At 42.2% G+C, this 70,191-nt stretch overlaps 5 protein-coding genes, 8 non-coding genes and 1 pseudogene across 19 annotated transcripts; 11 read left to right on the top strand and 3 right to left on the bottom strand.

Moving 5' to 3' along the window:
• Window positions 1-1,007: 1,007 nt before the first annotated feature.
• TRNAD-GUC (transfer RNA aspartic acid (anticodon GUC)) lies at window positions 1,008-1,079 on the top strand. The gene has a single exon. It is a non-coding gene; the product is annotated as a tRNA-Asp (tRNA).
• A 628-nt stretch (window positions 1,080-1,707) lies between these two features.
• TRNAD-GUC (transfer RNA aspartic acid (anticodon GUC)) lies at window positions 1,708-1,779 on the top strand. The gene has a single exon. It is a non-coding gene; the product is annotated as a tRNA-Asp (tRNA).
• Window positions 1,780-3,519: 1,740 nt separating this feature from the next.
• On the top strand, window positions 3,520-3,591 carry TRNAD-GUC (transfer RNA aspartic acid (anticodon GUC)). Its single transcript has one exon. It is a non-coding gene; the product is annotated as a tRNA-Asp (tRNA).
• Window positions 3,592-22,756: 19,165 nt separating this feature from the next.
• Window positions 22,757-22,828, top strand: TRNAD-GUC (transfer RNA aspartic acid (anticodon GUC)). Its single transcript has one exon. It is a non-coding gene; the product is annotated as a tRNA-Asp (tRNA).
• Window positions 22,829-23,501: 673 nt separating this feature from the next.
• TRNAD-AUC (transfer RNA aspartic acid (anticodon AUC)) lies at window positions 23,502-23,573 on the top strand. Its single transcript has one exon. It is a non-coding gene; the product is annotated as a tRNA-Asp (tRNA).
• Window positions 23,574-24,571: 998 nt separating this feature from the next.
• Window positions 24,572-24,643, top strand: TRNAD-GUC (transfer RNA aspartic acid (anticodon GUC)). The gene has a single exon. It is a non-coding gene; the product is annotated as a tRNA-Asp (tRNA).
• Window positions 24,644-25,275: 632 nt separating this feature from the next.
• On the top strand, window positions 25,276-25,347 carry TRNAD-GUC (transfer RNA aspartic acid (anticodon GUC)). Its single transcript has one exon. It is a non-coding gene; the product is annotated as a tRNA-Asp (tRNA).
• Window positions 25,348-28,522: 3,175 nt separating this feature from the next.
• On the top strand, window positions 28,523-32,693 carry PPD6 (thylakoid lumenal protein (Mog1/PsbP/DUF1795-like photosystem II reaction center PsbP family protein)). Its single transcript, XM_087327540.1, has 3 exons — window positions 28,523-28,961; window positions 30,205-30,521; window positions 32,455-32,693. Exons 1-3 carry the CDS (start codon window positions 28,562-28,564, stop codon window positions 32,623-32,625), a joined length of 888 nt encoding a protein of 295 aa, XP_087183666.1. The 5' UTR covers window positions 28,523-28,561; the 3' UTR covers window positions 32,626-32,693.
• Window positions 32,694-33,632: 939 nt separating this feature from the next.
• Window positions 33,633-36,207, bottom strand: LOC147857917 (cysteine proteinase COT44-like). 3 transcript variants are annotated; one of them, XM_087326965.1, is made up of 5 exons: window positions 36,120-36,207; window positions 35,658-36,080; window positions 34,754-34,995; window positions 34,384-34,524; window positions 33,633-34,063 (listed from the first exon to the last, which is right to left on the bottom strand). In XM_087326965.1, the coding sequence occupies exons 1-5, from the start codon at window positions 36,190-36,192 to the stop codon at window positions 33,806-33,808; spliced, it is 1,137 nt and encodes a 378-aa protein (XP_087183091.1). In that variant the 5' UTR covers window positions 36,193-36,207; the 3' UTR covers window positions 33,633-33,805. The 3 variants fall into 3 exon arrangements, with proteins under 3 accessions (XP_087183091.1, XP_087183092.1, XP_087183090.1); XM_087326966.1 differs by having other exon boundaries at window positions 36,123-36,207; XM_087326964.1 differs by having other exon boundaries at window positions 35,658-36,207.
• Window positions 36,208-38,806: 2,599 nt separating this feature from the next.
• On the top strand, window positions 38,807-42,767 carry LOC147857916 (initiation factor 4F subunit (DUF1350)). The gene is made up of 9 exons (XM_087326967.1): window positions 38,807-39,160; window positions 39,699-39,902; window positions 40,059-40,116; window positions 40,271-40,333; window positions 40,780-40,855; window positions 41,049-41,167; window positions 41,354-41,443; window positions 41,601-41,732; window positions 42,383-42,767. Exons 1-9 carry the CDS (start codon window positions 38,862-38,864, stop codon window positions 42,512-42,514), a joined length of 1,173 nt encoding a protein of 390 aa, XP_087183093.1. The 5' UTR covers window positions 38,807-38,861; the 3' UTR covers window positions 42,515-42,767.
• A 1,366-nt stretch (window positions 42,768-44,133) lies between these two features.
• TRNAH-GUG (transfer RNA histidin (anticodon GUG)) lies at window positions 44,134-44,205 on the top strand. Its single transcript has one exon. It is a non-coding gene; the product is annotated as a tRNA-His (tRNA).
• A 1,059-nt stretch (window positions 44,206-45,264) lies between these two features.
• On the top strand, window positions 45,265-51,748 carry SRT2 (sirtuin 2). Of its 5 annotated transcripts, none has more exons than XM_087327519.1 (11): window positions 45,265-45,392; window positions 46,951-47,011; window positions 48,213-48,402; window positions 48,656-48,721; window positions 49,400-49,445; window positions 49,599-49,759; window positions 49,843-49,972; window positions 50,212-50,370; window positions 50,792-50,919; window positions 51,258-51,352; window positions 51,490-51,746. In XM_087327519.1, exons 1-11 carry the CDS (start codon window positions 45,372-45,374, stop codon window positions 51,540-51,542), a joined length of 1,110 nt encoding a protein of 369 aa, XP_087183645.1. In that variant the 5' UTR covers window positions 45,265-45,371; the 3' UTR covers window positions 51,543-51,746. The 5 variants fall into 5 exon arrangements, with proteins under 5 accessions (XP_087183645.1, XP_087183647.1, XP_087183649.1 ...); XM_087327521.1 differs by having other exon boundaries at window positions 45,266-45,392; window positions 51,258-51,357; window positions 51,490-51,742; XM_087327520.1 differs by having other exon boundaries at window positions 45,319-45,392; window positions 46,960-47,011; window positions 51,490-51,748.
• A 709-nt stretch (window positions 51,749-52,457) lies between these two features.
• Window positions 52,458-55,650, bottom strand: LOC147857913 (pentatricopeptide repeat-containing protein CRR2, chloroplastic-like). The gene is made up of 3 exons (XM_087327825.1): window positions 55,502-55,650; window positions 54,701-54,775; window positions 52,458-54,608 (listed from the first exon to the last, which is right to left on the bottom strand). The coding sequence occupies exons 2-3, from the start codon at window positions 54,736-54,738 to the stop codon at window positions 53,258-53,260; spliced, it is 1,389 nt and encodes a 462-aa protein (XP_087183951.1). The 5' UTR covers window positions 54,739-54,775; window positions 55,502-55,650; the 3' UTR covers window positions 52,458-53,257.
• Window positions 55,651-61,110: 5,460 nt separating this feature from the next.
• LOC147857912 (3-ketoacyl-CoA synthase 4 pseudogene) lies at window positions 61,111-62,854 on the bottom strand (annotated as a pseudogene).
• Window positions 62,855-70,191: the final 7,337 nt, after the last annotated feature.

Below are 70,191 nucleotides of genomic sequence, written 5' to 3'. Positions count from 1 at the left end.
CACGCGGGTGACCCGGGTTCAATCCCCGGCAACGACGCGAAAGGTGTGGCAAATCTCATATCGTCTTCGAGGGTATTCTTTCTTGGTTCGTTGGATTCTCTATCCCTTTAAATCACTTAGGGGCGTACAGTGGGTCGTTAGTGAGGGAGGGACTATATTACCATGATCTCGTCCGAACGAACATATGCGGACGAACATCATCACATAACATACATTTGCGACGAAACTGGCCTATATTTTCGACATTCCAGTACATGGTCAGAGAAAGTAGTACAGAGGATATATCCTCCAACACCAACATGTCGTTGTAGTATAGTGGTGAGTATTCCCGCTTGTCACGCGGGTGACCCGGGTTCAATCCCCGGCAACGGCGCGAAGGACGGGGAGAATCTCCATTCATCTTCTAGGGCATTCTTGCCTGCTCCGTTGGATTCGCCATCCCTTTCAAACACTTGGTGGCATACAGTGGGTTGTCAGTGAGCGAGGGTCTACACTACCATGATCTCGTCCGAGTGCACAAATGGGTATTACAGTTCATATGCGGACGAACATATTCGCAAATCATGTATTTGCGACGAAGCCGGGCTATGTTTTCAACATTCCGGTACATTCGAGCAAGAAGTATAGGGGATACTATTTCAAGCACCAACATGTCGTTGTAGTATAGTGGTGAGTATTCCCGCCTATCACACGGGTGACCTGGGTTCGATCCTCGACAATGGCGCGAAGTGCGTGGCCAATCTCATGTCATCTTCGAGGGCATTCTTTCTCGGTCCATTGGATTCTCTATCTCTTTAAAACAGTTAGGGGCGTACAGTGGGTCAACAGCGAGGGAGGGACTATATTACCATGATCTCGTCCGAGTGCACACATGGGTATTCCAGTTTATATGCGGACGAACATCGTCACATACCATACATTGGCAACGAAACCGGCCTATATTTTCAACGTTCCAGTACATGGTCGGTGAAAGTAGTACATAGGATATATCCTCACGACACCAACATGTCGTTGTAGTATAGTGGTGAGTATTCCCGCCTGTCACGCGGGTGACCCGGGTTCAATCCCCGGCAACGGCGCGAAGGACGGGGAGAATCTCCATTCATCTTCTAGGGCATTCTTGCCTGCTCCGTTGGATTCGCCATCCCTTTCAAACACTTGGTGGCATACAGTGGGTTGTCAGTGAGCGAGGGTCTACACTACCATGATCTCGTCCGAGTGCACAAATGGGTATTACAATTCATATGCGGACGAACATATTCGCAAAACATGTATTTGCGACGAAGCCGGGCTATGTTTTCAACATTCCGATACATTCGAGCAAGAAGTATAGGGGATACTATTTCAAGCACCAACATGTCGTTGTAGTATAGTGGTGAGTATTCCCGCCTATCACACGGGTGACCTGGGTTCGATCCTCGACAATGGCGCGAAGTGCGTGGCCAATCTCATGTCATCTTCGAGGGCATTCTTTCTCGGTCCATTGGATTCTCTATCTCTTTAAAACAGTTAGGGGCGTACAGTGGGTCAACAACGAGGGAGGGACTATATTACCATGATCTCGTCCGAGTGCACACATGGGTATTCCAGTTTATATGCGGACGAACATCGTCACATACCATACATTGGCAACGAAACCGGCCTATATTTTCAACGTTCCAGGTCGGTGAAAGTAGTACATAGGATATATCCTCACGACACCAACATGTCGTTGTAGTATAGTGGTGAGTATTCCCGCCTGTCACGCGGGTGACCCGGGTTCAATCCCCGGCAACGGCGCGAAGGACGGGGAGAATCTCCATTCATCTTCTAGGGCATTCTTGCCTGCTCCGTTGGATTCGCCATCCCTTTCAAACACTTGGTGGCATACAGTGGGTTGTCAGTGAGCGAGGGTCTACACTACCATTATCTCGTCCGAATGCACACATGGGTATTACAGTTCATAGGCGGACGAACATATTCGCAAAACATGTATTTGCGACAAAACCGGGCTATGTTTTCAACATTCCCGTACATTCGAGCAAGTAGTATAGGGGATACTTTTTCCAGCACCAACATGTCGTTGTAGTATAGTCGTGAGTATTCCCGCCTGTCACACGGGTGACCTGGGTTCGATCCCCGACAATGGCGCGAAGGGCGTGGCAAATCTCATGTCATCTTCGAGGGCATTATTTCTCGGTCCATTGGATTATCTATCCCTTTAAAACACTTAGGGGCGTACAGTGGGTCAACAACGAGGGAGGGACTACATTACCATGATCTCGTCCGAGTGCACACATGGGTACTCCAGTTCATATGCGAACGAACATCGTCACGTACCATGTATTGGCGACGACACCGGGCCATGTTTTCGACATTCCGGTACATGATCCGAACACGTCGTACTCACCACTATACTATACTTCGTCCAACACCAACGTGTCATTGTAGTATAGTGGTGAGTATTCTCGCCTGTCATGCGGGTGACCCGGGTTCGATCCCCAACATAGGCGCGAAAGGCGTGGCAAATCTCATGGCATCTTCGAGGGCATTCTTTCTCGGTCCGTTGGATTCTCTATCCCTTTAAAACACTTAGGGGCGTACAATGGGTCGTCAGCGAGGGGGGGACTATATTACCATGATCTCGTCCGAGTGCACACATGGGTATTCCAGTTCATATGCGGACGACCATCGTCACATAACATACATTTGCGACGAAACCGGCCTATATTTTCGACTTTCCATTACATGGTCGGAGAAAGTAGTACGAGGATATATCCTCCAACACCAACATGTCGTTGTAGTATACTGGTGAGTATTCCCGCCTGTCACGCGGGTGACTTGGGTTCGATCCCCGGCAACGGCGCGAAGGACGGGGAGAATCTCCTCTCATGTTCTAGGGCATTCTTTCTTGCTCCGTTGGATTCGCTATCCCTTTCAAACACTTGGTGGCATACATAGGGTTGTCAGTTAGCGAGGGGCTACACTACCATGATCTCGTCCGAGTGGACATATGAACTCGGACGAACACATGATCATATGTTCGTCCGCATATGATCTCGTCCGAGTTTATATACGGACGAACATATACGCAAAACATGTATCTGCGACGAAACCGGGCTATATTTTGAACATTCCGGTACATTCCAGCAAGTAGTATAGGGGATACTTCTTCCAACACCATATGTCGTTGTAGTATACTACTGAGTATTCCCGCCTATCACACGGGTGACACGGGTTCGATCCCCGGCAATGGCGTGAAGGACGGGGCAAATCTCCTGTAATGTTCTAGGGCATTGTTGCTCGCTCTGTTGGATTCTCTATCCCTTTCAAACACTTGGGGGCGTACAGTGGGTTGTCAACGAGAGAGGGTCCATACTACCATGATCCAGTCCGAGTGCATACATGGGTATTGCAGTTCATATGTGGACGAACAGCTTCGCATAACATGTATTTGCGACGAAACCGGGCCATGTTTTCGACATTCCAGTACGTGGTCCGAGCCAGTAGTACAGAGGATACTTTCTCCAACACCTTCATGTCGTTGTAGTATAGTGGTGAGTATTCCCGCCTGTCACGCGGGTGACCCGGGTTCGATTCCCGGCAACGACGTGAAGGATGGGGCAAATCTCCTGTCATCTTCTAGGGCATTGTTGCTCGTTCCGTTGGATTCTTTATCCTTTTCAAACACTTGGGGGCGTATAGTGGGTTGTCAACGAGAGAACGTACATACTACCATGATCCAGTCCGAGTGCACACCTGGGTGTTGCAGTTCATATGTGGACGAACATCTTCGCATAACATGTATTTGCTACGAAACTGGGCCATGTTTTGGACATTCCATTACATGGTTCGACCCAGTAGTACAGAGGGTACATTTTCTAACATCGACATGTCGTTGTAGTCTAGTGGTGAGTATTCCCGCCTGTCACGCGGGTGACCTAGGTTCGATCCCCGGCAACAGTGCGAAGGGCGGGGAAAATCTCCTATCATCTTCTAGGCCATTCTTTCTCTTAGCACCATATTTTATACCCCTTACGAAGACTTGGGGGCATACAGTGGGTCATCAGCGAGGCAGGGTACATATTACCATGATCTCGTCCAAGTGCACACATGGGTATTCCAGTTCATATGCGAACAAACATCGTCACGTACCATGTATTGGGGCGACACCGGGCCATGTTTTTGACATTCCGGTACATGATCCGAACAAGTAGTACTCACCACTATACTACACTTCCTCCAACACCAACATGTCATTGTAGTATAGTGGTGAGTATTCCCTCCTGTCATGCGGGTGACCCGGGTTCGATCCCCGGCATAGGCGCGAAAGGCGTGGCAAATCTGATGTCATCTTCGAGGGCATTCTATCTCGGTCCGTGGGAATCTCTATATTACCATGATCTCGTCCCAGTGCAAACATGCGAATTGCAGTTCATATGCAGATGAACATCGTCACATAACATGCATTGGCGACGAAACCAAGCTATATTTTCGACATTCTGATCCATGGTCGTAGCAAGTAGTATAGAGGATACATCCTCCAACACGAACATGTCGTTATAGTATAGTGGTGAGTATTCCCGCCTGTCACGTGCGTGACCCGGGTTCGATCCCCGTGAACGGCGTGAAGGACGGGGAAAATCTATTGTCATGTTCTAGGACATTGTGGCTCACTCTGTTGGATTCTCTATCCCTTTCAAACACTTGGGGGCGGTGGGTTGTCAACGATAGAGGGTCCATACTACCATGATCCAGTTTGAGTGCACACATGGGTATTGCAGATCATATGTGGACGAACATCTTCGCATAACATGTATTTGCGACGAAATCGGGTCATGTTTTCGACATTCCAGTACATGGTACGAGCCAGTAGTACAAAGGATACTTTCTCCAACACCGACATGTCGTTGTAGTATAGTAGTGAGTATGGACCCGGGTTCGATCCCCGGCAACGGCGTGAAGGACGGGGCAAATCTCCTGTCATCTTCTAGGGCATTGTTGCTCGTTCCGTTGGATTCTCTATCCCTTTCAAACACTTGGGGGCGTACAGTGGGTTGTCAACGAGAGAGGGTCCATACTACCATGATCCAGTCCGAGTGCACACTTCGGTATTGCATTTTATATGCGGACGAACTTCTTCGCATAACATGTATTTGCGACGAAACTGGGCCATGTTTTCGACATTCCATTACATGGTTCGAGCCAGTAGTACAGAGAGTACTTTCTCTAACACCGACATGTCGTTGTAGTATAGTGGTGAGTATTCCCGCCTGTCACGCAGGTGACCCGGGTTCGATACCCGACAACGGTGCAAAGGGCGGAGCAAATCTCCTGTCATCTTCTAGGCCATTCTTTCTCTTACTGCTAGATTTTATACCCCTTACAAAGACTTGAGGGCATACAGTGGGTCGTCAGCGAGGCAGGGTACATATTACCATGATCTCGTCCAAGTGCACACATGGGTATTCCAGTTCATATACGAACGAACATCGTCATGTACCATGTATTGGGGACGACAGCGGGCCATGTTTTCGACATTCCGGTACATGATCCGAACAAGTAGTAGTCACCACTATACTACACTTCCTCCAACACCAACATGTCGTTTTAGTATAGTGGTGATTATTCCCGCTTGCCACGCGGGTGACCCGGGTTCGATCCTCGGCATAGGCGCGAAAGGCGTGGCAAATCTGCTGTCATCTTCTAGGCCATTGTTTCTCTTACCGCCAGATTTTATACCCCTTACGAAGACTTGGGGGCATAGAGTGGGTTGTTAGCGAGGCAGGTGTTGAGCGGCAAGCTCAACCGGAGCCGGATCGGTTGAATAAGCCGGAGCCGGTAAGCGAGACGGATCGGGCGAAACGGATCGGTATTACGGTGAGCAACCGAACCGGCAAGCAGTGGAGGCCGGGTGCAATCCGTAACCGTAAGTCCAATCGGAAGCCTAGTATAGGATAGACTACTAGGTAGCTATAGTCTCGTAGTAAGTGTTAGATGCTCGTGTGAGCATTGAAGTACATGGTACTTCTGTCAGTCCCAAGAGGACTTGTATAAATAGTGTTACTTAGCACAGTGTGTGTACAGAGTTTTGATATAATTTTGAAATTGTGTTCTGCTCTCTCTCTCTCTCTCTCTCTCTCTCTCTCTCTCTGTTGTTCTCTGTTTTACGCTTCCGCAAACACTTACATTCTCATGGTATCAGAGCGCAAGGGTTGAGAACCTCTGCTGTAGATATTTACTCTTGAAAAGAAAACCCTAACAGGTCGAAAACAGACACAGTAGAAGACATGGATAGAGGCATGGCTACGTCGCTCCCGGTGGAGAAGCTCGACAGGAGCAACTACGCATCCTGGTCTTACAAGATGCACCAGTACCTGCTTGGACACGGGTACTGGAGTTATGTTGAACGAGCGAATGATGCGGCGCCCGACTCAGCACACAAGGACTTCCCGATATGGGAACAGGCGGCAAGCAGGGTGATGTACTGCTTCGCATCCAGTGTCAGCGATCAGCTGCTCAGCCACATCCGTGACACCAAGACACCGAAGGATGCTTGGGGAACCAGAAAAAGGTTTTCGCCGCAAGCACCACTGCCCGGAAGCTGCAACTCAGACAGGAGTTGAGCAATGTTCGATAGAAGAACATGTCCGTGGCAAACTACACGGGTCGGATAAAGGAAATCTGCGACTCGCTCGCCTCTATCAATGTTACCATAGAGGAAGAAGAGATGGTGCAAGTATGTCTCGGAGGCCTAGCATCCAAATTTGGAGCGTTCCGGACTGCGGTGTGTACAAGGGTGAATACCCCCTCATTCTTCGACTTACAGTCGATGCTCCTTGTAGAGGAGAACCACGCCGGTGCATCTACTAGTGCATCCCCGGACAGCCAAATGTTGTACACGGGAACGGATCGGCTCCGTGGGCGTGGTGGAAGAGGTGGGTCGGCACGCAATGGAGGCGGCCGGCAAGAGCAGGAACAAAGGCACTATGAGTGTGGCGACAGCAGTTCCGGGACTTCCACAAGTAGGGGGAGTCAAGGTGGTGCCGGAGGTCGGCAAGACAAATCCGCTACGGAATGCTGGTTTTGTGGCAATAAAGGCCACAGGGAAAGCGAGTGCTGGAGAAAGCGTGCCGATTCGGACAAATCCGGATCCGGCAAGACCGGTAAGGGTGGCCGACAAAACTCGCACTACGCAAACGGATCAGGAGGATCCGGAACCGGAAAGGCCGGTAAGGGGCCAGCCTTGGTGATGAATCAAAGGGCAAACTCAATGAAGAAGACCACTTCCAAAATGGAGGAAGTGTGGTATGTTGATTCCGGCACGTCAAACCACATGACGAGCCACAAAGAGTGGTTCTCCTTTCTGGAGAAACCGGATCAACCAGGAGTAGTCGAAACCGGAGACGACACTCCTCACCCAATCGTGCACGTCGAAGAAGTCCCTCTAAGCCACGTCGGACAGAAAGGGAAGCTGATGAACGTATTACACGTTCCGACAATCACGAAGAACCTAGTGTCCGTCGGTCAGATTGTCGACCAGGGGATGCAGGTGCGGTTTACGCACCTCGGGTGCTTCATTGAGGATGAGGGCGAAGTCATTGCGCAAGGGCGCAGAGACGGGAGGATGTTTATCCTCAACACCAATGACTTTGGCACCGCTCTGTTCGCGAATCGACAGAAGGTCGAGTCGGACATCGACCAGTGGCACAAGCGGATAGGCCACGTCAACTACCGGAGGCTTCAAGACCTGCAAACGAAACAAGTCGTTGTCGGTTTGCCGAAGATCAGCAGCCGGAGAGCCAAAATTTGTGAAGCCTGCCAGCTTGGGAAGCAACACCAGCTTCCATTCCCCACCGAACGGAACCGGAGCCGTAACATGCTCGATCTCATCCATTCGGATGTGTGGGGACCGGCACAAAGTGTAAGCCTTGGCGGGAGCCGGTACTTCGTCTTCTTCATCGACCACTATACTCGATATACTTGGATCTACCTCATTGAGCGGAAGAGCGAAGTCTTCGACTGTTTCTGGAGCCTCCAGAAGATGGTGGAACGGGAATCGGAGAGGAAGATCAAATGCCTTCGGTCCGATGGCGGAAAGGAATATTTTTCCGGCCAATTCACTACTTATCTGCAGCAGAAGGGAATTCGGCGAGAGTTCAGCTGCAGATACACACCGGAGCAAAACGGTGTGGCCGAAAGGAAGAACCGGACACTCGTCGAAGCGGCAAGGGCAATGCTGGAGGAGAAGAGCATGCCCCGGTTCTACTGGGCGGAGGCGGTCCAGACGGTCGTCTACATACAAAACCGCATTGGTGACAAGGTGTCAGCACATGAGCTGTATTTCGGGCGTAAGCCGAACTTAAGACACCTTCGGATATTCGGCAGCATAGCGTATGTGCATGTGCCGGATCAGAAGCGGAGAAAGCTGGATGCAAAATCGGAAAAATGCATCCTAGTCGGCTATGCTCAAGAGCAAAAGGGGTATAAGTGCTATAACCCCCGGACGAAGGAAGTCCGAGTTAGCCAGGATGTCGAGTTCGATGAATCGGCATCCTGGTACTCCGTACCGACTCCGACTTCCGATCCCGACCCAATGCCGGAAGATCAGGCCAGTGAGCCTGAATCAGCCCTGGCAGAGGATGATGAAGCCGGGACTCAAGATGAGAGTCCAGAATCGTTATGGTTGAGTGGACCGAACGAGCGATTGAGTCGGTTGGACCAGTCGGATGAAGAGACGGCAAGTGGTGCAGACTCTGTCGTGCTCTCCCCGCGCAAGGAACCGAGGAAACGGTTCACGCGCAAAGAGAAGGGGAAGAGGAAGATGTCGGAATTCGAAACCGGCAACGATGAGTCGGATCGGTGCGTATCCGACTCCGGAAAGGAGAAAGGCGGATCTTCAGCAACGAAGACCGAACTGGCCAAGAAGGGCCTCAAATCAGGTGACGGTGTGTTGCGCCGATCAACCCGCCAGAAGGATCCTGTCATGCGGTACGGGTGGGTACAATGAATACATGGCGCATCATTATGCGTACATGACTAAAGTGACAGAAGTGCGTGAGCCGGAGAGCTACGCTATCGTGAAGATCCGTCACTACGCACGGATCGTGAGGCGGAACCGCCGAGGTTCTGGACAAGAAGGATTTAGAGTCGATACAAGCTTTGGCGAGAAAGTACTTAAGATAGATTGGGAAAGAGAGAAGATGAGATTACACGATTGATTTGATAACGAAATTCTTCTTCTTAATTTTCATAAAAAAAAACCGTATTTTTTCTCCTCCCCCTTCCCTCTTTTATAGATGCTCTCATGCATATGATGCATGTGATGTTGAGAACTCGACGTTCCTTATGTCCGACGCTCGGCCACAACCGAGATTCTTTTCATACACAGAAAAACAGGTAATGAAACGCGACACAAAAGAGGAGAAATGGTACACATGAGGTATACGTGGAAAACCCCAAAATAGGGGAAAAACCACGGCAGCCCGCAAGCTGCAAACTGTCACTATGTAGAAATATACAACAGTGAGATCACTGAGGCAACGACCTCGTGCTCTCAGATCTTCGCCACAGGCGGCGGTTACAACAGAGGCAACGACCTCGTCTCTCTCTCTCTCTCTCTCTGTACAGTTACGCGCTCTGATTTCTTCTTCTGCACCACAACAAAAGAATAACAACAAGAACGACAACTATAACTAAAAGTTTGCCCTAAGTCATATTTATACTAATATGACTTTTCGGCTATTTACAAATGTAGCCTCGATGGGCTCCATCCGGCTCTCCGCAATCGGGTACTCCCCATCCGGCTCTCCGCAGTCGGGTACTCCTCATCCGGTTCATACCGGGCCTACACCATCCGACTCTCCGCAGTCGGGTACTCCTCATCCGGTTCATACCGTTTCGGCCTCGGCCGAGTTTGTTCGTCGGCACTGTTCTTCTCACTTCCCATCCGGAGGGACCTGTCTACCAACAAACTCCCCCTTCACTCCGGCATGGGGTGTCTTTCCAGCCCGATCCTCTTCCGACATGCGTCCAGCTTGTCGGGTGTCAGCACTTTGGTCAGCATATCTGACCCGTTCTCGGCCGTGTGAATCTTCGCCAGTGCGAACTCCTGGTCATCTACCCTTTCCCGGGTCCAGTGATACCTCCGCTGGATATGCTTCGTCCGGGAATGGTAGGCCGCATTCTTAGCAAGGTGGATGGCACTTTGACTGTCGCAGTAGAGTCGGTATTCCTCTTGTCGGATACCGAGCTCTCCGATGAAGTCCTTCATCCATAATATTTCCTTGCCGGCTTCTACAGCCGCCATGTACTCCGCCTCTGTGGTTGACAATGCAACCATCTTCTGCAGCCTTGACTGCCACGAAACAGCTCCCCCTGCATATGTCATCACATATCCGGATGTAGACCGGCTGGTATCCACATCAGCCGACATGTCCGAATCGGTGAAACCGTCCAGTTGAGGTTTCCCGGAGCCGAATCGGAGACACATATTTGAAGTGCCCTTCAAATACCGGAGTATCCATTTGACCGCGTTCCAATGCTCCTTGCCGGGATTACTCATGAACCGGCTCACCACTCCGACTGCGTATCCAATGTCCGGTCGGGTACAAACCATTGCATACATCAAGCTCCCGACGGCAGAGGCATATGGGATCTTCATCATATCTGCCTTCTCTCCTTTTGTCTTCGGGCTTTGCTTGCCGGACAACTTGCAGTTTGCCGGAAGTGTCGATCCGACCGGTTTTGCATCTGACATGTTGAACCGGTGAAGCACCTTTGTTACATACTTCTCCTGTGACAGCCATAATTGCTTCACTGACCGGTCCCGAATGATGTGCATCCCCAACATTTGTCTTGCTGGACCCAAGTCTTTCATTGAGAAGGTCCGGTTGAGAGCCTTCTTCAGCATCCGTATTTTGCCTTGGTCTCGTCCGACGATCAACATGTCATCCACGTACAGGAGGAGTATCAGGAAGTCCCCTCCTTCGAACTTCTTCACGAACACGCAGTGATCGGCCTGCGTCTTATGGTACCCTTGATCGGTCATGAAGGAGTCGAACTTCCGGTACCATTGCCGGGGAGCCTGCTTCAGTCCGTACAGGCTCTTCTTCAACCGGCATACCAGGTGCTCCTTCCCTCTCTCCACAAATCCTTCCGGTTGCTGCATGTAGATCTCCTCTTCGAGGTCGCCATGAAGGAATGTCGTCTTCACGTCCAGCTGCTCTACCTCGAGGTCCATGCTTGCTGCTATACTCAGCACCATCCGGATGGAGGTCATCTTTACTACCGGGGCGAATATTTCGTCGAAGTCCACGCCCTTCTTTTGCTGGAACCCCTTCACCACGATCCTGGCTTTGTATCTCGGGGGGTTGCCGGCATCTCCCGGTTTCAACTTGAACACCCACTTGTTTCGGAGTGCCCGCTTTCCTTTCGGCAACTCCACCAATTCGTACGTATGGTTCTCATGCAGGGAATCCATCTCATCCTGCATGGCACTTAACCATTTTCGGTTGTGGGTGTCAACCTTCGCTTCTTCGAAGCTTTCCGGCTCCCCTTCATCGGTCAGCAGGACATGCTCTGCATCCGGAAATCTCCGGGGCGCCCTTCTCTCTCTGAGAGGATATCTACGTCTTCAGGCTTCGGTAATCGGTTCCTCCATTTGCTCTTCATCCGAATCCGATTTGGGGTCTTGACCGGTTCCGGTCTCAGCTTCCTCTACTTCGGCTTCTGCCGGTTCGGTATCCTCACCGTAACCGGCTGGTTCCTCGAGTGCTAACCGGTCTCTTGCCGGTTGGGTCTGCTCATTGTAGAGTCTATCCTTACCGGTCGACTCGGAGTTCATTATCTTCTTCTCCGACTCCCAGTCGGCGAGCGTCTTGTCCTCCATGAAGATAATATCTCGACTCCGGAATACCTTCTTGTCGACCGGGTCCCACACTCAGTAGCCGAACTCATCGTCACCGTAACCGAGGAATATGCATGGCCGGGTCTTTGGATCTAACTTTCCTCTCCGGTCCTTTGCTACATGCACGTACGCGAGACACCCGAACACCCTCAGATGCCGGTAGGACACTTCCTTACCGGTCCATACTCTCTGTGGAGTGTCTCCGTCCAAGGGTACTGAGGGTGATCTGTTTATCACATATGTCGCCGTCGACAGTGCCTCAGCCCAAAACTTCTTGGGTAGTTTTGCATGAGCTAGCATACTCCGGACCCTCTCCATTATGGTCCGGTTCATCCTCTCGGCCAGTCCGTTTAGTTCCGGCGTCTTCGGCACGGTAAATTCGAGTTGGATTCCCTTCGAGCGGCAGTACTCCTCGAACTGCCCCCGGTACTCACCTCCGTTATCTGCTCGAACCGCCTTCAGCTTCCGGCCGGTTTCTCTTTCCACTCTTGCGTGGAGCTCTTTGAAGACGGATAACACCTGATCCTTCGTCTTCAGCGGTGTGGCCCACAGCTTCCGGCTGTGGTCATCTATGAACGTCACGAAGTACTGCGCTCCGGCATGTGACTTCGTGTCTACTTGACAAACATCCGTATGCACCAACTCCAGTGGTGCATTACGTCTCATCGGTGGCCTTGGTCGGAAGGAGGTCCGGTTCTGCTTACCGGCCAGACAATCAGTGCACTTCTCTAAATGCACGTTCTTCACTAGAATGAGGTTCTCGTCTGCAAGCCTCTTCATCCCCTTCTCACTCATGTGACATAGCCTCTTGTGCCACAGCTCACCGGAAGTGTCGGAAGCCACGTTCACTTCTTCCGGACATAACCGGGCATTCATCAGGTACAGTGTGTTTACCTTCCGGGCCCGAGCCACAATCAGGCTCCCTTTGCTGAACTTCATGACACCGTTCCGGATGCTACCCGTGTAGCCTTCATCATCCAGCCGACCGGCTGATATCAGGTTCAAACGAACTTCCGGAACGTGTCGGACATCCTTCAACAGCAACTTGCATCCGATTGGTGTTGTCAGCCACACGTCTCCTATGCCGACAATTCGGCATGTTCCTTCATTCCCCATCCGGACACAGCCGTGATCACCGGCTGAGTAGGATGAGAAGCATTTCCGGTCCGGGGTAAGGTGGAACGACGCTCCAGAGTCTACCACCCAGGTCATCTCGTCGCCGGCATGGTTTATCTCACTCTCCTCGGTGATGAGCATCAACTCCTCTTCACTTGCCGCAATTGCCGTCGTTCCCTTCCGGTCCGGCCCCCTCCGATCTTTACCGTTCCGGTCTTTACCGTTCCGGTTCGGGGTTTGCTTCGAATCGGTACCGTCAGTTTCCTTGTCTTTACGGAAATGCCGACAGTTCTTTTGGAAGTGTCCCGGCTTGCCGCAATAGAAGCAAGTAGGCCTCCCCCTTGACTTTGACCGTGTCCCCGACTTCTCCCGGTTCTGGGGACTACGGTTTCTATGTCTTCCGCGTTCCGATTCGGTAAGGAGCGCTTTGGAGTCGGAGCTCGTATCTTTGTCTTTCCGACGAGCCTCCTCATCTAGCAAGCTCGACTTTACTCTTGCTAGGGATAACCGTTTTCCTTCCGGACCGGCGTTGCCCAAAGTGACAACCAACGTCTCCCAGCTATCCGGGAGGGAACCGAGCAGGAGTAGCGCTAGGACCTCATCAGCAAGAGGTACTTCCAATGACGTTGCCTGGTGAATCAGCCCCTGGAAGGCATTCATATGCTCCGCCATGCTGGAGCCATCTTGGTACCGGAGTCTTACTAGCTTCCGGAATACCGACACCTGATTGACAGCATTTTTGTTCTGGAACATTATGCCGATCTTCTCCCAGAGCTCATGAGCCTTGCTCTCTTCATTGAAGTTGTTGTACAGGCTCATGTCGATGAAGCACCGTATGTACGCCGTTGTCTTCATGTGCATCACCTCCCATATCGCGGCGTCGATTTTGTCCGGTCTCTTGTCCCCGAACTGAACCGGCAGCCAGAGGTCTTTAACCACGAGCATGTCCCTCATCTTCGATTTCCACACTGAATAGTTGGAGCCGGTGAGCTTGAACATGCCGCCAAACGATTCGTCCATTTTCTGTGTCGATTTCGCTCTAATACCACTTGTTGAGAACTCGACGTTCCTTATGTCCGACGCTCGGCCACAACCGAGATTCTTTTCATACACAGAAAAACAGGTAATGAAACGCGACACAAAAGAGGAGAAATGGTACACATGAGGTATACGTGGAAAACCCCAAAATAGGGGAAAAACCACGGCAGCCCGCAAGCTGCAAACTGTCACTATGTAGAAATATACAACAGTGAGATCACTGAGGCAACGACCTCGTGCTCTCAGATCTTCGCCACAGGCGGCGATTACAACAGAGGCAACGACCTCGTCTCTCTCTCTCTCTCTCTGTACAATTACGCGCTCTGATTTCTTCTTCTGCACCACAACAAAAGAATAACAACAAGAACGACAACTATAACTAAAAGTTTGCCCTAAGTCATATTTATACTAATATGACTTTTCGGCTATTTACAAATGTAGCCTCGATGGGCTCCATCCGGCTCTCCGCAGTCGGGTACTCCCCATCCGGCTCTCCGCAGTCGGGTACTCCTCATCCGGTTCATACCGGGCCTACACCATCCGACTCTCCGTAGTCGGGTACTCCTCATCCGGTTCATACCGTTTCTTTTTTAAGATTGCTTAAAGTGTGCGGCACTTCATCAGGGGTTGTTTGGGGTGGACTCAAGTTTAGATCTTATTTGTATGTCTAAACATAAGTAGTGATATAGTTTTAGAAGAATAGAAAAGTGAGGGCGTGGGTGGGGGTTAGGGGAGTGTAGCTTGTTGAAGTTATCAAAAGTATTTAAACCTAATCAAAGTTTTTAGAACATATTAAAGATCATTGGGATAACTTAAGTTATTAGACAACAATAAAGTACTATTAAAACACCAATATAGAGTATTATTAAAACGGGACCACACGCTTAGATGAATGGGAGTTGTTTAAACACACGCTTAAGCAAACACTTAAAAGAAAGATTATTATAAAAAATAAAAATAAAAATAAAAATAGAAAAGAGAGATTGAGATTAAAAAATGATTATGGTTAAGAAGGGATTATGATTAAGGGGGAAGGGGTTGCTAAACAAAGTACTTAAACGAATGTTTAAACAAATATTTAGATAAGAAAACACTTGGGCAGACACTTAACGCAAGGTTATGATTAAAAGAGAAGGGAGGGATTATGGTTAAAGAAAAGGGGTCATGGTTGAGAAGAGAATAATTATGATTAAGAGAGGAGAATACTTAAACAAATGTTTAAACAAAAAGTTAAACCTAAAAATGATTGAACAAGTACTTAAAAAAAGGGGTTAAACAAGTACGTAATAAAAATGATTATTAAACAAGTACTTAATAGAAAATGATTCATAAATACTTAAAAACTTAAGGAAAAAAAAAAAAAAAAAGATAAAAAAGTGATTAAACAAGTACTTAATAAAAATTTATTAAATAAGTAATTAAGAACTTAAGACAAAAAATTAGATAAGAGCAACACATAGAAGGAAAGAAAGTTTTACTATCATAAGGCAACGATCGGCAAATGCATTTCGCCTCGATGGAGGCTCTTCAGTGCCCGATGTACAAATGATGAAAACTAAGCCTACTAGGTTGCTCTTTTTATAGGGAGAGGGAGGAGAGTCCTTTGTATGTGGGACATACAAAAGTGTGTACAAAGGGAAGGTAAAAGAGTGTACACAAGACTTTAGGTGGGGGTTAAGAGGGGTGAGAGTACATAAAACATTAGGTGGGGGGAAAGGATGCGTGTACTAGGTGGTTTCTTAGTTTTTTACCATTTAGCCAACACGTGAGAGGGGGTGTAAGGGAACTGTATTGTGGTTGTCCTAGAAGGGGTTTAAGTTTGTTTCTCACGAGTGCTCCGATTTGGAGTTTTTTGATACATGGGGAGTATCGAAGCTTAAAAACAATGGGTGGAGGTTTTTTGTTGTTGGGTTGGTTAGAGAGTAGTTGGTTTCGTATGGAGTAGGGGATGGTCGAAAAACACTTGAGTAGGAACTTCGATGGGTAGCCCCTAGCTCTTAGGCGGTCGTAGAACTTTTTGCGTAGTTCCATGTAGCCATTTTCCGAGCTCTCCCGGATAGCATACCGTTTTAGTTCTCCCGTGATGAAGCCCTTTTTGTGTGTTATGGGGTGCGAGGATTTCCACGGGAGGTACATGTAGGCATTGAGAGGTTTTTGGTGGCATGCGGTGTCGAGGATGCCGAATTCTTTAAAGTATGGGCCTTTGAAGAAGACGACGTCCAGGATGGTGATCTCTTTAGGGGAGGTTGTTGATTCAATACGGATGTGTTGTTGTAGAGGCACGCCGTATTGGTGTAAGAAGGTGTGAAGTGTATCGGGGGAACCTTCCCAAACTCCTATGGCATCATCGATGTAGCATTTGTAGTAGAGTAGTTGCGGTGTTTGGAAAGCTAGGTTGTCGTCCTCTACAACTTGTTCGTCGGCACTGTTCTTCTCACTTCCCATCCGGAGGGACCTGTCTACCAACATGTGAGGGTACAAGACATGCATAAATTGCATGTTTGCCTGTTTGCCATTTGGCGCTTAAGTATTACATGTGGTGCATGATAACCATGTCACTCATTTTAGCTCTCATGTATGAGAATTTACATGTAAAAGTACAATGATAGAAATATAATTTAAACTAAATAGCATGGCTTAATGGTAAGTCATTTGACTCCTAACTTGGAGGTGCAAGGTTCGAATCCATACTTGCCCTCCTTGTATATGTATATATATTTATATATTTATTTTATCTAGTCGCCGGATGCCGTTGCCGGATGCCGCCGCCGGATACCGGTGCCGCATGCCGCCGCCGGATTGCGGTCGGATGCCGTCGGATCACCGGCTCCATCGCCGGTCCGGTTTTGGTTGGCCAAAACCCTTTATATATTTATTTTATCTAGTCGCCGGATGCCGTTGCCGGATGCCGCCGCCGGATACCGGTGCCGCATGCCGCCGCCGGATTGCGGTCGGATGCCGTCGGATCACCGGCTCCATCGCCGGTCCGGTTTTGGTTGGCCAAAACCCTTTTCGAGTAGCTAGTCACCTCCACTCTTAGTTCAAGTTACCTTGAACTCTCTATGCTCCACACATAGACACAAAGATAATATCTTTTGCTCCACCATATATATGTTGAGAGCTGTATTTGTCATGCCTATGTGGGATATCTCACAATTTTCTCCTTTCCTTTTACAAACTTTATACCCTCATATCTTGACATTTAGTTGTCTGTTTCTCATGTAATAAAGTGCATTCAAAACCTCTATCATTTTGTACTTAGATATTAAATCTATTTAAAATGTTATCTTCACAATTATTGTACTTCGTGATTCATACTCGATTTTGTACGTTTTATAGGATTTTCACACTATTGCCGAAAATCTTCACGACAACGCAGAAGCGGCAAAGGATGCAAATTGGCGTGCCGCTATGGACGAAGAAATGCGGGCACTCGATGCCAACGAAACTTGGGACCTAGTTGATCCTCCCCGTCACTGTAAACCGATCGGATGCAAGTGGGTGTACAAGGTCAAGTACAACGCCGACGGTTCTGTTAACCAGTACAAAGCCCGGTTAGTGGCGAAGGGATACGCGCAGACCCACGGAATTGACTACGACAAGACCTTTGCTCCTGTGGCGAAGATGACGACGGTTCGTGTGGTACTAGCGGTTGTTGCGGCAAGGGGGTGGCATCTTCACCAGATGGATGTGAAGAACGCCTTCCTTCAAGGCGAGCTTGAAGAAGAAGTCTTTATGACTCATCCCCCCGGATTTCAATCGAAGATGAACAAGTCGGCGGTATGCCGACTGAAGAAGTCGCTTTACGGCTTGAAGCAAGCCCCCCGAGCTTGGAACGCGAAGATCACGCACCGGTTGCGTAAGCTGGGGTTTGTTGTCTCTAAGTCGGACTCTTCGTTGTTCATCCGGCAAGGCTCTGACGGTCCGGTATGTATACTCTTGTATGTGGATGATTTAGTCATCACCGGACCGGGTCTTCCTGAAATCAACCGCGTCATACGGATCGGCAAGTTGCCGACATCTTCACCAAGCCGCTCGGATCGGACAAGTTGCAGCACTTTACCGACATGCTTGGTATTCAGCATCTCGACGTGCCACACTTGAGGGGGAGAAGCAAGGGCAAAGTCTCTACCGAAATGGACAAAGGCCAAAAAACTGTTGAACCCGTCGGTAAGAGGAAAGCCGGAAGAAGAGGAGACAAGAAGCTGAAGGAACCCAAGTCGACGAAGGAAGTCGACACATCCGAACAGGTCGGAGCAAGCGGCTGTGAAGAAGAGTTGTGCACTCAGGAAGAGAAGTGCATGTTGTGCGGAGGTCATCACGACGGTACTGACCATGATGCGGAGTCGAATGAAGAATTCGATTTCGGTTCACCGGCTGAAGAAGCCGAGGGAAGCATGGAGAAGGCCAAGACTCGGAAGTGGTCTGATGTGGTGAGAGGCCTGAAGCCGGAAGTCGAATCGGAGTGTACCGATTCGGACAAGACCTGGAACGAGTCGGAGACAGCTGACTCGGATCAACAGATGGATCCGAATGAGTCGGATCGACTGAAGGCCAAGGGGACACGGACACAGCGGAAGTCGATGCCATCGTGGGAGAACCGATGGATCGGCAAGCGTCGGAGTCACAGCAACGTGAGTGCTGAGATGGGCCTATTGAGCAGACATGCCGACAGAGAGGGTCGAGGCGCGCAGAACCAAAGGGGTCGCGGCAAACGGGACCGGACCGGACGAGGACTCGAGAAAGGCGGAGTAACGCCAGGAGAAGTCGGTTGGAAGAACCGACTGCCACAGAGGTCGACACTACGACCCCACCTCAGGTTGAGCTTGAGGGGGAGTGTTGAGCGGCAAGCTCAACCGGAGCCGGATCGGCTGAATAAGCCAGAGCCGGTAAGCAAGACGGATCGGGCGAAATGGATCGGTATTACGGTGAGCAACCGAACCGGCAAGTAGTGGAGACCGGGTGCAATCCGTAACCGGAAGTCCAATCGGAAGCCTAGTATAGGATAGACTACTAGGTAGCTATAGTCTCGTAGTAAATATCAGATGCTCGTGTGAGCATTGAAGTACATGGTACTTCTGTCAGTCCCAAGAGGACTTGTATAAATAGTGCTACTTAGCACAGTGTATGTACAAAGTTTTGATATAATTTTAAAATTGTGTTCTGCTCTCTCTCTCTCTCTCTCTCTCTCTCTCTCTCTCTCTCTACGTTGTTCTCTGTTTTACGCTTCCGCAAACACTTACGTTCTCAGCAGGGTACATATTACCATGATCTCGTCCGAGTGCACACATGGGTATTCCAGTTCATATGCGAACGAACATCGTCACATAACATGCATTGGCGACGAAACCGGGCCATGTTTTCAACATTCCATTACATGGTTCGAGCCAGTAGTACAGAGGGTACTTTCTCTAACACCGACATGTCGTTGTAGTATAGTGGTTAGTATTCCCGCCTGTCACGCGGGTGAACCGGGTTCGATACCCGGCAACGGTGCGAAGGGCGGGGTAAATCTCCTGTCATCTTCTAGGCCATTCTTTCTCTTACCGCCAGATTTTATACCCCTTACGAAGACTTGGGGGCATATAGTGGGTCGTCAACGAGGCAGGGTACATATTACCATGATCTCGTCCAAGTGCACACATGGGTATTCCAGTTCATATACGAACGAACATTGTCACGTACCATGTATTTGCGACGAAACCAGGCCATCTTTTCGACATTCGAGTACATGGTCCGAGCCAGTAGTACAGAGGATACTTTCTCTAACACCGACATGTCGTTGTAGTATAGTGGTTAGTATTCCCGCCTGTCACGCGGGTGACCCGGGTTCGATACCCGGCAACGGTGCGAAGGGCGGGGCAAATCTCCTGTCATCTTCCAGGCCATTCTTTCTCTTACCGCCAGATTTTATACCCCTTACGAAGACTTGGGGGCATACAGTGGGTCGTCAGCGAGGCAGGGTACATATTACCATGATCTCGTCCAAGTGCACACATGGGTATTGACGGGAACCCAACGCTCTTTATGCGCAAGGGTCGGCCACAACCGAGCTTCTTTTCATACACAGAAAACGGGAAACAGAACACGACACAAAGAAGAGAAATGGTACACAGGAGGTTAACGTGGAAAACCCCAAACTAGGGGAAAAACCACGGCAGCCCACAGGCTGCAAACTGTCACTATGTATGAATGTACAAAACAGTGAGTACACGGAGGCAACGACCTCGGACTCACGATCTTCGCCACAGACGGCGGTTACAACAGAGGCAATGACCTCGTTCTCTCTCTCTCTCCCTCTCTCTCTGTACAGTTACGCGCTCTTTATTCTTCTTGCACCAACAAGGAAGAATGACCACACCAAAAAAGTTTGCCCTAAGTCATATTTATACTAATATGACTTTTCGGCTATTTACAAATATAGCCTCGATGGGCTCTCAGAAACATATTTACGAATATGTCTCTTCCTCCGGTTCTCACCGGTTATGTACCATCCGGCTCTTCGTAGCCGGGTACTCCTCATCCGGTTCGCACCGGGCCTGCACCATCCGGCTCTCCGTAGCCGGGTACTCCTCATCCGGTCTTCACCGGGTCTGTATCATCCCGCTCTCCGTAGCCGGGTACTCCTCATCCGGTTCGCACCGGGCCTGTATCATCCGGCTCTCCGTAGCCGGGTACTCCTCATCCGGTTCGCACCGGGCCTGCACCATCTGGCTCTCCGTAGCCGGGTACTCCTCATCCGGTCTTCACCGGGTCTATATCATCCGGCTCTCCGTAGCCGGGTACTCCTCATCCGTTTCAGCCTCGGCCGAGTTTGTTCGTCGGCACTGTTCTTCTCCCTTCCCATCCGGAGGGACCTGTCTCCCAACAGGTATTCCAGTTCATATACGAACGAACACCGTCACGTACCATGTATTTGCGACGAAACCAGGCCATCTTCTCGACATTCGAGTACATGGTCCAAGCCAGTAGTACAGAGGATACTTTCTTCAACACCGACATGTCGTTGTAGTATAGTGGTGAGTAGGGGTGTGAACTTCTAGGCCATTTTTTCTCCTACCGCCAGATTTTATACCCCTTACGAAGACTTGGGGGCATACAGTGGGTCATCAGCGAGGCAGGGTACATATTACCATGATCTCGTCCGAGTGCACACATGCGTATTCTAGTTCATATACGGACGAACATCGGCACATAACATGCATTGGCGACGAAACCGAGCTATATTTTCGACATTCCGGTACATGGTCGGAGCAAGTAGTACAAAAGATATATCCTCCAACACCAACATGTCGTTGTAGTATAGTGGTGAGTATTCCCGCCTGTCACACGGGTAACCCGGGTTCGATCCCCGGCAACGGCGTGAAGGACGGGGCAAATCTCCTGTCATGTTCTAGGGCATTGTTGCTCGCTCTATTGGATTCTCTATCCCTTTCAAACACTTGGGGGCGTACAGTGGGTCGTCAGCGAGGGAAGGCCTATATTACCATGATCTCGTCCTAGTGCACACATGCGTATTCCAGTTCATATGCAAATGAACATCGTCACATAACATGCATTGGCGACGAAACCGGGCTATATTTTCGACATTCCGGTACATGGTCGGAGCAAGTAGTACAGAGGATATATCCTCCAACACGAACATGTCGTTGTAGTATAGTGGTGAGTATTCCCGCCTGTCACGCGGGTGACCCGGGTTCGATCCCCTGCAACGGCGTGAAGGACGGGGCAAATCTCCTATCATCTTCTAGGGCATTGTTGCTCGTTCCGTTGGATTCTCTATCCCTTTCAAACACTTGGGGGCGTACAATGGGTTGTCAACGAGAGAGGATCCATACTACCATGATCTAGTCCGAGTGCACACTTGGGTATTGCAGTTCATATGCGGACGAACTTCTTCGCATAACATGTATTTGCGACGAAACCGGGCCATGTTTTCGACATTCCAGTACATGGTTCGAACCAGTAGTACAGAGCGTGCTTTCTCTAACCCCGACATGTCGTTGTAGTATACTGGTGACTATTCCCGCCTGTCACGCGGGTGACCCGGGTTCGATACCCGGCAACGGTGCGAAGGGCGGGGCAAAGCTCCTATCATCTTCTAGGCCATTCTTTCTCTGACCGCCAGATTTTATACCCCTTACGAAGACTTGGGGGCATACAGTGGGTCGTCAGCGAGGCAGGGTTCATATTACCATGATCTCGTCCAAGTGCACACATGGGTATTCCATCTCATATGCGAACGAACATCATCACGTACCATGTATTGGCGACGACACCGGGCCATGTTTTCGATATTCCGGTACATGATCCGAACAAGTAGTACTCACCACTATTCTACACTTCCTCCAACACCAACATGTCGTTGTAGTATAGTGGTGAGTATTCCCGCTTGTCACGCGGGTGACCCAGATTCCATCCCCGTCAACGGCGCGAAAAGCGTGGCATATTTCATGTCATCTTCGAGGGCATTCTTTCTCGGTCCGTGGGATTCTCTATCCCTTTAAAACACTTAGGGGCGTAGAGTGGGTCGTCAGCGAGGGAAGGCCTATATTACCATGATCTCGTCCTAGTGCACACATGCGTATTCCAGTTCATATGCAAATGAACATCGTCACATAACATGCATTGGCGACGAAACCGGGCTATATTTTCGACATTCCGGTACATGGTCGGAGCAAGTAGTACAGAGGATATATCCTCCAACACGAACATGTCGTTGTAGTATAGTGGTGAGTATTCCCGCCTGTCACGCGGGTGACCCGGGTTCGATCCCCGGCAACGGCGTGAAGGACGGGGAAAATCTATTGTCATGTTCTAGGACATTGTGGCTCACTCTGTTGGATTCTCTATCCCTTTCAAACACTTGGGGGCGGTGGGTTGTCAACGAGAGAGGGTCCATACTACCATGATCCAGTCCAAGTGCACACATGGGTATTGCAGATCATATGTGGACGAACAGCTTCGCATAACATGTATTTGCGACGAAATCAGGCCATGTTTTCGACATTCCAGTACATGGTCCAAGCCAGTAGTACAAAGGATACTTTCTCCAATACCGGGTCCGAGCCAGTAGTACAGAGGATACTTTCTCCAATACTGACATGTCGTTGTAGTATAGTGGTGAGTATTCCCACCTGTCACGCGGGTGACCCGAGTTCGATCCCCGGCAACGGCGTGAAGGACGGGGTAAATCTCCTGTCATGTTCTAGGGCAATGTTGCTCGCTCTATTGGATTCTCTATCCCTTTCAAACACTTGGGGGCGTACAGTGGGTTGTCAACGAGAGAGATTCCATACTACCATGATCCAGTCCGACTGCACACATGGGTATTGCAGTTCATATGTGGACAAACAGCTTCGCATTACATGTATTCGCGACGAAACCGGGCCATGTTTTTGACATTCCAGTACATGGTCCGAGCCAGTAGTACAGAGGATACTTTCTCCAACACCGACATGTCGTTGTAGTATAGTGGTGAGGATTCCTGCCTATCACGCGGGTGACCCGGGTTCGATCCCCGGCAACGGCGTGAAGGACGGGGCAAATCTCCTGTCATCTTCTAGGGCATTGTTGCTCGTTCCGTTGGATTCTCTATCCCTTTCAAACACTTGGGGGCGAACAATGGGTTGTCAACGAGAGAGGGTCCATACTACCATGATCTAGTCCGAGTGCACACTTGGGTATTGCAGTTCATATGCGGACGAACTTCTTCGCATAACATGTATTTGCGACGAAACCGGGCCATGTTCTCGACATTCCAGTACATGGTTCGAGACAGTAGTACAGAGCATGCTTTTTCTAACCCCGACATGTCGTTGTAGTATAGTGGTGAGTATTCCCGCCTGTCACGCGGGTGACCCGGGTTCGATACCCGGCAACGGTGCGAAGGGCGGGGCAAATCTCCTATCATCTTCTAGGCCATTCTTTCTCTGACCGCCAGATTTTATACCCCTTACGAAGACTTGGGGGCATACAGTGGGTCGTCAGCGAGGCAGGGTTCATATTACCATGATCTCGTCCAAGTGCACACATGGGTATTCCATCTCATATACGAACGAACATCATCACATACCATGTATTGGCGACGACACCGGGCCATGTTTTCGAAATTCCGGTACATGATCCGAACAAGTAGTACTCACCACTATTCTACACTTCCTCCAACACCAACATGTCGTTGTAGTATAGTGGTGAGTATTCCCGCCTGTCACGCGGGTGACCCAGATTCCATCCCCGTCAACGGCGCGAAAGGCGTGGCATATTTCATGTCATCTTCGAGGGCATTCTTTCTCGGTCTGTGGGATTCTCTATCCTTTTAAAACACTTAGGGGTGTAGAGTGGGTCGTCAGCGAGGGAAGGACTATATTACCATGATCTCGTCCCAATGCACACATGCGTATTCCAGTTCATATGCGGACGAACATCGTCACATAACATGCATTGGCGACGAAACCGGGCTATATTTTCGACATTCCGGTACATGGTCGGAGCAAGTAGTACAGAGGATATATCCTCCAACACGAACATGTCGTTGTAGTATAGTGGTGAGTATTCCCGCCTGTCACGCGGGTGACCCGGGTTCGATCCCCGGCAACGGCGTGAAGGACGGGGAAAATCTATTGTCATGTTCTAGGACATTGTGGCTCACTCTGTTGGATTCTCTATCCCTTTCAAACACTTGGGGGTGGTGGGTTGTCAAGGAGAGAGGGTCCATACTACCATGATCCAGTCCGAGTGCACACATGGGTATTGCAGATCATATGTGGACGAACAGCTTCGCATAACATGTATTTGCGACGAAATCGGGCCATGTTTTCGACATTCCAATACATGGTCCGAGCCGGTAGTACAGAGGATACTTTCTCCAATACCGACATGTCGTTGTAGTATAGTAGTGAGTATTCCCTCCTGTCACGCGGGTGACCCGGGTTCGATCCCCGGCAACGGCGTGAAGGACGGGGTAAATCTCCTGTCATGTTCTAGGGCATTGTTGCTCGTTCCGTTGGATTCTCTATCCCTTTCAAACACTTGGGGGCGTACAATTGGTTGTCAACGACAGAGGGTCCATACTACCATGATCTAGTCCGAGTGCACACTTGGGTATTGCAGTTCATATGCGGACGAAGTTCTTCGCATAACATGTATTTGCGACGAAACCGGGCCATGTTTTCGACATTCCAGTACATGGTCCGAGCCAGTAGTACAGAGGATACTTTCTCCAACACCGACATGTCGTTGTAGTATAGTGGTGAGTATTCCCGCCTGTCACGCGGGTGACCCGGGTTCGATCCCCGGCAACGGCGTGAAGGACGGGGCAAATCTCCTGTCATCTTCTAGGGTATTGTTGCTCGTTCCGTTGGATTCTCTATCCCTTTCAAACACTTGGGGGCGTACAATGGGTTGTCAACGAGAGAGGGTCCATACTACCAAGATCTAGTCCGAGTGCACACTTAGGTATTGGAGTTCATATGCGGACGAACTTCTTCGCATAACATGTATTTGCGACGAAACCGGGCCATGTTTTCGACATTCCAGTACATGGTTCCAGCCAGTAGTACAGAGTGTGCTTTCTCTAACCCTGACATGTCGTTGTAGTATACTGGTGAGTATTCCCGCCTGTCACATGGGTGACTCGGGTTCGATACCCGGCAACGGTGCGAAGGGCGGGGCAAAGCTCCTATCATCTTCTAGGCCATTCTTTCTCTGACCGCCAGATTTTATACCCCTTACGAAGACTTGGGGGCATACAGTGGGTCGTCAGCGAGGCAGGGTTCATATTACCATGATCTCGTCCAAGTGCACACATGGGTATTCCATCTCATATGCGAACGAACATCATCACGTACCATGTATTGGCGACGACACCGGGCCATGTTTTCGATATTCCGGTACATGATCCGAACAAGTAGTACTCACCACTATAGGATACTTTCTCCAACACCAACATGTCGTTGTAGTATAGTGGTGAGTATTCCCGCCTGTCACGCGGGTGACCGAGATTCCATCCCCGTCAACGGCGCGAAAGGCGTGGCATATTTCATGTCATCTTCGAGGGAATTCTTTCTCGGTCTGTGGGATTCTCTATCCTTTTAAAACACTTAGGGGCGTAGAGTGGGTCGTCAGCGAGGGAAGGACTATATTACCATGATCTCGTCCCAATGCACACATGCGTATTCCAGTTCATATGCGGACGAACATCGTCACATAACATGCATTGGCGACGAAACCGGGCTATATTTTCGACATTCCGGTACATGGTCGGAGCAAGTAGTACAGAGGATATATCTTCCAACACGAACATGTCATTGTAGTATAGTGGTGAGTATTCCCGCCTGTCACGCGGGTGACCCGGGTTCGATCCCCGGCAACGGCGTGAAGGACGGGGAAAATCTATTGTCATGTTCTAGGACATTGTGGCTCACTCTGTTGGATTCTCTATCCCTTTCAAACACTTGGGGGTGGTGGGTTGTCAACGAGAGAGGGTTCATACTACCATGATCCAGTCCGAGTGCACACTTGGGTATTGCAGTTCATATGCGGACGAACTTCTTCGCATAACATGTATTTCCGACGAAACTGGGCCATGTTTTCGACATTCCATTACATGGTTCGAGCCAGTAGTATAGAGGGTACTTTCTCTAACACTGACATGTCGTTGTAGTATACTGGTGAGTATTCCCGCCTGTCACGCGGGTGACCCGGGTTCGATACCCGGCAACGGTGCGAAGGGCGGTGCAAATCTCCTATCATCTTCTAGGCCATTCTTTCTCTTACCGCCATATTTTATACCCCTTACGAAGACTTGGGGGCATATAGTGGGTCGTCAGCGAGGCAGGGTACATATTACCATGATCTCTTCCAAGTGCACAAATGGGTATTCCAGTTCATATGCGAACGAACATCGTCACGTACCATGTATTGGCGACGACACCTAGCCATGTTTTCGATATTCCGGTACATGATCCAAACAAGTAGTACTCACCACTATTCTACACCTACAACGACATGTGTAATTAGCTTATCCTAGTGGTAAGTTGTTACATATCTCTTATTTCACTAGATGCCATTGTGGAATGTGGGGGTTGAACCCATGACCTCCTGGTCTCCATTGGGCAACCTTACCAACTGAACTACATCTATCTGGGTTCTCTCTCTCTCTCTCTCTCTCTCTCTCTCTCTCTCTCTTATCGTAATTAGCTTACCCTATTGGTAAGTTGTTACACTACAAGCCACTATGTCTTGGGTTTGAAACCCATTTTTACTCACCTCTCTATTACATACTTCATACATATCTCTTTTAATTCACTAAAAATGCAACTATGGAATGTACAGGTTGAACCCATTACCTCTTGGTCTCCATTGGGCAACCTTACCAACAGAGCTACATCCATTTGGGCTCTCTCTCGCATTGAGATGTGAGACGGGGCGTTGAGGCACAAGTGATGAGAGTGGCCAACTATCAACACTTTGCCCTAAACAAGTTTGAGAATCTGAGTATCACACTTTGATACAATGCTCTACCTTTGATCATATTCGACCATGCTTTCCACATCTCTTCGATCGAGCCCAATCCTTGCACGAATTTCTCTCACAACCACGATGTGCACTCTCGATTGCAACATTCATTGGTAAAGTTCTTGAACATTGAGAGTTGCTACTCACCTTCACACGTATCACGTGAAATGTAATATTTTTGGTCTCATAAGATCATATTTGACCTCCGAAGATGACAATATAATCTATCTATCTATCTCTCTTTTTTTTGGTAAAAGTCTCTCTCTCTCTCTCTCTCTCTCTCTCTCTCTCTCTCTCTCTCTCTCTCTCTCTCTCTCTCTCTCCGCTTTCATAAACTTGAGAGAAGTGTAGTTCGATCCTCACCCACGAGCGGTTACATAGTTGTTCTCCTATAGAGATCTCTTGAAAACACATCAATCTCCTTCATCATAAGCTATTAGGCTTACCACGCACTGCAAAGACCTTGGCTTCCTAGGCTTGCCACTTTCACATACCTTTATTCATAGACAATGTATTCTCCACAATGTTTTTGAGCCACCGTCGCAGAGATGAGCAAGGGGGCTAAGATAAGAAACGCGTGGCCTTTCTTGTATCTATTGGGCAACCTTACCAGCTAAGTTACAGCCATCTGGACTCCATCTCGGGTTTGAATCTTGGCCCATGGGCTCAACCTTGTCCCATGTATCGATTGGAATCAGTTCTCCCATGGACATGAAAAAGTATATCCTATGTTGTCAATGTGTTCGTCTCGATCTATGTCTCTCTCTCTCTCTCTCTCTCTCTCTCTCTCTCTCTATGGATGGCCTTAGGAGTCCTACTAGCCCATTTTGGCTTGGCTATTTGGCCCTCCCGAGTTCCTTGGAAAAGCACACGATGAAGGTTTGGCCTTTGGGTGGGCATAATCATTCAAAAAAGCCAGGAAAAGAGAGCTATCGAATCCAATATGTACATACATACATACATACTAAGAAAGATCATGGGGATTGCTTATCCACACAAACAATGGCTATTGCAGAGATCATCAGTGGTCGCACTCTCTCATCAAGCGCCATACATCAATCTCAGTGGAAGCTCTCGATCCCACCATCTCACAGAAAACCCACCATAGCCCAAACCCATCCCAGCATCAAAACCAGGAAAAATGCAGTGTTTTTCTGTCAGATAGAAGATGTGGGCTGTACTAAAAAAGGGTTTGTTCCTGTGCAAAAACCTCTTATTGGGAGGAGGGAAGGCTTAATCCTTCTCGGATTGATAGGATTGAATGTTTCTGCTTCATCTTCTTTATCATCATTTGCATTTGCGAAAGAAGTAGCTGTGGGTTCATACCTTCCTGCTGCTTCTTCGGCTGATGGATTCGTCCAATTCATAGCATCATCAAAAGATACCCCAGCTTTAAGAGCTGGTAATTTCTGAAGCTTTTTCCATTGCATTTCTGTGTGTGTGTGTGTGTGTGTGTGTGTGTGTGTGTGTGTGTGAAAACACAATCTATTGTGATTATCAATTCCTAACAGCACAAGTCTTTCATGTGTGAAATGTGTTAATGAGAAAACACAAACTATTGTGATAGTCAATTCCCAACTGCACAAATCTTTCATTGTCATGTTATTTTTCTTGTATACGTTTAATTTTCTTTGTCGCTCCGACTCACTAGATTATGTTTTTGAACTTTCATCAAAAAATTCCATCAATGATCAAAATTGGACTGCAAGTTACAATAATGGAGATATCTTTTCTCGTGGCCTATAATTACCAACAAATGCATGTATTTTGACAACATGAAGAAATATGATTGTGCAACAATCACTCCTTTGAATGAAGAAACGAGGTTTTAAATCTATAGTTGCTTCCATTTTGATATGTGTAGTTCATTGGTTTACCTTGAATAAGCCACAGCTTTTTATAGTTTATATGGTAAAAGCATCTAGCTTTTACAATTTCATGTGCTAATGCTAAGCATTTTCAAGAAGTTAGGGTTTTTAGCTGTTTGACTTGAGTCTCTTCATATGTTTTCAGACCCTAAACCCTGAATTAGCACCAGAGAATTGATGAGTAGTTGTCATTCTATAGAGAGCATCTAATTGGGCCAATGGCATAAGTGAGATCTTTAATCATTTTCATGGAATTTTATTCACAACCAATTTTCCCATTTATTTGATGGCCACAGAACTTATTTCTAAATTGACAACAAAAAGCTCGTAGTAGAGACCATCTTAGAGAGTAGTATCTTCGAGATATCGAATGACCCATAACTATCCCCCAATTGTTGGATGAGTATTAAAAAAGTACAAGGTATGCATGGACAATGCAGTCATACCTTCAAGTATTGTTAGATGAGCACTGAAAGCTACAAAATCTGCACCGACAAGCCGATCATAACTTTGACTATTGCTAGGTGAGTATTGAAAATAAAATATATGCATGGACGATGTGATCATAATGGTGTTAAACTAACACTTGTACTATGGGAGGAAGACTCTATTATTTGACAAAAAAGAAAGTTGAGGTTTGTAACAAAGTAGTGTAGATAGAACAGAGCGTTGAAACTCTCTTTTTCGTAAAGTTTGTTCATACTGATGTATTTGTATATAGTTCTTTCATGCATTAGTTCATACATTGCATGTTCACAAGAACCTTTGAACTTTCAGGTAATGTGCAACCATACCAATTTATTCTTCCACCAACTTGGAAGCAAGTTCGGATTGCGAATATCTTATCTGGAAATTATTGTCAACCAAAGTGTGCAGAGCCATGGGTAGAAGTGAAGTTCGAAAATGTTAAGCAGGGGACTGCACAAGTCTTTGCATCACCAATGGTGCGCCTCACGAATAAACCGAATGCAAAGATTGAAGAAATTGGTAGTCCGGAGAAGTTGATTTCAGCACTCGGTCCATTTGTAACAGGAAACAGTTATGATCCTGATGAAGTTGTTGAAACACATGTAGAAACACGTGGCGATCAAACAGTAAGTTTATTCCCATCCCCTTGTTCTCACTCATATACTTTTATTATTTCCTATAATTTTTCGCATACTTAATTCTCACACATTGTTAGTTTATTTCCGTCCCTTTTGCTCACATTTTGGTTCCATGGATTTGTTGACCAGCCAAGGACATTAGTATATCATCATCACCATCACTCAGATAGACATAGTTTAATTTGCTAGACATTATTCCATGCGTAGTTGTCAATTGTGAGAAATTTCCCTTAATTCTTACAGACGTGCTACGAATTGTCTCCACAATCTTATATCCATATTATGTTCACAATGTGGATTGCAGCTTAATTCTCACATACATATTGTGTCCACAGTGAGAATTATTGCTTAATTCACATACATATTATGTCCAGTGAGCATTATCGCTTAGTCCTCACGTACATATTACAAATTATTTCTAACTGAGGGATGTAACTCTACTGCAATTGACTAATTGAGAAATCACCCTTCTTCCCAATGATCTCTTGGTTACATATTATAAGTTATGTGCACGGTGAAGATAATTGTCTAGGAGGAACGGGCCAACAAACAGAGGCCATAATGCCCTATTGGTTTGAGAAACATATAATGTTGGATGCCAGGTGCAATTGTTTCTCTTAATTCTCACATGTATATTATGAATTATGTGCACAGTGAAGGTAATGAATTGTTTGGGAAGAATTCCAAACAAACATGACTCCTATGCCCTATTGGTTTGAGAAACATATAATGTTAGATGCGCGGAAAATGTGGTGAAATTATCTTTGAAACAATATATAAACTGGTGATTTGAAAAGCCTAGGGACCAAAAGTCATTATTGGAAATTAATTATCTGGCCAAAGCAGTGTTTGTTCGCAACTGCGTGGGTCCACTGTTATCTGCTTCTTTGTTCTTCTTTGGGAAATTTTGAAAAACATCCCTTGCATTTAAATATCGAGTGTACTCATAGTTTGAGAGATGTCACTATATAAGTTTCATCAAAATGTAAAGTCATCAGATATTCTCTAAATATCTTCATAAGGTGAAGTAGTTTTAGTTTTGACCAGGGGTATGCAAGTGACATTCCTCAAACTACAAGGGGTACTTTGTGATGTTACTTCCTACTAGGAGGGGTATGTTTGATACTTCTATGCGTTTCCCGTGATGTATTTACTAGTGCTTTGAAAATGTACATGCATGATGCTGTACTTCTTTGACCTTTTGTTTTCTATATACTAATAGCACAATGTGTGTGAGTGAGAGAGAGTAGAATAGAATAGATTTTTTATCGTCTACAAGGAGGCCAATTTTGACCAACAGGACCAAATAGATTTCTTATCATTCAACGGAACCAATTTTGACCATGGGGACCAAATAAAATTCTTGTATGTGACTCCTTCCTAAGAAGCTGGGTTACTACTCTGTAGAGAAAACTCTCTATGTGGAAATAATGCATGCACATATGTTCTCACCCTTCGTGGTGGGGACTTGAGTATGATACTTAAATAATCATGTTTTCTTAATAAGTCATCATAAATATTTTGAATTACCTTATGCCCTGAGCATATGAGAAGCAAGTGATATTCATCCTCCACTAGTTTTCATTGCATACCTTGGATATCTTCATATGAGGATGATGATGCCATAATGCAACCTCAACCCCTAACTAGTGCGAGCGAGTTCGAAGAAGTCTCTCTAAGAGCCAAGACTCATGTGGGTAGTAAGATGTGGTCGGATACATTCTTGCATTTTTACGTCGTATTGGGGCCAACATTGGGGGTTAAGGTTTGCAATGTAATATTCCAATTTTGACATTTTAGCATCTTCTCTCAGCTTAACGTTTGTTATTTTAGAGAGAGAGAGAGAGTGTGTGTGTGTGTAGTATAATACAGTGCTCTTTAGAGGGGCAAGAAAAAAAATGATTGTGTTTTGTTAATGCAGTATTATGTGTATACACTGGACACACCATATGCCAAAACAGGTACTCACAACCTTGCTGTAGCTACTGCTAGGGGTAATGTGGTATTGCTCTTTGTTGTTAGTGCCACTGACTCACAGTGGTCTTCATCTCAAGATGTACTCAAAACCGTACTCGAGTCCTTCCAAGCATAAAAATATAAATGTTGTATACTACTTTTTCTTTTTCTTAATCCCATGTCCTCTCTATATACTACACTTAATTTTTGGTTAACTTTATTTCTAAAAGAATCTCTCATTGTGGACTCATCCCATTATCTAACTTCCTTTGGTTTTTTGGCTATTTTTATTTGGTGCAAGAAATGTTTGTATTCCAAATGAAAAACGAGATCAAAATTCACAAAATCTAAGGTTTCCACGGTTCCTTTAGGGTTAGACTTATGGTAATTGATTTTATTTCCAAAGATATTGGTGTTCAAACCATAACCTGTATAGAGAAAGGATCAACCTTCCAAGCATGACAAAGATGGCCCAATATTATTGTGAATCCAATAAGGCCTCAAATCATTACTATGTTTGAAACTTTGTAAGTTTCCTTGTGTCGGGTCAGATTAAGTTGCATTGTGCAATTATAACTATGTTTTTGGCCATATTGGTGAGCAGGAAAATAGGATTGTTATTTGTGGGAATGTCAAACAAATTAATTTCTCCTAGTTAAACACAAAAATGTCAAATGCAAACCCAAGCTCTATTGACACAAAAGGATCGAGTAATGAGATACCTTGAAAAACATGAATATATATATGTGTATGTATGTACACACATTACAAGAAAATCTTGATTGATTTTCATTCATCAAGAAGCAATATTTTGATTCTTGTCATTGACACTCATTCAATGATTTACTCAACAAGGGAACTCAAATTGATTAGTTTGTGCAGATTTTCTGTATATTGAATTTTGTAAATCTTAGGATGAGATTGGATGTTAGTTGACGAGAAGGATCAATTATGCATACATGCAAACAGGGAATAAAGCTTGTGACATCCCGAGTCTAATAAGGTAAGAAAGGATTATTTACAACATCATAGAGATACAGGTAGTACCCATTTCTGGCCATTAACTTTAAAAGATTTAGCACAACGAGGTGTGAATTAGAAAACAACCATTGAACATAAAAGGGAGGTTTATTCCACAAATAAGATTCAAACTAGGTCAACATTTTCTTTTGTTCTAGAATGGAGTCTTTATATACAAAGGTCTGATTCATGTGAGGATGATGGATGAATGATATAGAACATGTGCAAATTAATATGTTATTTGTGTCTCGAAATTATTCGATTAAAGTAGAGGAATATTTTGAGTAAAAGAAGCTTCACATGACGCTCACACTCGAGGAGTGGCCATCTTTGCTTACGATTGGATAAGATGGGGTGGCATAGATTCCACACACACCACGGAGATGACCAGTCCCACGTGCAATGTGAACATACCCATCTTTTCCCCACTTCTCAGTCCATGAATTCTTCACAATCCAATAACCTCTTCCTTCATCATCAGAACCATAGCCAATTGCTAACACTGCATGGTCAATGTCATGCGGGTCATCAGAACATGCACCGCTAAATATACCCTGTCATCACCCACAAAAATTTATCAGATCGTTTGGACTCATAATTACTAGATAGTTAGTTCACTCAACTTTGACATTGTTCCTCCCTTGCTTGATTAAGTGCCATCATATGGTTAGTTCACGATATCATACAATAGTTCCCACTATAGATTTCCATCTTAAAAGCACTTAGCTGAGACCTATTTCCATGTATTAACGATTTGGAAGCTATGAAAGTTTCTGACTTGGATTTTCACATAGTATTGAGCAAGGATTTTGAGAGCATCTAACTAATCACTCAATTATTGGGAAGCAATATTTTGCAAAATGAAAAGACTTACATCGGCATAAAGTTGAAAATCCTTGGTTCCGGCATTAATTGCCACACTGACTGGCTGTGAAGAAACAGCACACATCAAAGCCTCTTCATCATTAGGTTTCACATCCTTGTATCCATCGATCGAGATTACCCTTTCACGCTTCTGTGGACCGAAGCAAATTCGATAGTTAATGAAAACAGAAGGATTAATTAAAGTGTACTGACTTGTAAAAACAAACGAACAAACAAATGAGAACAAGGATTGAGTCGCATTAACAAGTAAATGAAATTGGAGGATTTTAGCCCTAGAGTTTGACCCACATCCAAGCAAAACCAAGAGCAAAAAGAAAAAACAGATTAAAAATTGAAGTTGGATTGAATGTATGCCTCACCAAAGGCCATTTGCAAAACTTGGAATGGCCATCACTGCTCACATAGGGGTACCCATCCTCAGTATTAATACCACCATTCTTCATGACCCACTTGAAGGCCGGGACCATGAGGCCACCATGGCAACCTAAGTTTCTATGAGAACAACTCACTAGCTCTTGCTCAGACAAGCTCACAAGCTCACCGGTTGCGATTGCATAGGCACCTTCCATGGCACCGGTGCTTGAGAAAGCCCAGCAACTTCCTGGTTTACAGAAAACAATATCTTTGTATCTTTCGCATATTATAAGAACCAATATATTTCTATCTTTCGCATTAGATCAGATATGATAGATGCTTATCCACACTTCCAGAGACGTAACAATCAAACACAAGGATTAAAGAATAAAGAAAGAGAAAGGCTTAAACCAAGTAGGTCTAATTTCTACTGTTTGGAGCAAGGGATGTAAGAAAGTAACCATATAACTGAAAACAAACTAGTTCAAAACAATTTAGGGTTTTCAAGCACGATTAATAACAAAGGGAAGAAAAGGAAGTAAGTATTCACAAACCAGGTTTAAATATTAGGGTCTGATGCAAGGAATATAACAAAGCAAATTATAAAAATGAGAAGTTTAATTAAACTAGGTCAAAATTTTAGGGCTTGAAGCAAGGAAAGGAACAAATACGAAGGTTCATATAAAAACAAAAAGTAACAGAATGGCTTCACAAAAAGTAGGTTTAAATTTTAGGGTTCGAAGCAAAATATATATATATATATATATAACAAGAATTGAGCACGGCAATTTTACAAACTAGGCCTACTTTGCAGGTTTTGAAGCACGGCATGTACCAGGCACCAATACTATGAAAACAGCTTTAAAATTCAGGTTTGAAAACTTTTAGGGTTTAGGGCAAGGAGCATACCGCATTGTCCTTGGTCTTTCACAGGCGTCACAGCACCATGAAGCCTCCAGTCAACTTGGTTAGGGAGGTGAGCACATCCATTTCCAACAAAATTAGACCCGTGTCTCTGAATATTTCCAGTCCCCGACCCAAACCCAAACCCTAAATGCTTGGATCTGAACTCTTCGAGGGTCAGGTCAGCGAATTTATTCAGGCCGAGTTTGTAGGAGGGAGAATCGCTGCGACTGTTGTGGTTGTGTATGTAGAAGAGGTTTTCCTTGAAGATCTGGAACCTCCTGTGGCTCTCGGATTCTGATGAGGGGGTGTAATTCATGGAGTGGTGGAGAATCCATCGGTGGAAAAGTTCGCGGAGGCGAGAATCGGAGGCGAGGTCTTGTGTTGTGTAACCGACATGAGAAGAAGACGAAGAAGAAGAAGAAGATGGTGATGATGATGATGAAGACGATACAAAAGAAGAAGAAGAAGAAGAAAGGGTGAAGGCGAAACAGAGGAAGAGAAGAAGGTGATGATGAAGGGAGGAGATAGCCATAGCCATGGATATGGCGTCTGTGGAATAATGATGAAGAAAAAGAAGATGAAGAAGATGAAGAAGAAGACAGGATAATGTCAAAGATGGATTGGGGGGTGCAGAAAGAGGAGAATTTTGCTTTTCTTAAAGCAGGGGAAAAGTAGAAGACGAGGGCCCATGGCTGCTTTTGCTTTTTGCGTTTTGCGTTTTGCGTTTCCCTGGCGATGGCGTTCTTCTGCTGCTTTTTTCTCTGAAAGACCCCTCCCCCCTGTCCATTGGGAGAAATGGACCAACCAACGGCTTCCACGTGTCAGGGCTGGCCAAGCCAGATGAAGCGGCCAACCAGCACCTTCCACGTGTCTCCTTCTCTTGACTCAAAACACAAGTGGGATGGGAACCCCAAAAAGAGAGAGAGACACACACACACATGCACGCACGCACATGCACACGTACACGCGCACACGCACACATACACGCGCACGCGCACACATAAAGTACATAAGAGATGTTAACGATCAAATAGTCTCGGGCGTGCCATTTGGCCAAGCCCGTGCGCGTGTTGCTGTTGTTGTCCATGGGCCGGCATATATATGGGCGCGCATCCAGCAAGGCCCGGCTGCAAGAAATTCCGGCACATGCATGTGCATTGGGCAGACCACGGTTTCCCACGTGCTTGGGTTTTCATTCAGCGCAAGAAAGAAGTAGAAGAAGACAAAAAATAGCAGGGGTCAAAAATGTATGTTTATTATACTACAATGGGGGTTTTCATCTGGCATGAGAATGAGGAAGTGGACACAAAGTATCCAAATGACAGGCCAGGTAAACATGCTATGAAAGGAAAGGGCTTGACCCCAATCGACCAAAATTTATGTCAATTAGCCGTCGTCTAAAGGATATGGCTCTCTCATGTCATCGAATAAACAATACATTACGTGTTAAAGCACTATGCAAAATAATGGCCTTAAAATACATCATATATTGTTATCTTGTTGGAAATTTCAAGCAATAATTGGTTGGGCAGCTTCATGAGGTTACCTTACTCTAATTATAAAAATTGATAAAAAGCTCTTGGAAAATTCTAGTTCAAGATCAAACACCGACATTTTGCTCCTCAAAAATGGCTTTACAACATTTGTCTTCACATTTCTTCCACACTACAAGGATACCATAATGCATCGACCTTAGAAAGACTATGATAATACACATGACAATATATGTATGTGCAAGTTGCAATGTGATGCACGCGATGGTGGAATCGTAAGGAATTAATGTTAAATCATTAAGATGTGTTCCGATCAGCTTTTGATTGCCCAAAGCTCCTAATTTTTTTATACAAGCAAGTGAAGCATTAGTTCGAGCCAATCTAAATAAACAAGAGTAAGTGTGTAAGGATTAGGCATTAAAACATGATCGTATAATATGCGGAAATAAGCTAAAATTGGGTAATAGAATAACGATGGATGGGTTTGGATGCCAAGTATAACAATACATTTTGTTAACACCATTAACCATAATATATCTCACATCAAGCGACCTAAGTACACAAGACACTTCTACCCCCCACCAATCATCTTCCATACCTACTTACATAAAAAGTGTTATTATTATTATTATTATACATATGCATTCCAAAAAAATTCTCATAATGACATATTGTTCTAAGTCGACAAGGGATCTTGAATCTCCTATAGCCACACAACAAGAACATCTCTCCGAAAAGAGGCAAGGGTTGTCAATGTTAGTGTTTTGTAGGCAACCTCTCACTCTCGTCTTATTGTCACATGAAGCTACCTAGAGCAAGATGCCCTCCTCCTTACACGTGTGCCTTGTTACCATCAACATTCTCTTTCTCTACATATTGTTGGGCAATAATTATTCTCTAATTAAGTTCCATTTGAACCAAGCATAAGTGGCGATTCATGCATCAAGGTAAGAACTTGTCCATTCCACAATTTTCATGGCCAAACAAAAGATTGTATGTTGCAACCACCATGAATCTACTTCTAATCTCTATCTACACCTCATTTCCAAACAAATTATGACTTTGTACCACACAACAGGGAGTTATTGTTACTTCTTTGGCGCATGGCGCATGATAATTTTATGCAACACTATCATGTAGTTTGTTCTCCCTCAACTTGTAGGGCACATGATCCTAACCAAGTATAACTCCCTTGGGTGCCAAAAACATAAGTAAGCCATGCCCAAAACTCACTGATGGGTCTCATATCATAACACTAGTTATACAATCACGGTGTTTCAATACATCATTGCAGAGAGGTACCTTACATTGACGAAGGCCCAAAATGGGGTCCTTTGCCTTGAACAAGACGCAACCTTATAAGAAGTCAAATTGATCGTCGGTTTCGGTGAATCGACACTAGCGAGAAGAAACTTGATGTCAATGCATTGGCATTGGTGGGTCTCGTCATGTTTCGGCAAGCAGGCGATGGGTGTATGCCTCTCTCGGCCAGCATGACGAGTTTTCTTCTTCTGTGTGGTGCCTGGGGCCTCTGGACATATAGAACATATGAGAGTGTGTGATGGGCATGATGCCCATTGCCATCCATATATTATACATATATGTTTCCATTTGTCCCAGAAGCCCCTTCCCCTTTGTTGGGCAATTTGGAACTGAATCCACAAGACACTCTCATCAGACAGACAGAAAGTGAGAGGGAGGGAGACAAGAAAGGATGTGTTCCATAGCTAATTACTGCCCAAAACCATCATTTGCTCAGCCATGGAACCCTAATCTCAGATACAATCATGGTTTCCATGGCTCTGTAACACCAATATCATCGACATCATCAGCAGCATCAGCAGCATCACCATCATTTTCTAAGGTTTCTGCCTCAATTCCTAAGAATGGATACACAAGGGTTTCAGAGTCCCTTGTTTTCCCATCTGTTCACAGACCCAGAACGCCTCCTCGTGGTATTATTCACTTCATAGGCGGAGCTTTCATTGGAGCTGTCCCTGAAGCTACTTACAGGTATGCTCTAGGTCAAGAAAAATAATAAATCCTCGAAACTCTAGCAATCTATATTTGATTTGATTGTCATCTCAACCCCCCCCGTTTTTGCTCAAGTTCATGTGCCATTTTGAACAATATTTCTGGCCAACTCATCATTTGCCCTGTCACATTCCAGGAAATATTTGAAAAGAAAAGTCAGGGGTCTTTTTTTTCGGAGTATTGTCTAAATCCTACTACTCTAATTCGATTTGTATTCATTGTTCACCGTTTGCCTGCCTTTAGGATTTGTTTTTCCTTCTCTATCTAGTGTTTTAGGTACTCTATTTCACAATTATGGAGGTGATATTAGACGCAGATGCCTCCACTTTTTGAAATGATTTGTTTCTGTTTCGATGATTGTAAAGGATTCTTTCTCTTAATCCATGGAAATTCACGTCCTAAACCCTAATTGAATGAAAATGTATTAATTGATATATATCCAGGGTAACATGATGTATATTGTATTAATTGACAAAATCTGAGTTTTTTTTGCTGATGGCCTGCTTTTCATCAACAGGTTGTTTATTGAGCTTCTGAACCAGCAGGATTTTGTGGTTATAGCAACACCATATGACGTGACATTCGAACATATTGTCGCTGCTGAATCCGTGCATCGAAAGTTTCAGCAGTGCAGAACATCCCTTATCAATGGGGAAATCTCACTTCCCAATTTGAGTCCTGAGGATATCGCAAAGCTTCCGATCTTCAGTGTTGGGCATAGGTGTGTCTATAGATGGGTTAGACCAAAACAAAACTATTAGTTTATGAAAGCCAATTCTAATATTTTGTCTTATGAAAGGTATCTTATCCACAGACACAAACATTGGTACATTATGATTGATGGATACTCATGCTTATCATTTTTTGGGATTTTCAGTAATGGTGCTTTATTGCAATTGCTGATTGGCTGCATTATTCCCGATGGTCTTCCTTTGGTCGGTGAAAATTTTCTTGTCAAAAACTTTATATAGTAAATTTCCGATCTAACATATCTGTTTACATCAAAGGTCATTCATTCTCCATGTTGAACAATGTTTTCTCGGATATCTTGTATTAGGTTATGAGTTTTTGCTATTATGTTGCTCACAGGCGAATGCTGTTATTTCATTCAATAACAAACCTGCAGCTGATGCTGTCCCTTACTTTGAGCAGGTATTCCATAATAGTCCATCTTTTAGAAAGGCAATTCAATCAGTGAACTCTTTTTTTTGCGAAATTCTTTCTGTCTTTGGGTTATTATATCTTTACTTTCTTTGTTCTACTATTTTTTTCTCTTTCTCTAAGATGAGACAAACATTTAAAGCTGCAACCTCTTGTTTGGTGTCATTGGCCATTTTGGCTTCTTAAAAGATGTTACCATTTCCTTCTTTCTAAATTACTTTCCCTAGAAGTATACTTGAGTCATTGTGATATATTTGTAAAATAAGATTTCAAGGCATCAATCATCACATTGTATTTTTACTTTGAAGCACCTTCAATTGGCATTGCCTCTTTAATTTTTTATCTTTGTTACATGGCATATACACACACGCGCGCGTGCACACACACACACACACATCTTGCTAATTATATTGTTGATTAAATCTTCATTAATGTAGCTTGGCCCTATAACAGCACAATTAGCGCCTGTGATTGCAACAACTCCTCTTGCTAATATTACAAAGAGTTTTCCAGGTATCATCAAAATTGATCTTTGCATTTGTTAGTTGAGTTTACTGTTCCATGCTAATGTAGTCATGAAGTTTTGCATAAAACACAAAGCTAATTTAGCAATATCACATAATTGAGATAATTTTCTAAATTTAACATCACATGGTCGAAAATTTCTGATTATACATGTTTTTTGGCCCGGATAATATCTCTGTAGGAGATTCATTCAATGGTTTATTGGAGAGAGCAACACCTGTTCTTCTTCCTCAATATGACAAGGAGAGTTTACAATCTCTTCAAAGATTTGTTGATCAAATTCCGAAGGTTCTTGATCAGGTTGTTAATTCTATGTTTGTGATTGACTATATGGCTATTTTAGAAAAGTTTATGCATTCTTTAGGAAATAGGGAGAAACCATAAATGTCCCAAATTTTTTACAAACCAAATTGATGGAGACATATGACAGTCTCATAGTTGAGATATAATATTGTATATACTTGAATTGATATTTATGTGTTGTAGGTAACCAGAGGAATTTCTGAATTTTCTCCATCCCCAAGTGAAAACAGGAAGGCAATAGAGAGTCAATACAGTGTTCAGAATACTCTATTGGTAACATCTTGTTTTTTTCTAGCGAATTTATGTTGAGCTTTTTTTTTTTTCTATTTAAAATGTAAGTGGGAAAAAGATATTTGGAAATGGTAAAAGCTTTGTTTTCGCATATACATCTTGTAAAAACGATTGTTGATTTATGGTATTCTTAAAACAGGTAAAATATAGTGTTGATGCCATCGATGAGAGTGATATCATAGAGGAGATCTTGAAACCTCGGATTGGAATGATAAATGGAAGCCTAGAAAAGATCACAATCAACGGAAATCATATCACACCTTGTGTACAGGTAAAACTTGTTTAAATTCAAAAGTAACAATAGAAAAACAGAAAACCAATAACATGCTAAGTACGTCTTTTATCATCATTTATCAAACATAGAGTATACATACAAACTTTCAACACACACACACATTCCACATCTTGAATCTGTCGATTGAGAGCTAAATTTTCATATAGTCACGTCTCCATTTAGCTGCATGATACAGTTATAATACACCAATATTTGGTTCTTTAAAAAGTCTAGTTACGATAATCAACACACAGTTCTTATCGTTTTCCTTAACCAACAGAATGGGTGTGAAGCAAATGAAAATATCATCAAACAGAAATAAAACTCTGACCAAAATATATATTTTTTGAGCTATTGTGGTATTTTTTTTATTCGGGGGTTTTAGTTGGTCACCATCAACAAGATCCATCATTCAGGAAGTTTGTACAGAGTCAAATAGGAAATATATGAGAATGATATAAATGTATTTAATAAAATAATATATTTTTATATAGTGCATTTTTTTGATGAAAACCAAAATTAAACTTATTCAATTAGTATGTACATTAAGGGACACATTTGCTTTCAGTCTCCAGGTTAATTAATTGTGTGCAAATGAGGGTAACATCAATTCCTGAAGGTAACATTTTCCATGTTTTTCTATACAGGATATAAAATGGGAAATTGGGAAAGTGTATACTCCGGTCGATGCAGTCGGGCAGGTCTTTCGTACTTTTGCATTAACTGAGATTCGTGACACTATAACCAATGTGTCAAACTGGTTCGATAAGTTTCTATGAGCTAAACCAAAGTTGAAACAAGTGTTGTATCATGTATACCTGCATATATCTATCTATCTATCTATCTGTCGGTCTATCTATGTATGTATAGGTACATGCAAAAATGACAGGTAAATATGCTTAATTATTTGAGGACTCTCAAGTATTAGAGTTCTTCAACATTTGATTATTCGTTCAAAGCCTGGATATTACATCAGGCTTTGTATAATGTGCTGCCAATAGAGTTGTCCAAGAAATTGATATGGTAGATTTACTGATGGTGTTGGGATTTTGTTGAAAAGTTTTAGGAAAATTTTATACATGGAGAAGATGAATATGAACTAATGGTCAAAACCACACGTGGTTAACTGCAAACATCATTGGTAAGATTTGCAAGAGTTTTGGCACCAACATGTGCTATTTAAGGATGGCTCCACTATTTGATCTAGGAAACTCACAAAAATATTGTGTATTTTTCCTTTGTTTTCCCAGATGTTCCAAAAGTTTTTCCCTTTAATTTAGAGAAACTATTATCCCTCTAAACAAGGTATTAGGGTTTAGGTTTTTCAAATTTGGCACGCTTCATGACGATAATGGTTGTCACCAGAAGGTGTTATTCTCTTGTTGCCCTCTTCTTTTACTTTGACACAATGGCTTACAGCTAGCAATTTAATTACCATCCCAATAGTGTTTCCATTGTGGGCTCAAAAAGTTATTGATTAGTGTATATTGTCTCCATGGCTAGAACTAGCCCAAGTGCAATGTTGAGTTTTTTGTGTGTGGGAAAACTTGTTTATAGCATTGAGACCTTGTGATAACTTGGTAGATGATGTATGTATTTGTGGATGCATGTAAGTTGCTTAGAAATTTTCATTACATGCTCCATTGACAATATTAATTTGGCTATGTTTTATACTATGTGCATTAGGTAGTAACCCTCATTCATGACAGGTGAGAATTGGTTAAGCAATTGATGTGTGATGCCTTTTCTTATTTGGTCACGAGTGTAGTGTATGCTTAACACATCCTATTATTCTCTTTGTCTTGATTGAAATTAGCTGCTTACATAAGGAGGCCATTTGGTTTTCTTAGCAATATGTTGTATCTGAGTGTGATATCGATTTAATGAGTAGATGAATGCAAGGTGTAGTTTATGGCATGTTTTAATAGTGTAGTTGTTACATTCCAATTATGAGTTCATTTGTTACTTGATAGATGCGCTACGAAGAATGTTTTAGCACAGAGCTTTCGGTTCATCCCACATTGTTGGTTTTGTTTGATTAGAAATTACTTGCATGGAGTGCACATTCCTAGAGTTGTGATTGGGGGCATGCTCTTTGCGTATATTTTTTAATGCGTTCACTAACTCTTCCTTACATGGATGCTTGTGTGTGATTATATCACTCAATCTCCATAGTGTTTGATTGTTGATTGAAGCATGCATTTATTCGCAATGTTAAGAAATCACCGCTAAAGTTTGAGAAGGAAGGTATATACATATATGCTCTAGTTTTCGAGGTGCAAAACCATCGATCAAACTCATGTCATTGTGGCTCGTGTGTATTTTCTTATCGATTAAATTGATATTTTGTGTTAATTTTAATAGACAAATATTTTTTTATTAAGTGTTAAATCATCAAGTGGCTGTAGTTTAGTGGTTAGAATTCCACGTTGTGGCCGTGGAGACCTGGGCTCGAATCCCAGCAGCCACACTTTTTAGTCCATTCTTTGATTTTTTTCCCTTTATTCCTTTTTGTTCTCTATGTATTATTTGCTTTCTTCATTTCCTCTTGTTCAAGACATTTTTGGTCCATTTCTTTGCTTTCTTCATTCATCTTGTTCTCTATGTATTCTTTGCTTTCTTCATTCCTCTTGTTCTCTATTATTATTTGCTTTCTCTCATTTCCTCTTGTGCTCTCGAACATCGTTTTTTCTCAAAACTTTGGCATGCCTAGGTATAGTAAGTTTAGTGTCAAATAGCTAGCTTTAAAAACGAAGGAAGGTTCTCCCCTCAATCCTCTTATCACATTCAACTTTTGCCTTATCCCGCATCCTTTTAGCCTTTAAGACCTATCCCTACACACACATATATATACCTATCTCTGTCTCAATCACAAGGGACACTCTCACTCGTACACATTCATTCATCTAGTGAAATTCTGAAGCACTTAAAAGAAAAGAGTCACCAACTTCACACACTACGTGAAAAATGCTCCTTTCAACTTTCGCTCCCCCCCACCACACCACCACACCACCATGTGCCGAATGTAACCTACGAGGACAAACACGACGAAAAACCTCCTATCTAATCTACCTACAAGCCATTCCAGCTAATACCTCGGGTCACTGATCGGAATCCATAAATATGTAATATATTTATTCACACGTTGTTCATGGATTGAATCGAAATGTCTGGAAGGTGGAAGGAGTATATATTTGAGAGGTAGCCCCGGTCATGAGAAGTAGAGAAATGCATAGGAAAGAAACCCTGCCCCAAGGTAATATGCAAAACCTCTACCACAATTGGTTGGTTCGGAAATGCAAATTCTAACCTTTTCTTTGTCGAAAACGGTAGACGCGATTAAATAATCCATCCATGGAAGTCCGGCGAGAATCTCACGAATCAATGTGTTGGGGGATCGGAACATTTCTGATCCCCCCTCGCCCGATGATGAATCGAAAGATTGTTCGCTTTTACACATAATGATTTCAGTACATAACAACCTCAATTTTGTAACACCACAATGAATTTAGATAGATCTCTGCCTCTCAAGATCCATGGAGGCTTGAGATAAAGATGATTATATATGATTGATTGATGCCCTTTTATCCATACCATGAGATGAATGCCTTGCATTCGTGATACCTCTTTTGGGAAATGGCTCTGCATTTTGCTAAGGTAAGCCAAATTCCCAGATCCCTGTCTCGAAGCATTTCATTCAGTTCGTTTTTCATATATTTCTTTTTTAACCTAACCCCCCCCCCCCCCCCCCCCCCCGGATGCGTGATGCTGTCTGTTTTTAAAGCTTCATATCTTCTGCTACATGATTTAGGAAGTAAAACACAGTGGATTCTTCAACCCTATCGTCCATCAGAAATTCTCCCCCAGTCCACTGCGTTTAACAAACTCTAGATTGTTCATTTTCTCTACACTCAATGTAAAACCTTGTTTCCCAAAACAAAGGAACTGTGATAAAACAATGGGAGGAAATGAAAGAAAATAATTGAAACAAGGAAAATTATAGCAAAAAATGAGGAGTATGTCTGGAAAAACGTGAATAAAGAGATTAAAGGAAACAAAATATGATAGGTATGATATGTGGGTGATGTAGATGCTTAGGTGCTTTGATTCACCATAGCCAGGCATGCTTCTGGTTTTGTCGAGAGGCTTCCTCAATCATAACTTTTCATTGACAAGTCAATGCATTTATAGCATTTCATATTGATGCCTGGACAAATGGTAGTGATGCATGTATGGCCTTTAGGTCCTAAGAATTGTCCATCATCACAATAATTTGCTATATAAATTGGATACACTTCCGGGTGGTTGGTTGAGTGTGTTACTCAAATTTCAGTCTAGATCAGGAAGATAATACTTTTCAGCGGTTTCGCTTCATGTATATGAAAATCATTTGATTCTAGAATTTGCCCACTGCAGTCATTTATCTATCGCCCTTGTTGTAACATATGAAAAACTTTAGGTCCTAGGATGTGCCCAACGTAGTCATTTGTCTAAAACTATCAAGCTTGATTGAGAGGTTTTCCCCATTTTTAAGTGTAGATAAATGATAAGATTGATTTCAGTACAATGACTGTAACTCATGAGCATTAGATACTAGGTCGTGACCCAAATAGTTACCTTGATAGTACAAGGGTTTAAGAACCCATCTATGTGGTGATAGATCACATGATAGGGTGGAACGTTAGGTATCTTCTTTCCCTCTTGTTCCCTCAATGCCTGACATCTTTCACGTGATATCAGTGATTTGAATGTCGTAGCTGGGTTGGAAGATAGTACAGAGCTGGAAGTTATGGTATAAAGGTTCTTTAGGTTTTCCCAAATTTTCAGAGTAGACCTGGAAGGTGGATCATTTATGGTTGTTTAATGTGGCATAATAAAGCTATGTTTCTTGTCGGTTGTTGGGGTTGAAAATGTACACAAATATTTGGGGTACAGAGCAAGGAGATGATATGTTGATGGATGTTTAGGTTGACATTGATGTTTTGGAAATCATTGCTGTGCTGATAATGATGTATACAAATTCTTTACAGTTTCAAATTTAAAGTTTAGAATAAGAGGACAATTCTTTTATGGTGATTATCTTGACGTAAATGCTTTGAAACTCAATTGTTGTGCTTAAAGTGATGTCTTAAAATCGTTAGAATAGTAATCAGACAAAGGAACTTGTTTATAAAATGAATCACGACGAAAACTGAATTTGTTTGCTTTAAGTTAGTCTTTTCAGGAGAGCTCAAAGTCTTTTGCGAGTCCATTGACACTGAAGTATGCTTTTCGAGGTAAGCATTGGTTTATTGAAACTCGAGGATGGCATTAGAAGGGATTACTTAAATGATAAAAATAGAGTCTTTTTCTGAAATGGTTTCCTAAACTAAAACTATTGCAGAATTAACAACTATTAAGGGTTCTTGTATTCATCAGATAGAGGGTATTTAATTAAAACCGTGGTAAGAGTCTTAGTAAGGATGCATATCTCTCCAGGTTGGATTCAATGTGAACTTAATATGGCATGGGTGAATGGGTCAGTCCGTAGATGCTTTTATTTCATTTGCATTGCACCTCGATAATGGGTGGTTGAAAGAAAGAAATTCTGGTAACATCTTTAAGAGTCAAGAGTATATATATCCTATTAAAACTCAACAAGATATTATATATGAACATTTTGTCTCACTTTTGAAGAACAACAAAAGCACAAAGTAAATTCTGAGACTGAGAAAATAATCTATGAGACTGACCTAACAAGAGATTACATTTGAAAATTTTGTCATGGAGAACAACATAAGGATTGGATAAAAACTGCATAACGTACAATATTTGACTATGAGTTTAACAAAATTATGAATATTTACATACTTGATGAACTGTAAGTAAAATGTAGATATAGACATGAATTTTCCAATGGAATAAGTGCAAGAATCGAGAAGAATTTTGTCCATTTGGCATTATCTCATGATGAAAAAGAACATTTGTGCAGCAAAAGAACTCACATTCAAAATGACACAGGAAATTAGAGAAATGGCAAGTTATATCAAGGCAATCCACACTATTGTGTTCTAGTTAACACTACATACTGGCAGGAATTGGAGATATGGATACACCAAAGACAGTAAAAAGGCAACAAGTAATGTGTATACTGTGTATAAAATATCAGATAGCCTGAGTGACAAGTCATCATCTTGTTACCTTAACTAAATTTAGGAGCTATATCTTTTATTACTGCTCCTTGACATATAGTATAAAGGGTGTGTGATCAAAGCTTCAACAAAACATTATTAGTGTTCAGAAATCGTTTATATCTTCATCATAACTCTCATAATTGTCTGTCTATTGAATAGTATTGTTTATGTCTGTCAGTTGGTATCGTTCATATCCTTGAACTTCATATAGATACAATCTATGGCATGCCTTGGTTGAAAAAGTATTGTTGTAGTCCTTCAAAGAAGATAACATAATGTCTCTTGTATGTATATTTTTTTGTAGGAGCATGTAATCATAAACATATTAAGTGGAACAAGATTTTCTCCTCATTGGTGATGACTACCACACAGTGCAACAATTATAGCACAAATAATGATGTGAAATTGACTCCGGAGAATTATCATTTTGTTCCTGCTTGTATTCCACCCAAGATAGATGAGATTACCTCTCTTTATAAGTTTTTACAGGGAAGGTGAGACTGTCAGTTTCTACGATTTCTGTATTCATATGCACAATTGATTTCTCTCTTTTTTGCAAATAAATAATATGCATTCATGAGTCAGTTCACATTGACAAGCATTCATCGAAGCTATTGCATAAGTAGAACTCTTATATATGCATTTGTATAAATGTGCATGTTATATGCTTACTCATATAAGGGCATGAAATGAAATGGAATGATATCTTATGAATGGATTGAATTGTTGAAAAAAATTGAATGACAGTAAGAAGCTTGCAATCTTAACTGGAGCAGGTATAAGCACTGAATCAGGTATCCCTGACTATAGAAGGTATGTTTCTTGCTCTAATGAAATGTGCATGAAGTTGTAACTCTTTTAACTTTTCACAATGGTTATCTGGCATTCATTACATGCTCATGTGCCTTCTGCATCCTGTCACAATCATTACCCGGAAACCGTGTTAGCTTACTGGTTTTGCATTTCCTTCACATCATTTCCCCTGACCTATCCCACCATCTCTGCCCCTGAGTTGATAGTAATTCTCTTTTTCCCTCAATATAATATCTAGCTAATATGTATTACACATACTTTCACCTTTCATATTCCACTCTTAGTCCCATTGTTCTCCATCCACATTGTATAAGCATTCATTTCACTCGAAAATAACTATTGAACATCAGCACTTCTCATTGTTATTCATGTCTTTACTATTACTGCATTAAACTATTGTTGGTTCAAAAAACCTTGAGTTCAGAGGTTTGCGTTCATTTACTCTTCAAAAACTACTGAATGCCACCACTTCTTTTCATGAGTTTTTATACTAGCAATTTCAATCGTTCGACCTTTTGTTATCTTTACTTTATTTCAATTTTTGTCAGTGTTTGTTTTAAGGGCTCTGACAAAGAACTAATCCTTATTATTTTATATCAGCATCTAACAAACATGCGATTTGGATTACAAAAAGAGAGAGTAACCCCTTTACTTTATTGGTTTGATTTCTTCTTTCAGCCCCAATGGAGCATACAGTAAGGGTTTCAAGCCAATAACTCACCAGGTTTTCTTTTCTTTATACATTTTAAAATTTGGCTGCATACATGCATGTGGAGAGCAATGTATCATTTAATTTAGTTGAAGAAAAATAAATTTTGATTTAAACTAGGCAAAATATTAACAAATAGAAACAAAAAAATCCGTCACACAAGTTCAGGAATTTCTTCGTTCAGAGCGAAATAGAAAGAGATATTGGGCTAGGAGTTATGTGGGCTGGAAACGGTTTGCCTTTGCTCAACCAGGGCCAACACATAAAGCTATTGCTCAGCTTGAATCAAGGGGATATGTTGAGAACATTATAACCCAAAATGTTGACAGGTTACTTGATATGCTCTTTGGTTATTAGAATCCTTTTTGTACGTATAAATTATTTTTCTGATTTTGTTAAACTGTATGTGCAGGTTGCACCACCGTGCTGGAAGCAATCCTCTTGAATTGCATGGTACAACCCATGAAGTAGTATGTATGGATTGTGGTGATGTGATATGTCGCCAAGAATTCCAAGATCGAATTAAGGCCACAAATCCTGAGGTTGTAACTTCCCTATTACAGAAATGTTTCAATAGAGATAAGATAAATGGATAAAAATATAGAAATTTTCATGCTATTATATGAATAATTTTATTATGATGAAGGTGATTGAGTTCTATCATTAATTTAAAGCTGAATTTATGTTGCTTTTCGCGGTAAAATATTTCTGGTATTATCACACAGCATTTCATTGATAAAAGGTTTAACATGAACTGAGATAGAATTCCTGATTTTATCAGTGGGCAACTGCAGTGGATGCTTCTGAAAATAGCGAGGAAATTCAAAATGTTGGAATACGGCAACGCCCAGATGGGGATGTAGAAATTGATGAAAGCTTCTGGGAAGGACGGTTCAATGTACCGGACTGTCAACAATGTAATGGCATGCTGAAACCAAATGTAAGCCTAGTTCATGGTTCCACCTGTTATTGGCACTCATTTTAGAATTTTCCTTTTTGATGGAGTAACTGATGCTGATCAGAAATAGTTTTGGTTCTTTCACATTTAACATTTGATATATCTTCATTTGGTTTGTTTTACTTTTATTTTTGTGTAACTGATATTGTTTAGAAAAAAGTTTGTTCTTTCACATTTAAGTTTGGATGCATCTTCAGTTAGTTTTTTTTTGTCATAATTGTTGGGGGGTAACTCATGGTGATCAGAAAATAACTTCTGGTCTTTCACATTTAACATTTTATCGTATCTTCAATTAGTTCTTTTTTGCTATTTCTTAGTTTATATTTTTTGGGGGGGGCTGGGGTAACTGGTGCCATTCAGAAAAATACTGTCCTTTCACAGTTAAAATTTCATATATATTCAGGTGGTATTGTTTGGAGACAATCTTCCAAAGTCAAGAGCAGAAAGATCACTATCTATGATTGACAGTGCTGATGGGGTTCTGGTTGTAGGATCGTCGCTAATGGTCCTATCAGCTTTTCGTCTCGCCAAGTCAGTATGGAATCAAAGTTATATTATATGTTTCATGCATCACAAAATATAAACTTGACCTTCACAATGCTGCCAACCATGGGTTGTGCATTTGAATCCTACTAATTTGTGAGATTAGTATCAACATGTTCGTAGAGAGATAATAATTAACATTTAAGGAGATACTGCAATCGATAAGTAACACATTCTTTCACTTAAATTCATTTTTATACATATTTAGGATTAATGAGATAATCAAAGATGGAATAATTGACATTTTTTCTCAAAAAAAGAAGAATAACATAATTTTTCATAGATTAATTGACATTCTCTTTTCATTGTCTTTTCTATTTTGAAAGGAAAGCATGTGAAAAAGGGATCCCTTTGGTTATAATAAACATTGGGGTCACAAGAGCTGATGAGTTAGCTTCTTTGAAGATTGAGTCATGTAGTGGTGAGGTAGAGATTCTTGAATCAAGCTTTTTTCTTGCCTGGAAGTTTTGGTGATCAGTGTGCAGACTTTGTATGATTTTGGAAGTCTGTGTTGCTTCAGACACTTATTTTGTTTAAACACAATTTTTGTTGATGCAGATCTTGTCCAGGGTGCTAGAATTTGGAACATAAGCAGTGGCCAATTCATTTAATTTATAAGCTGAATTTTTGTTTGTGTATATATTGTAGCCTCATTATGAGCCCCCCCTTTTTTTACGTCGAGTTTTTTTTACAGCATTCTCATAAATAATATTTGGTGATCCAACCATAATGTAAACTTCAGCCAAGAATTTTAAAGTCAAAATCTTTATTCGAGTTTGTCATTTATGTCAATGCCATTTGCAGTCTTCAATCACTACGAAAGGAACACATTATTTCATGTTCAGTGATGTTCAGACAATAAGAAATGTTTAGCCATGATATTGTGCACATCAGTTATGTCATTAATACTAAAAGAGGAGTGTTTTGAATAGGCAAGGATAAGTAGAAAATCCTTTTAATATCAAATTGTTTGTTTTTAACTGAGTAAAATGAAAAATAAGGCTAAACATGGATTATGTTTAAGGAATGTTTTAGAAACTATCAAAATATTATTCACTTTGGGATAATTTGCAAGGTTGCATGAGTAATCTTAGACAAAGATAACGTGTAACCATTATATACATATGACAATTGAAAGTGAGTGATTTCATCAGGTTGGGCAATCAGTTATTATCTTCCCGTTTTTAACTCTTTAGTAACCATGTCATAAAATTCTCTGGTCAATTACTGATTCAAGATTTGTAAGCTCTGGGGTCTCTAGGTCAAGACTCATGACCATCACAACAATGAAGAATTTCAATACATCTTTTGTGCACTGCTGTTGCCTATACCAAAATCATGTATGTTGCATATTGCTTCCACTGTTTCATGGGAAACATACACCTTTCTACTATCTCAATGGAAGCATCTAGATTGCTTCCAGTATTTTATGACAAACATACACATTTGCTGATTCTATTTCATCAGAAATATGCACATTAGGTTCGCTATTCAATCAGAAATATCACTTATAACACAATTTACTAATGGAAAGATTGTGTAGTAAAAGGCAGTTTACTGTTTCCAGGCAAATGCTCACTTCACATGATATCCATTATCCATTGCAAATTTTGCAACACATTGTCTGGAATTCAACTGATATTACCCATCAACTTCTGATTTAATCAGGGATAAACATTTTCTCATGAATAATAAGCACCACTAACCAAAACCTGACAATACTTTCTGACAGTTAGAGATGCTTATCTACCAATTGCACTTGATAGATATTATCATAAATATTGATGAGAATGTTATAAAGGTCTCTTCACAACAGCATAAAAGAACCATGTCATGGGTTGGTCCTTTTAGCCCTTAGTGCTACCATATGACACAAACCTGGCCAATGTGAAGGATCATCTACCTTCCAGCAATCAACAACTATACCTGACCATTCATTTTGATTTCCACTCCGAATCTAGAATCCGATAATGTTGGGGCTGTACCGACGGGTGACGGTTTAACCATACAGGAGGAGTTGGAAAGGTTGCCACACATGGGAATCCTGGTATCATATCAGTAGTCTGGAGATAAAAGGCTAAACCGTTGGAGTTGTATTGAAATCCCTTTTGAAAATTCCTCTCTCATACCGAGTCATTAGAGGTTGTGGCTGGATGTGGAAAATTCCTCTCCCGTGTGAGCTTATTAAAGGATTTGCAATTATCATGCACAACATATAAATCAGCAACTCTTTTAGGAGGATGACCCTGTATATACGTCCTACATTGCTCATGCAAATGTAAACGACCTTCAGAAAAATCCTCAGGAGGAGATTGAAAGTACCTGTTCACACAATATCATTTGTTTCTTCCAGCATACTTGCATCAGAGTAGATTTTTGACATTAGCATGTAACCAGAGGCATTGCTGGGTTCCAACTGAACACAATGATTATAGCAATTTCTCCCAAGTCCCAAATTGCCATAAACTTCACAGGCAGTAAGCAGAGACCTCCATCCAACTATAGCATTCTGACCCATGGATTGGACTAGACTCTCTGCCTCATCCAATCTACCTGACCGTGATAGAAGATCAATCACACATAGATGGTGGCTAGGACCTGGTATTAAGCCATATTCATTTAACATCAGTTTGAAGTACTTGCAGCCCTCTTCAACAAGACCAGCATTACTGCAGGCTGCAAGAACACTGGTAAATGTCACCTCATTTGGCATAAAAGCATCATGTTTCATCAGTTGAAAACATCTCATAGCGAGATCGGATTCTCCGCATTGGACACATGCAGCAATCAATGCACCCCATGACACAACGTCAGGACTATGTAACTGACAAAAAACATCAAGTGATTCATCTAAACTACCGCATTTCCCATACATGTCTAGAAGAGCAGTCCCTAGTTTGATATACTGTTCACTCCCACTTTCGACAATTTTATGGTGTACAAGCCTCCCAAATTCTATAGCTCCAAGATTGCTGCATGCAATTAAGACACTTGAAAGTGTGGCATCATCAGCTTGAATGCCTTGAAATTGCATCTTCAGAAAACAAGTTAAAGCATGGTATAGTTCCCCATGCTGTGTATATGCCAAAATCATTGAGTTGCAAGACACAACATCTTTATTGCATAACTTATCAAAAACTACACAAGACTCCTTCAGGCTACCACACTTAGCATACACGTCAATCATTGCATTACCTAACATAATGACTGATTGGAGACCATCTTGAATGATGTGATCATGGATGAGCCTTGTAGTTGCCAAAGTTGTACAAGCTCCGAGAATGGCAAGGAATACAAATTTGTCAGTTTTTATGCCTAATTCCAGCATTCTACCATATAGATGGAAAGCTGACTCAGATTTCCCAAGCTTGGCATGAGAAGCAATGATTGCACTCCATGCATATGCACTAGGGTTTACAAGCTTGTTGAAAGCTTTGTCTGCATCAACTAAACTTCCACATGAGGTAAATTGCCGGATAAGATGATGACCCAGAACATGAATGGAGTCAAGCCTATTGAAAACCAGGAGTGATTGTAATCTCTTAACATAATCCAGACTTATTTCATGATGTTTCGTGCATTCACGTAGCCAGCAGTAAGCTTGATCTCTTGTTAGATAGATGCCTTGTAGCTGCATAGATTCTGCAGATAGTATTGCTTTGGCCAAGTTGCCCGATCTGCTCGCATTAAAGATGAAATGTTTACAGAGCATCAGATAACACACTTGATTCTTCTCGGAAATGACTGAAATTTAATAAGAGCGTCTTACTTGACGAAGCCTGAGAATACGCACGGGACATGCTGCATATGACGAGTTTAAAAGCAAAACACCACATATATGTTGCTGCAAAATAGACCTTTTATTATATATAAATGTACGTAATAGTACTTTAAGATAACTTTACTTTGTATTTATTCAAGAATCTTCCAATATTGTACTTATCAATCTATTCCACAATTCCAGCTTAATAGTCGACTCTCATTGTCTTCTCAATTGGAATTATATTGTATGTGGGTTAGTCACTTCTCCGTCCACTCCCAAATTTGTTGAATGTGGGTGATTGTGATTGGTCTTATTCGCGCTAACTTCGACGTGACCTCCCCATGTGATTACGTTTCTACTTGATCTTCTAGGTGTCTCTTCCTCCCTTTGTTTGTACTGGAGCTACTTTCAATTTTCCTTGCTAATGTGGCTTCTCTGATAGATTTGTTGGTTATGAGGCATTACCCATGCAACAAGTTTCCTATATTTGAAGTTTCTCTTCCTTTGTTTGTTTCAGAGATCCGTTTATGGCTAGCTCAATTGAGGGCTCGCCTATATCCCTAGCAACACTTCTTACTTGAACCATATAGTCATTGAATTCGTCACTAACATTATTCTCAAGGTAAATCCTTCTGAATCTCATTTCTGAGCTCCATCAGGCGAATAAAAATAAATAAATAAATTTTTTTTGAAACGCATATATACACGACATAGATGGGATTCATTAGCAGTAAAACAAAAAAGAAAGAAAAAAGAAACGAAAAAAAAGAAAAAAGAAAAGCAGAGATTCTGAAAGGAATTGAATACCAGAGGGAGTGGATGGAAGAGATCTGCTGCTGCAAGCGATGGAAAATAATACTCGTGAAGAGAGTAAACTGTTGTGAATAGAATAGCAAGCATATCCCCTGTTTTAGATAGCCATATGGTTATGGTTCCTTCACCTCCTCCCTTGTGGGCTTCCAAAAAAAAGCCCATGTCCTAGAAAGGAAGAAAGACCCTCTTCATCACTCTTCATTTCAAAGCCATGCCAACACCTCTTCCAATCCATTGGCCCAAACCCACACCTCGCGAATCTTTCTTTGTCCGTCACGATAATTTTAACGCCTCATTTCCGAATCGAAGATGTAAGAGACAGAGAGACAGAGAGACAAACACATTGGTGGGCGAGGTTTGAATAAAGCCATGTGCTAGCTAGACGCGTCGCAAAAGACAAGCCTTCAATGGCAATTGTAGAAGAAGGGATGTCATCATCATCAATGGGAGGGAGCGCATGACACAAGATTATGCTTTAAAGAATTCGACAACTAAAACAATACAATGAAAGTTAACGATTGTTTTTCGCGACCCACACTGCTGTCATCGGTATTAGATCATCAATTGATCTCATTGTCACTACAAGGAAAACCAAATTTTTTTAATGTACATTCATCTTTTTGCAAGTGTTTTCCTAAAGTAATGGCTCAACATCTTGATATCTTTTTTATGTACACCGGAATCGTTTGATAGCCTTATCACTTCTCTACGCATAGTATCCTTAGACCTATCTTGGTTCCCACCTACCATCAATGGATTGTCACCACCTAGTGTTGATGCATGCTTTCCCGCTTGGCTACCTTTGCATATTTGTCAATTGGTTATCCTACATAACTATCACATGAACTTTTGTGTACTTCTGAAAGTGGGTTCCCATGCGTGATCATTGACTCGCATGTAACCTAACAAATCCACAAAGAAATATAGTTTGTCATGCACTTCCTTCGAGTCCAAAATGGCATCAACAAGTTGAAGTGGAGGCGAGGGAGGAACTGCATAGTGGCATAGTGGCATAACAAGGCTCTAGAATCAAAACATGGAGCATTAGGTGAAAATGAAGATATATGAGGGGATCTAGACAAAACTCAATATCATTGATTGTGTTTAAGATAATGAATGAACCAAGATGTTGATAATCCAACTTAGTGCATGAATTGGTAGTCTTTGCATTATGTCGTAACAACCACACATGATCCACATCGTGAAACTTTAAGTTTTTTAATGAATTAACGCAATGAAAATTTGCAAAGCATTTGTAGCCAGCTTAAGCGCTACACAAACAATAAGAAACCTTAATTTGAAGCTTTTGGAGTTGAATTAGATAATCCACTATAAAGGAATTCTTTTAGACTTTTAGACTCTCAAGCATTGTCCAACAAGGATGATTAACTTATGTTTGTAAAGAGTGGAGTATGTCCATTGGAGAAATGTAATGAATAATTGTAGAAAAACTCAACAAAATGCAATAAATGAATCCAATCATCTTCCTAATTGTAGAGGAAACAATAAAGATATTGCTCAAATGTTTAACTTGGTTGTCATTTTGTGGCTCATAGCTTGAAGAGAGCTTGCAAGAAATATGATGCAGTTTGAGCAAATGTTTCCAGAACTTTGAGATAAATTTAGGAACCCATCATCCTTGAATATTTATAACATAATGAGATCAATTGTTTTCTTATTATTTATAGACTTTGGTGCATGGAAGGTATCATCTTAGAGAATTGATAAATACCACTATTAGAATGCATCAAAACCTTCGGAAGATGGGAGATATGTAATAGAATCCAATGAAATTGATTTCCATGAACTATTAGGAATAAAAAAATGGTTGCAACAATCTACATGGATGATGTTGAGACATCTTAGATTGACAACATACATTGTTAGTATAAACATAGTCTCCGACGAACTTACAAAGTTAGATACTAACAATTTTGAGTAATTAGCACCAAAGTCTTGTAGATTCCAAAGTCTCTAACTAGTAGTTTTTCATTGCAGTACCACAAGAGCTAGAGTTCAAAAGAGCCTCAAGAAGTCTTGAATATCTAGGAGCTTTGAATACATGACCTGCTCTGAATAATAGGTGATCAAGAATGAAGAAAACTTGTTTTTAATGATATAAAACCAACTTGCTTGGTTGAGGTGTCAGATAGAAATGTCAAGATAGTTCATTTGCTTTGCTTATTGCATCCCCTGGCAATAGGTAAAATTAGGAAATTGAAATGTGTAAAAATTTATTCACAATGAGCTTGTCATTTGCATTGTCTTGTTGTCCAATAGGGATGGTATCCCATGTTCGTAAAACAAGGGAGTAAATTTGGTAAAAGAATGAAGTGAGTTATTGTAAGCAGACTCCGCAAAGTGCAAAGAATCAACCCAATCATCCGGTGGTAGTTGATGAAACAATGAAGATATTGTTGGACAACGAATTTGGTATATTCAGTTTGACCATCAATCTCCAAATGATAGCTTGAAGAGAGTTTACAATCAATCTAAAGGAGCCCAAGGAAATATTTTCAAAATTTAGAGATAAATAATGGGCCTTGATCATTGATGATGGTCTCGAGAAGACCATGATGCCAAATACTTTATGGATAACTAGATTTGTTATCCATGAAGTACTGGCCGACATTGAAGGCCACCACTTTTAGCTATAGGTATCTACTTACATTAAGTAGTCAGTTCGAAAGGCTATGTAAGTAGTCTCATTTTCTTGAACTTGATCGGAGGGAGATTCCCCGATTTGTGTATAAACCTCCTTGCATAGTCTCTTTGTAATAATCCTTCCTAACTAATGGGAAAGTAGCTTCATTTTGAAAAAAAACTAGATTTGTTATCTTGTGACAATTGATAGTTTTTATGCTTGGAAGGAAATGTACCATCTTCGTGAACCGATCCACAATAGTGAGAATGTAATCAAAACCTTTGGAATATATAGTATGAACCGCCACGATCCAAAATAGTGTAACCACCAATATTTGAAACGATATAATTGTTTGAACATCTAATTCGATGCTTGACATTACAATATTATTTAATAATTGATGCTAGGAACGATCACGTTGTTAACAAGGAAGAGAATAATGATTCATCATTAGAGAATGACAATGACTAATTATGTTTATTGGACCGACACGTTTTCTTTTTGTAAATAAACCATTTGTATTTTGGCTTACTCGCCATATTTCTTTTGTATTTTAATGAGTATGATGAAAAGAGTTGGAGAGCCTCAGAGGTGTAAATTTCTTGTTATATGACTGGTAAATTTTAGAGAGCACAAAAATGAGACAATGTTTTAAAAAATGAGAGAGCATCGGATTAAAGAAGTAGATTTGAGATAGTATATGATAAAAATATGCTCTATTCAAATTAGAAGTACAAAATTATATTTGCCAAAGGTACAAATATTCCACACCTTATGTTTGTCCAACTTCAACTTGAACCTGTAACCTCAATCTTGAGAGATAAAAAACCTTTTCTAATGAGCGAGCTTGACTAATTAATATTTTATGCTTTAACTTAACAATCGGCAACGGTTCGAACCGAACCGAACCACGAAACCACGGTTTAACGCCTTAACGCCTTAACGCCTTCAACGGTTTGGTTCAGGTTTATGTTTTTTAAACGGTTCAGTTCGGTTTCAGCAGTCAAAAACCGCGGTTTAAACGGTTATTATATTTTTTTTTTAAATTTTAAAAATTAAAAAAAATTTCTAAAAAATTTTAAAAATTGTTTTAAAACAATCTTTTCATTTTTACTCTTATTCTCACATTTTAGGAACATCTTAAAAATTTTAAAAATTCTAAATAATGAAATATTATAAATTTTTTTAAAAAAATAATATTTTTTGACCTATGTTGAAAACTGAAACCGAACCATGAAACTGCGGTTTTTACGGTTTAACGGTTCGGTTTAAAGGTTTCGTGGTTCGGTTCGGTTCAGGTTTCAACATTTTTAACGGTTCGGTTTGGACCTTCTGAAACCGAACCGTTGCCGATTGTTACTTCAACTTCTCCTTATAAGGTGTTTGAATAAGAGTGCATGTGTGTGAGAGTGCATGATGCATGAGATGTGTGATCACCACTTGGCACACATGTGAATGTGTGATGCATGACAACTGATGTTACTCATTCGAGTTAGCATACATGCAATACTACACAAGTCATAATTATAATGACATGACAACATGTGAGTCAGAGAGCATGAGAGAGAAAGCACAAGAAAACGCCACACATAAAATGCATTATTTAGCATCACATATAAAAATATTGTCGTTAAACATGGCGTTTAGTGAGGCATTGAAATGTTAGGGTTAATGATAGGAATAACATCATGTTTCCACATCAATAATTGCCTTGTTTGTAGTACTTGGAGTTCCTTTTGAGCATGTACTTGCTTCAAAGATATCCTGACATTTTGTAAAACTTATTTTTCCACGCTTTTCTCCCTTCACACGATAATTAATTATCATAAATTCTAATTAGTAAGTAACGTAAATTAGAATTAGTTATAAGGAGAAACACCAACTAAAAGTGCATGAGTAAAAATATGAAAAATCAACATTTCAAAACTTTGCCCTTATCTAAAAGCATACGATTGATATGTACTTTACATAAACCATAGCATTGTGAAAAGTTATGCATAAAAACTTCCCAAATGTTAGAAGTTAGGACATAATGACACTGTTAATTTTCTTAACTGAAAGATAATACTTCTGGACATCAAAAGAAGTCATTCGAGCTTGTTGTCCACAATAGAAATTTCTAGTTTGCTTTGTTATTTTTTAAATAAATACGCAATGATCTTCACACTCAAATTTTTTTGTCCATAGTCTCCTCTCCTTTATAATTAAATGATATGTTCCTTCTCACAAATGACTCAACATGATTTATTATGTCTCCTCTGCTTTACATAAGTTGTTGCCCTTTTTGTTGAGTTATTAAACATTAGATCCACTCAACTCACAATGATTGCTAATAATTATCCTTCGTTTTCCTTTTTTTATTTTGATGCAATCAATGACTTGAAACTATCTTTTGTCCATACACTAAACTCTCACATCCACTATTTGTAATGACTTCTACATTTCTTTCTCTTTCCTCCTATCCCATCTAATGCCTTCAATCATTCGATTTCTTTCTATTCTCAATTCTATGTGGTCTTCCTAAACCTCGGTGCATGTATGTGAAACTTTCTTTATCTCGTAACCTCATGGTAGTTTGGACTTATTGTCATTATTTCAACACTTAACGTTAGGTGAACACTTTTCATCGCGTCAAATTTTTAAAGAAATCTATCAATACCTTATACTTAAATACTTTATATTTAGCACAATAAATAAGTTGGTATCATTGGTTTACTTGTATTTTACTAGACACCCTTTTCCTTAGGACTTCTTTGTCTAGCTAAAAAATGTTCTTTAAAGATACAATGGTGATTCGCTCTTTGAAGTTGAATTAGATCTAATGGGATTGTTTTGTAACACACCATACGATTAGTAATACTTAATGGCTAATGATTCATATCCGTGATGTTAATGATATCATATGATAATTCACATTGTTTTTTTTAAGCAATTCAATTCCTATTTCTAGAAATAAAAAATAAAAAATACATGTTGGGATTAAGGATAGTTAATATAAGAAAGAACTCGTGAGACAAACAATGACCATACTCGGCCACGACCACAATCACAATGACGGACAACAATGATGATCATACTCGGCATGATGATGGTGATAGTGAAGACCATGACCTCAACTACAATGGGCGAACATTGACAACACACTTGTGTTTTTTACATATAGTGAATTTAAACACTAGTTGAATGAAGGAACTTCCACAGGATATTCATGGATACAATCCAACCATGCATTATGTTGTTGACGCGACGGACCTTGATTGGCACCAATCGCGAGCCACACTGCACTATTGCACTTAAACCCACTCCCAAAGGCAATCTGCCACACTCGATCCCGCTCCATGATCATTCCCTTTGCCTCGAGGTATGCAAGCTCGTACCAGATGGATGAGGACGAAGTGTTTGCGAACCGATACAATGCCATACGCGACGCCTCGACTTGTTGTGGCGACAACTCCAAGCTCTTCTCTAGCTCATCGATTATCGCCCTTCCACCAGCATGGATGCAAAAATGCTTAATAGTCTTCTTAAAGTTCGGCACCCGAGCCTTCGCCAAAACCACCCTCGCATCACTAGTACCACTTCTAATTATGCGTTTTACCAACCTCCTCATTTCGTTGATAATGTATGTGAATTGCTCGGAGAAGGGGAGAACCAATGGTGCGAGGCTTGTGATGTTATGCCGCAATGCTTCACCCGCAACTTTCGTGAGATCTTTCGACAACGTGACCCCATAATTTCCTTCTTCATCTTGCTCTTGGAACACACATTTGTACGACCTAACATGGTCACGGGAGGAACCTCCGGTGATAGTTCGAACAACATGTGAAAGTTGGTACTTGGATCGAACAGCATCGGAGGCCTTATTTGAGAGAAGGATGGCAGCACCCCCCATTCTAAACAAGCAATTTGGTATGACCATAGATCTCCTATTGCCAATGTACCAGTTTTGGGTGATATTCTCTGTGCTTATAATCAAGGCACAACTATTGGGGTGGACAAGGAGAAGGTTTTGGGCCAATGAGAGGGAAATAAGGCTAGCACTACACCCCATCCCAGACAAGTTGTAGCTTTTCACATCACTCCTCATCTTGAACTTATTGATGATCAAGCTACATAGAGATGGGCTTGGGCTAAATAGACTACAATTCACTATAAGAATGTCCACATCTAGGGGTTCAACGATAAACTTGTCAAACCTTGTTGTTGCTTCTGTTGGCAATGACTTGGCCACCTTTCGTGTCGAATAGGGAATATTGAACAACTTCTCAAGGGTGGAGAAGATGACGAGTTCGGCCTCATCTCGTGCATTCTGAAGGCTCGGTCGTGGTGGCAAGTATTGCATTGCAAGAGGCAAAGAGGTAAGCTCCCCGAGTCCTGACCTCTCGAGTATGGATTGTTGGAATTTAAGGCTTTTCTCATCGAAGAAACCTGTCAAGGTTGAATGTTCCATAAATAAACTAGATGACACTCTTGAGTTAAGTGAGGGCTTAAAACACACAAAATCAACTAGATAAATAGGTTTCTTTTGTAGTGATTTATAAATCAAGATTGTCATGCAAGGTATGAGGAGGATTAGTGCTAGAGGTAGAATAAGTGAAGATTGCCATGGGGCATGGATATTTTGGAGTGATGATGAATATGTGTGAATGAAATAATATGGTGTCCATGTGCTTGAAAGAGTTATGGAAGTCATTTGTGTGTGTGGGTGTGTTCGGAGTACATCGTTAGTAGAAGCAATGTATGTATGTATGTATATATATATATATTATACACACACTCACACACACACACACACACACACACACATTTATGGTCTCAACTAAATTATATGGTGGTTGTGATACAAAAAATAAAAGACACTCTGGCTCATGACCATTGGATTTCTTGTGGAGAGACAAGATTTATTACCGTTCTTGCATGTCGAATATGATCTATATTGAAAGTCAAGTGAAACAATTTCATGTAGTACAAGTGAGTGAACATTATGACTAGAAGAGATATACACCTAGCGAGAGCACAAGGTTGACCATGTTAGAAGCACAAGCTTGAATGTGATTGACAATATAGAAATAAATGCAATTCATTAGAAGACAAGAACTCTTGATAGGAGAGAGAAATATTCGGTTTTACATGACCTTGAAGAAGTTAGTGATGAGCTCTTTTGAATGCTCTTGAAGTCCTTCAACACAAATATAGCCAATGCTATCTCCACACGTTCCAACTCCGAATTTGCTTAAAATTCCTTTTAAATAGATGTCAATATGATAACTTCTTATAGAGGTAGATAAAAGATGGTGTCTTAAGTTTGCATGTGCTTGTTATTTGTGAGCCGATGTTTAGAACAATCCATTATTCAACCTTATGATGTTCAATTTCTTTAGTAGTATGAAGGTTTCTTTCATATGTGTGATATGTCATTACTCGGGTTCAGATTACCCCCTTCCAATGGATTTTTATGCTTGAGCAATATTAGGTCCACATAGACAACTTTTTGAATTGATTGTTAGCCAATATCCATCTTTATGTGTTGATTGTCTTTTTGAAGGCTTAAATAATGTACAATATTGATTCATTCTTTATTCATGAGGGGAAAAAATGAAGAAGATGTATTATTTTTCTCCATAGCACGACATTTGAGAAAGAGATGGGAGAGATCTTTAATCTATTACATGAATAAGTTTTCTGATCAGTCGTTCCTAAGTAAAATTGAAAATAACAAGCTTACTTTTCTTACATTTACACAAAATTTAATCATGTTCATAAACTCTTCAATAGAGCATTTGATTAAGAAAACTACAATATTCATGTAGCGACCTTTTCTACCAAGCTTATAAGACCTAATGATATTTAGAAAAATACGTACAATGGTAGTATTCATATTACCCTTTATATATCAAACATATCCTTGTCGTTTGGTGTCAAAAATATTAGTTTGTATGGACAATCAACAATTGATGACAAGGGGGGCAAGAATTTGATAGTCATGTTTAGAAGAAGACATGTTCTGTACGAACATTAAAACGGGCCAATGTAAATATTTCATTTCTTCTTTATGATGAAAACGAAATTGTAGCACATCGCATGATACACACACACAAACACACAACAAGGTGCATGTAGGTGCTCTAGCCCACCTCCAATATCACTTTTTAAGATTGGAGATAGTTTAAAAGTATATCACCAATAGTAATTAGCTTGAAAATGCTCAAAACAATATATAAGTCAAACTTAGATAACATTTTACTTTCATTAGTGCTTTTCAACATTCTCACCAATTATTTCTAATACATCTTTGGCAATAGATTCATGGATTTACCATATTAAAATAAAAAAGTATTGATACACTTGTGCATCTAAAAAGTTCATGACTATGGGTTCATGTCATTTACTTTTCATGACTATGGGTTAAGGTCATTCTGCTTTCACAACTAGGGGTTCAAGTCACAAACAAGATGCATTCCAATACTAATAGAAAAAGTGCCTCAAATGTTTCTCAATATTTTTGAAAGATTATGCACGCCCATAGCTTTCTCCTAAAAAATGGCTTTTGAAATCCAATAACGATGGAAAATAATGCTTGAGGACCACAACTATGGATTTGTGTATGAAAAGAAGAGCTGGCTTTTGATAAAGCCAAGTTGAAAATGATAAAACTTCTTTCATTACGTCATGAATAATGTGTGGAAATGTAATAAAACTTTGCTTTCATGTTTAAAAGTGTCAATGACATTTATAAACAATTGAATGTACATGTTCACTTATCAATGATAAAGACAAGTAGAAAATAATAAAATTTCTTTTATTGCCTCATAGAAATGTAATTGGAATTTGGCCTACAAATCTATGCGTTCATGGAAATGCTAATGTGTCAATGGCACTCCAAGCAATCAAACGTACATAATCACTGCCAGACAAATAAATGTACATAATTAAACTTTGAAGGGGTGTCCATTTCTTTGTTCAGTTTAGAAAATAAATGAATGTATGATGAGAAATAAATTCTTTTAAGGTAATACCTACGTCTTTTCCAAAACAAAAAACTCATTGCATTAGTTTTAAAATTTTACAGTTGTGAATGTTTTATACAAACCACAAAAGGGGCTCAATACTTCCATCTTATGTGGAGGAAATGATCAAGAGAAATATGGTTTTAAGGCAATGCTCCGAAGATGCCATATTATTTTGTGTTTTCTTATTGCACCAAATTTTCACATTGAATATATGAAGTGTAACATGTTCTTTATCGATTGCAATGCAAAATGTGCGCTAGTTTCTTGTGTATGACAAATTACTTTTCCCAAATAAACTTTGTCTATAATAATCAGTTGACATTATATCTCACTTTTATTGATACCTATTTGACAAATTTGCCACAATAGTAAATTAGTATCCATATTAACACTTTGTATATCGATATTAACTGAACAAAGAAGAAGAAGAAATTAGATGAAAATGCAATAATTGGGCAAATGACACCATCCAAGCGATAATGGGGGGATATAACAAATGTCAACAATTAAGAATGAGATACAAAATTATATAAAGCAAGAATGAGTCATCGATCTCTGTTCGACTAGGCACAATATAGTCCACTTCTAGCACTTTTCCCATATTTAAAGATAACTTTGAATATTAGAAACCTAAGAAGATGAACATATTCTTAGCTCCATTATCCCTTATTTATGCTAGTTTCAACATGCCCCCATTATTCTCCATTTAACATAGCTTGCCTTACTTTCCTTTTTGCTTCTCTTTTATTCTAAATGTTGTTAAATGAAGATGATAGATTTCAGTAAGGCTTCGATGATAAAGAGGGTTATAAAATAGAGGTATGTCCATGATAAACAATAATGTAATGTGATGGAGACGGTTGCTTCTAAATAGAACTAAAAAAGACAATTCATTCACAAACTTAAGTGTTTTTTTTTTCCAAAAAAACTCCTTCCATTAGTTATAAAATTGTACAGGTGAGAGTGTTATATACAACTCCTTGTCAGGACACGATAGTTCCATCTTTTTGGATGCCCACTGACTCAAGAAAGGGAGAGGATGACCATTGTTGGATGAAGGCTAGTTGTTGTCTTCAATTCCATCGGATCTGCCCGTGAGGACGTTGTCGTGAAGATCCGTCTCTATGTGCGGATCGTGAGGCAGAACCACCGGGGTTCTAGACCGGAAGGACTCGAAGCACCCATTAGCTTTACCGAGAAAGGATTTAAGATAGTTTGAGGGAGAGAGATTGAGATGGCGAGAGAGAGATAGAGAGTAAGAGAGATAAGATCGAACTTTTAACTTTAGATTCGAGAGACAAGATATAACATCAATTGGAGAACGAAATTTTCTTCTTCTTAAATTCTTGAATCCAAACATAACATCCCTTTGATCCTTTTCATCCATCCTTTTATAGACGTACCCATGCATATGATGCATGTGAGGGTACAAGACATGCATACAATGCATGTGATGCATGTTTGCCATTTGGCGCTCATGCATCACATATCTCTCAATTAAGCTCTAATATGAGAATTTACATGTAAAACTATAATGATAGAGAAAATATTTTAAAAGAAATGACATAGCTTAGTGGTAAGTTTATAGACTCTCAATGTGGAGGTGCAAGGATCAAGTCTTCCCTTGCACTCCTTTTGAATACACACACACATATATTTTTGTTTTTTATTATTAATGTATTTTTTACAAGGCATTTGTCCGTCCGGTCGTCGTCTTGTCGGCTCCGTCGGTTTGCGGTTGCCAGGTGATGTCGGATGTCGGATCCTGTCGGACACTGTCGCCGGATTCGTCCAAAACACATAGTTATATGCGTTTGGCTACATCCATTTGTTAAGTCATACAACTTAACCTTTCTATGTTCCACAAATAAACACAAAGATAATAGCTTTTGCTCTGCCTTATATATGGTGGGTTCCTTATTTATCTTGTCTATGTGGGATATCACATTGTTTTATTTTTCTCTTCTTCTTTGCAAACTTCATACCCACATAACTTGACACTTAGATGTTCGTTTCCTACGTAGTAAAGTGCATTCAGAAGCTCTTCAAGACCTCCATCTTTTTGTACCAAGATATTAAACTTATTTAAAATAGTATCTTTACTATTATTGTTTTATATTTCATGAGAAGAACCACGCTCGATTTCGTATGTTCCTTACAAGTTTCACACTATTGCCGAAAATCTTCATGACATCGTCGTATTGGCTCTTTAGAGTGGCAACAACTTTACTCCATATCTCATGCATCAACATTACTGGATGCACTATTTGGTTGGAGAAGAACCATCTACAACGTTGTTTCCATAGAATCCAAAGAGTTATCGGGTTGACCAATTCCAACACAACTCGAGATTCGACATTAATAGAACTTGAGTGGATATTGTCGATGATGAAAAGAAAAACCTCTTTTGCTTTTATCACCAAATTCATCCCCTCCTTCTGATGTTCGTACTTATCAACTAGGGCTTGCCATGACAACCAACACACATTTCCCAACTTGATTGTGTCTTGAACCTGGCACAATTGCAATAGGTGGCCAACCCCCTGCCATATTTGATGTGTCTCTGGGCAGTGTTAGCAAACCTAAGTGTTATCAAACTAAATCCAAAGAAAATGCAATTTGATGCTCGTACAATTGTGTACTATCCCCCATATTTATATCTAGATAGCCTTAAAGTTACAAGAAATATAAAATAACTTCAGCAACTATTTCTAGATCTTTGAAATAAATTATGGCCCACAAATAAAGGATAATGTCATCTAGGAACCCATGATACTTACATAATTCTTACATTCGGAGATGAAGTACTGGCTCATAGCTATTTATAGTCTTCATCTGGGAAGAAAACGTTGTCGTGAAGAAAACCGTCCCTTGGCGCAATCGATGAATAACGCACATGAACCGGCCCTTCACGTGTGCGCGCTCTTAATGTATATAATAGAGAATTAGGTACATAGAGATATCCTGAGTAGTTAGATTCGGTAGGTAGGAAGTAAATGAGGGAGACGACTCCCTTCTTGACGCTATAAAGGAGAGGGAGACGCAGGGAGAAAGGATCGCACATTAAGGAGGACGAAGTGCTGTCGGACCGGAACCGAACGCTTCTCCTCTGTTCGTTCTCCATCGCTCTTCTCTGCAGGTTTTCGGGAGGCGCGCGCTGCTTCGAGGAACGCCTGTGTGCTTCCAGCAGCACCTCCACCCTTTTCTCCTTTCGTGCGTAGACGAACAAGCATCGGCATCTGTTTGCCGGCCTGTTCGGTTGTAACCGCTCGCGTGCTTTGTTGTGTATTCTGTTACTCGTTAATATACAAACACTTGTGTCTCCCTATCTTTGTGTCCCTTCGCGTCATCTGTGTTGACGGGCCGTGCCCCTGTGTTTCTTACTCATACGTGACAGGGCGTCTCTCTCTTTCTCATTCCTCTTCTATCACCTGCTCTTCGGTCCAAGACCCCGGTGGTCCCGCCTCGTTTCTCCACGCACGCGCGTAGTAACGCGACATATTTGGTGAACCCGACGTGAAACAGGCAGCAGAGGAGCAGAAGATGAGGGGTTCAGATCTTGCAGAGGCCATGGCTTCGGCCGTGGACCGGATAGTGAGCGCGCGCGAGGGCACCGACGCCCTTGACAGGGCTATTGAGGCGATCGTCGGTACGATTGGCCGGTTCAGTGGAAAGGATGCCACGAGTTATTTGGCGTCCTACCGGGCGGAGATGTTGATGAGGGATATTCCGGAAGAGAGGCGTCTTGCCGGATTCCCTCGAGTGGCGATGCCGGGCATCCATGCGGAGGTGCTCGAGGTCTGGGCGGAGAGACGGACCTGGGAGGAGTTCAAAGGACGGCTCCTGGAGAAATACGGGCTGGATGACGCGCTTCGACTTTCGAAGCGGAGCTTCATGGAGTGGGTGGAGTCCCCCAACAAAGGAAGAAATGCGTTGGTACTCCTCCGGGAGTTTGAGGAACGCTTTGCACGCCTTTTGGTGCTCAATCGGACCATTCTGGACACAAGTCGTGTCCTGCTGTTTGTCAAATCGGTTGACGCACGGGATCGGGGGCAAGTTGGCTCCTTACTGAAAACCGAAGACGGGCTGACGGCCGACTGGGCCGCGGTAAAAAGAGTCTGCGGCCATTTTGACAAACGGTGGGAGTGGGCTGATACAGAGGCGACCGGGGCGAGACTTATTGTAGCAAGGAAGCTCGAACCGATACCGCAGGCGCGAAGGGAAGAGACCCGGGAGTGGCTCGAAACCGGTTCGGCTTCGACCGGCGTGGTCAGAGGCTCGTCCGGGGGAACAACTTTGGAGGAGTTGACACGAGCGGTAAAGGATCTCCAGATCGCCCAACCTAGGAGAGAAGGCGGCGATCAGGCTCATGACCGACGGCCTCCGGCAGGAAGTAGGTGCATGTGGTGTGACGAGGTCGGCCACATCCGGAAAGACTGCGGGGACTTTATGGAGGCTTTGAGAAGCCGGGTAGTGTACCTGTGGGAAGGCCGGGTGCACGCCAACGATACTCGGAGGGCCCTGAACTGAAACGACGGGCGAGGAGGAATGAAAAGGCTGATGGAAGAGGCGGTAGCCCGGCACGCGGAGACCGTCCACTACTCAGCGCCAGCCGGTATTCGGGTCGGAGGTAGCGAGGCCCGGAAGGAGAGCAAAGCCGAGTTCTGGCCGACGGTGCTGGAAGGCCTCGCCGGTGCCCAACTAAAGAGAGACGAGGCGGACCGCGCGGAGAAGCGGGTCCAGGAGGTAACCAGGTGGAGTGACCTGATCGAAGAAAAGACGGGTTTCGTCGAAGCGGCTTGCCAGAACTACGAGGCTCTGGTTGAAGACAAACGGGTAGGTAAACCCGGAGGGGCCGGATCTTCACAGAGATACGAAACCCGATTCGGGCTGAAATGGAACGAGGCCGGTGAGTCCAGTGCCCGGGATAACCACAAAAAGGGCGGGTACCGTTTTGGCACGGAGATCGAAAGGACCACGGACCTATGAAAGGTCCTGGAAGAATGAATCCTTGACAGCAAGGTGGAACT

The sequence above is a fragment of the Azolla caroliniana genome, unplaced genomic scaffold (genome assembly GCF_043228905.1).
Source record: "Azolla caroliniana isolate FFs.n. ecotype wild unplaced genomic scaffold, voAzoCaro1.0.p SCAF_11, whole genome shotgun sequence".
In the NCBI taxonomy this organism is placed as follows: domain Eukaryota; kingdom Viridiplantae; phylum Streptophyta; class Polypodiopsida; order Salviniales; family Salviniaceae; genus Azolla; species Azolla caroliniana.
The sequence above is the reverse complement of the archived record's forward strand: the minus strand, read 5'-3'. Positions and strand labels throughout refer to the sequence as shown.

Excerpts from the sequence above, each read along its gene's own strand:
- LOC147857917 (XM_087326964.1), bottom strand. The coding sequence starts at position 36,192 with ATGGCTATGGCTATCTCCTCCCTTCATCATCACCTTCTTCTCTTCCTC. Across the intron at positions 34,525-34,753 it reads AGTTTTGCAAATGGCCTTTG|AAGCGTGAAAGGGTAATCTC; the intron begins GTGAGGCATACA and ends TTCGGTCCACAG. Across the intron at positions 34,064-34,383 it reads ATTTTCAACTTTATGCCGAT|GGTATATTTAGCGGTGCATG; the intron begins GTAAGTCTTTTC and ends GGGTGATGACAG.
- LOC147857913 (XM_087327825.1), bottom strand. The coding sequence starts at position 54,738 with ATGCAGCATGTCCCGTGCGTATTCTCAGGCTTCGTCAA. Across the intron at positions 54,609-54,700 it reads GTATTCTCAGGCTTCGTCAA|ATCGGGCAACTTGGCCAAAG; the intron begins GTAAGACGCTCT and ends TAATGCGAGCAG.
- PPD6 (XM_087327540.1), top strand. The coding sequence starts at position 28,562 with ATGGCTATTGCAGAGATCATCAGTGGTCGCACTCTCTCATCAAGCGCC. Across the intron at positions 28,962-30,204 it reads TACCCCAGCTTTAAGAGCTG|GTAATGTGCAACCATACCAA; the intron begins GTAATTTCTGAA and ends TTGAACTTTCAG. Across the intron at positions 30,522-32,454 it reads AAACACGTGGCGATCAAACA|TATTATGTGTATACACTGGA; the intron begins GTAAGTTTATTC and ends TTGTTAATGCAG.
- LOC147857916 (XM_087326967.1), top strand. The coding sequence starts at position 38,862 with ATGTGTTCCATAGCTAATTACTGCCCAAAACCATCATTTGCTCAGCCA. Across the intron at positions 39,161-39,698 it reads GTCCCTGAAGCTACTTACAG|GTTGTTTATTGAGCTTCTGA; the intron begins GTATGCTCTAGG and ends TTTCATCAACAG. Across the intron at positions 41,733-42,382 it reads ATATCACACCTTGTGTACAG|GATATAAAATGGGAAATTGG; the intron begins GTAAAACTTGTT and ends TTTTCTATACAG.
- SRT2 (XM_087327519.1), top strand. The coding sequence starts at position 45,372 with ATGGCTCTGCATTTTGCTAAG. Across the intron at positions 45,393-46,950 it reads TGGCTCTGCATTTTGCTAAG|TCTTTTCAGGAGAGCTCAAA; the intron begins GTAAGCCAAATT and ends GCTTTAAGTTAG. Across the intron at positions 51,353-51,489 it reads GAAGATTGAGTCATGTAGTG|ATCTTGTCCAGGGTGCTAGA; the intron begins GTGAGGTAGAGA and ends TTGTTGATGCAG.